This window comes from Zingiber officinale, chromosome 4B (assembly GCF_018446385.1).
Source record: "Zingiber officinale cultivar Zhangliang chromosome 4B, Zo_v1.1, whole genome shotgun sequence".
NCBI lineage: Eukaryota > Viridiplantae > Streptophyta > Magnoliopsida > Zingiberales > Zingiberaceae > Zingiber > Zingiber officinale.
The window spans coordinates 15,174,307-15,246,395 of record NC_055993.1 but is presented as its reverse complement, the minus strand read 5'-3'; the positions used below and the strand labels follow the sequence as shown (position 1 = coordinate 15,246,395).

At 36.3% G+C, this 72,089-nt stretch overlaps 1 pseudogene; it reads left to right on the top strand.

The window, feature by feature from the left end:
* The first annotated feature begins 33,804 nt into the window (after positions 1 to 33,804).
* On the top strand, positions 33,805 to 65,363 carry LOC121974774 (annotated as a pseudogene).
* The last annotated feature ends 6,726 nt before the right edge of the window (positions 65,364 to 72,089 follow it).

The following is a 72,089-nucleotide window of genomic DNA, read 5'->3' as shown; positions in this document are numbered from 1 at the left end:
AGATAGACCAGACCCACGTTGGGCCTTATATAGGATTAAACCAGACCTAACTTGGTTTACTCAAGACCTGATCTATTAACTTAATTCAACTCATTTTTGATCAGACCCGATAACTTAAAATGACACTCTCCGATTTAAGACCTCCATCATCTCCATTCTCAAAGGCAATACTTTTTTCTCCATTGGAGTCGTGTCTTCATACGTTTATCGTCTCTAGTGCCCCTGTCATCTGACCACAGGCAATGTACATAACTCCATTGCTTATTTATTTTTTATTTCTGTAATGCTTTCGCTAGGGGTTATTGTTAGTGATTAGGGCATGGTCGAATTTGAGCAAGCATTTTCAATTACAAAACCCTCAAGTTTTTCTATCTATGATTGCTGATTTATGGTTGCTCAGTTCCAGATGACTTCAAAAGCATTGTCGTCAAGTGGAGGTGCTGCTCAACCTGGTTATCCTAGTTATCTCAATAGAGGACGAGCTAAAAGAATGAACTGGAAAAGTAACCTTTTTCATTTAAGGGAATTTATTTATTTTGTTAAACCGACAGAGAACAAGAAGAGTTTATTCGAAGCACCCCCTTTTCGTGGGTCTTGGACATCCCTATTAGTCCTTTTGTAAGAGGGCTGATTTAGAATATGTTTAGTAATTGAGATCAGGAGGAATATAGCTTCATCTTTCACAGGAAAAAACTAAAATTCATAAAGGTAAATGTTGTTGTGATTCTAGTCCTACCTGACAATGGAAAGATAGTTTCACTGGATTTAAATGAGGCCTCTAGCTCATTGTACATGGAGATTTTCAAAGTGTCTAATTGTTCTAGTAAGTATTTGGAGAAACTCATAAGAAAGTCAAGATCGACTAACAAGCTATACTGTCAATTATATATCTTGTATTTTTTATGCAACTATTTTGTTTTGTGGTAGTAGCAGCATTACTAGAATACTTGTGCTATGCCTACTTGACTACATAGATCATTTTGACAACTTAGGCAGGTTTAATTGGTGTGATACGATGTACAATTTGTTTCTCAATTGGAGGTCATTGGGTTGGAGCTTACATTGAGGTCAAAACCACAAGTTGTTGATTCAACGATTAAGACCCCCTTACTAAAGTTAGATTATATTAGTTCACATAATTTGTTCTGATTTTTTTACTCATTATAATCACATTGTAGGTATGAGTATGTAAGCACATCTGTATGATTATTCTAGACTAGCCTGACCAATTTTCTTGAATCATTCGGTGGAGTTGGCCTCACTATCACATTGCCACAGTCAAAAAGATGATAGACAGTGTGATTGTGTAACACCCCACCCTCCTCACTACTAGCCTGTGAGGGCGGAGCGCTACTCGACTACTAACTTATCTTAACTAACATTACACACATGTGAATATCAATACATAAAACTCTCTAAACATGCAATTAATGACAGTGGAAACATGAATAACTTATCCCTACATTCTACTTCAGCATGTATACACAACTAAAACTATACATCAATCTAAACATGCTGAAATATATATATTAATCTGAACATGCATGCAACCATTGTACAACTCAGATAATAGGTCTAATGTGCATAACAATTTAAATGGAAGAATTCTAAATAGATGAAATCACTCTGATAATAAAATCATCAACATGAATAAATTGCTATCTTAATAAATTTCTAAACTAGGTCCTAAGGCTTCTATAGTCCAAACATCACACATCCATCCGCACCTCCTTGTCGCCTTCCTTCGCTATAGCTTTTCCTTTCCTTTATCTACAGTAAGAGGAAATGCAACTATAAGCAAAATTTCTTAGTAAGCGCTATCTAATTCACAAAACTCGAATATGCATGTGACTGGAAGAAATCCAGGAACTGAATGCTCAAAAGAAGATACTACTCATGCTCGTCTAACAGCAAAAGAAACATAGCATACTGAAATACTAAACATGTAAGCAAATCTAAACAACATGTCAGCATACAAGAAAACTAAACTTGCTGAATTTTAAACTTATGTGAAGCTTATTTCTTTTGTTTAAAAACTTATACTTTAATACTTCAAAATAATAAGTTTAACTGAACTGGTACATAAGCTGAGCTAAACTGATGCTAGGCTAATGCTGAATCTGAACTGTATTCACGTAGCTGATTTGTGAAGTTTTGAAAACTATTTTCATAATAGATAAAAATAATAATCATGCTGCTGATGGGCCCGACAACTGTACTTGCTATGTGCGCATCCCTAACTAGACTCGAGGTAGCTAGTCCCGAATCTAGTAGGGTTTACTAAGTTATCTAAACCTAGGGACGACTATGAGAGCCCAACCCAAGGACAACTAAGAGTCCAGCACAGTGCCACTGATAAAAGTAAAATACTGATTCATAAGCTGATTTATCTTAATTACTTCTTCTTTAAATGCCTTGGCATTTTAACAAGTACCTTGTGTGCCAAAATCCCTAAAGTCTTGACTTTGGGATCTACTTAAGGCCTTGACTTTTTTCTTTCTTTTCTTTATCTTTCTTATACTTGTTAATACCTCTAATAAAAGAATGCTTCTTTAAAAACTGAAATGTTTAAACAAATTCTAACTTTGAAATGCATAAACAAAAATCTGCATACTATGCTAATCAAAATTCTGCATACTATACTAACAAAATTCTACACTTGTAAGCTTAATAAAATCTGTACTTGTAAGCTTAATAAAATCTGCACTTGTAAACTTAATAAAATATGCACTTGTAAACTTAATAAAATATGCAAATCTAATTAAGCTACTAGAGATCTAATTGGATCTTCCAATGCTAAACCATCAAAACTGTAATGCTAAACAATTCAAAATCTGTAATGCTAAACATAGCTATTCCACACTAAAAATCTGTTAAAGCTTGATACCTATGTAAAGCTTATACTTTTATAGAGCAATAGAGATCTTTAAGCATGTTACAACATGATCTAAACTGGAATACTAAGCTAAAATCATAAACTGAAAACTAAATCTGCATACTCTACTAATCAAGATTCTGCATTCTATGCTACACAATTTCTGCATACTATGCAAATATAAATTCTGCACTATAATACTTAACCAAATTGTACTATAATCTTTTTTTTTTTAAAAAAAAACTACACTATAAGTTCCACCAAAAAATTTGCACTACAAGATCCACCAAAAATCTGCACTATAAATTCCACCAAAAATCTGCACTACAAGTTCCACAAAAAATCTGCACTATAAGCTTAATTAAAATCTGCACTATAAGCTTAATTAAAATCTGCACTATAAGCTTAAATAAAAATCTGCGTTATAAGCTTAATTAAAAATCTGCATAAAAATATGAATTTCTAATTACAAGGGAAAAATAAATCTTGGATCTACTCTAAATTCCCAAGCAACCACAATCCTTTACAGCATATTCCGAAAACTAAAAGAAACACTAAATCAAAGCTCGAAACTACCCTTACCGCAGGTGAGTAGCACTTACCTTCGTGTTCTTGGACTACAACCGAACAAAAGGCAACTAGGGCTTCGGGAAAACTTAAGCTCTCGGCAACTTCTTCACACCCACTTGTTCTCCTAGACAAGGCGATTGCAGTGGTGGAGAAACCCCTCGGAGATCACCCTTCACCGGTCGCCGGAGAGAAGCCCTAACTTCTCTTTGATTTTCGCCCAACAGAAATGCCGTCGCGAGCGAGAGGGAAGAGGAGAATGGTTTTAGGTCATGGCAACATCACCCCAACTTATCCCCTTTTTATAACTCTCATATTCTGTTAACTAAGAGCATCCACAGTGGGAGCTCCGAAGGAGCTCCCACTGCAGACGTGGCAAAGTGGAAGAAGCTCCCTCCCATAGTGGGAGGGAGCTTTTTCCTCATTGCCAAGAAGCGGTTCCATACAGATGGAACCGCTTCTTCATCATTTTTTTAAATTTTTTTAATTAAAAATTATTTTTAAATTAGGAAAAAAAATATATAATTTGGAGGTTTAAAAAATATGGGATCATGAAGTTTCATGTTAGCAATTTATAAATTTAAATTTTATAAAAATTTAATGGTGTATAATGTAAAATATGGAAGAGAAATAGAAATTATATATAGTGAAAAGTGTGGGACCCATGAAAGAGTTGTTGAGAGATTTTTTTATAGTGGAAAGAGATATGAGGTTTTTAACTTTTGATGTGGTGCAGACGTGGTAATGAAGGAGCTCTCAATGGGCTCTAACCACTGTGGATGCCCTAACTATCCTTTAAATTATTTCCGCTCGATATTTGCTCAGCACCGCCCGCTTGGGCGCTTGGTCATTGCGCTTTGCTTAAGGCGTGGACCGGGTCGGAGGTTGCGGGTTCGAATCTCGGTCGCAACTCTTTTATACTTAATATTTTCTGTTTAACTACTACTACTTAATATATTTCCACTATCTTTTCTAAACAGCACCGCTCGCTTGGGCACTTGGCTATCGCGCTGCGCTTAAGATTCGGGTCGGGCCGGAGGTCGCGGGTTCAAACCTCAGCTGAATCTCTTTTATTCCTATTTATTTTCTGTTTATTAACTACTACTTAAATAAATTCCATTCTTCTTTTAAACAGTAACGCCCGCTTGGGCACCTGGTCAGCCAAGACAACTTAAGGCTCTACTTAACCGAAGGTATCTGGTTCGAACCTTGACTTAATTTCTTTATTTTTTGCAACTTGTTTCTTTTGGTAAAAATACCAAATGAACTCCAAAAATTGCATAAAAATACTCTCAAAATTTCTAAAAATCTCTAGAATACTTCTAAAGTATTTTTAAATATTTTTAAGTGCTATTAGGACTCGGAATGAGGAAATTTGGGTTGTTACAGATTGCATAACAAATTGTTGTATATTTAATTTTGACAGAGTCAGAATTTTTTTGCTACCATACTATTCTCCACCAACTCAAGGACATGAGCTATTTGATCAAGGAGCTTCACATTAGGCCCAAGAAGGTATACTGTAGTGGCCAAAGAAGGTAGACTATAGTGAGTGTAAGGAAAAGGGAGAACATATTGAAAAATTAAAGAAACTATTGTATACTATTGGTCCCTTGGTGGTCAACAAGAGGGGAGGGGTGAATTACCCTATAAAAACAAACTCAACCCTTTCTCGCCTTATAGCTTAATTAAGAACACTTGTAATTAACAATTAAGAGACTAATTATAAAAAGACAGAGACACAAGGAGAATTACTTGGTTTGCAATCAGAAGATTGCTAATCCAAGGAATATAAAGCGCTCTTTATGATGATCTCGTTCAGGTGGAGTAGTCTCTTACAACGTTAACATCTCACAAATGAAAGTAGAATAGAAAGAAATGAATTACAAGTTGTTGTCTGAGCTACTGAAATCAGAGCTATATTTATAGCACTATTACGGGCGCCTGGAAGGGTTCTGGGTGGCTGGAGTGGGATAGAATTCTATCTCCGACATGTAAGTTAACGTACATGTTGATTCTAATAAAAGTTGAGTTTCAGGCGCCCAGACCCATAAAAGTCAATATGGTTGACTTTTTCAGTCCGGGCCCTCTGCTCATATTCTGCTCAGCTCGGTCCAAGTCTTCCACTCTGGTTCCGCTCGCTTGGGTGATCTCGATCATCCGGAATAGGACTTACCCGAACCCGATTTCCAGCCTTCTCCTCGAGCAGCCTTCCTCCCCGGCTTATTGTCCCTCGAACATCACGTACGTTCTTCTCGTCCACCGGTGTACTCTTCTATGGCACCTCGTTCCTCGGACGCACTGAGCCCGTCGGCTCTCTCCCGTGCCGTCCTTTTCGCTAGTCGCGTCTTCCACTCGACTTCCTGTGTTCCTAAGCTCCTGCACACTTAGACATAAGAGTTAAACCAAACATGACCTAACTTAACTTGTTTGACCAGATTAAAACAACCTTGGAGTTCCAACAATATCCCCCTTTTTATGTGAGCAACCCAAGTTAAGCTAGGGTAAACAAATATAATGTAAAAATAAATAATTTATAGTCCTTCTAGGCCTAAACTACTTCTAGACTACTTATAAAAATAAATAAGTTAAGCTCCTGCACACTAGGTCTTCTTGGTTATTGGATCATCAACCACTTCTAGACAAATTCTTTTAATGAATTCAAATATTTAATTTCTACCTGAAAGCCCTAAGTCTAATTTCACTTTTTAATTTAAATAAGTTTTTTTGAATATAGGTTCCTTCCTACATGGTTAATCAGGTATTTTTTTAGAAATATAAGATTTTATTACTTTTCTAATTTGACCTTTGTAAAATCCATAGTACCAGTTTAATCTTCTATAGTTTCTAAAAATAGAAACATTTGAACATGTAGAATTTTTCAAGTTTTTTATTTCTTCTTTTAATTTAACATTTTCAAGTTTTACTTTTTCAAAATCTTCTATTAGACATGATTTTACTAAAATTCTTTTTATTTCTAAGTTTTTATTTTTAAATTTATCATTTTTATTTTTTAAGTTGTACATAGATTTTACCATAGACTTAATACCAAAATAGAGTTGATCAGGAGGTAAGATGCATACCTCACTTACCATATCAGATTTGAAGCCTGACTCTCCCCCTGCTTCGATACATTTATCTGAAGTCGCTCCCTCTTCATCGATGCTGACTTCTGAGGTGCTTTGCTCTTCATGACTTGCCATCAGTGCTAGTCCGACATATTCTTTTATTTCTGATTCTGATGATGAGCTGTCACCCCGACTAGTAGTTAGAGTCTTGTACTTGTTTTACTTGGGCATCTTACCTTTTTCCTTTTTTAGTTTTGGGCAGTCCTCTTTTAAGTGTCCTTCCTTTTGACACTGGTAGCATCAAACCCTTCTTCTATTTCTTGGATTTTTCCTATTCTGCATTTCTTTAAATTTGTTAAATCTAAAGAATTTTCTAAAATTCATGACTATGTAAGCTTTTTGATCTTCTTCTGAGTCTGACTCGGGTTCATCCTTATTGGTTGCATTTAGTGCCATAATCTGACTTGATTCTTTTGTTGTACCTACACATCTAGTTTCATGTAATTCTAGAGTAGAAAAGAGTTCCTCTAGGGTACTTACCTCCAGGTCCTTTGAGATGTATTAGGTGTCGATTATCGAGGTCCATTCTGGAGTCCTGGGAAAGACATTGAGTGCGTAGCGTATCGAGTCCCGGTTGGTTACCGTTTCACTGAGGTTTTCGAGTCTGGTAATTAGTTCTTTGACCTTCGCGTGCAGTTCGGCTACCTTCTCACCTTTTTCTAGACGGATATTGGTCAGTTTGTTCCGAAGTATGCCTTATCTTGTGAGATTAGCTTCGGATGTGCCTTCATGGAGTTCTAGGAATTTTTCCCAGAGTTTTTTAGCTCACGAGTAGCTCCCAATGCGGTTGACTTCTTGAGGCGGCAACACACTCAGCAAGTGATATTCCGCTCGGTTATTTGCTACAGAATCATTTTGTTCTTTCTTCGTCCAAAGACTCTCTTCCTTCTCCTCTCCATTTTGATTCGTAGGAGCTACAAAGCCATACTTGATTATTAAATGAATCTTAAAGTCAGTTTTTAGAAATACCTCCATTCGATGTTTCCAGTGTGCGAAGTCTCCCTCGAATTTTGGTGGAATAATGCTTTGTTCGGCTATTGGTTTCTTTACTTCGGTCGACGGTTAGTCCTTCTGAAGTGTTCTTGCTCTGATACCACTTGTTGGTCCCTTGGTGGCCGGCAAGAGGGGAGGGGTGAATTGCCTTGCAAAAATAAACTCAACCCTTTCTCGACTTATAACTTAATTAAGAACACTTGTAATTAACAATTAAGAAACTAATTAAAAAGACAGAGACACAAGGAGAATTACTTGGTTTGCAATCAGAAGATTGCTAATTCAAGGAAAATGAAGCGCACTTTATGACGATCTCCTTCGGGCGAAGTAGCCTCTTACAACGTTAACAACTCACAAATAAAAGTAGAACAGAAAGAAATGAATTACAAGTTGTTGTGTGAACTACTGAAATCAGAGTTATATTTATAGCACTGTTCCGAGCGCTTGGAAGGGTTTCGGGTGCTTGGAGTGGGATAAAATTCTATCCCCGACGTGTTGTTCAACGTACACGTCGATTCTGATAAAAGCTGAGTTCTGAGTGCCCAAACTTCGAGCGCCCGGACCCACAAAAGTCAACATGATTAACTTTTTTGGTTCGGACCCTCCGCTCCGGTTATGCTCGCCTTGGTCCGGGTCTTTCACTCTGGTTTCGCTTGCTTGGGTGATCTCGGTCATCCGGAATAGGACTCACCTGAATCCAATTTCCGGCCTTCTCCTCGAGCAACCTTCCTCCCCGGCTTCTCGTCCCTCGAACATCGCATACGTTCTTCTCGTCCACAAGTGTACTCTTCTGTAGCACCTCGTCCCTCGGACGCACCGAGCCCGTCGACTCTCTCCCGTGTCATCCTTCTCGCTAGCCACGTCTTCCGCTCGACTTCCTGTGCTCCTAAGCTCCTGCATACTTAGACACAGGGGTTAAACCAAACAGGACCTAACTTAACTTTTTTGATCACATCAAAATAACCTTGGAGTTTCAACATATACATCTGTTATAGATTCCCATGTCACCTCCACACTAGAAGACATCATCATCCAGGATAAGGAAAAAACAAATTCAAGATCTTGTTCAAAGTTTGGAGGATGTTAAAAGGGACATGACAATGACCATAAATGAAAAGGATAGTTTATTAATAGAAAAGGATATGTTAATTGCTGAAAAGGATCATCACCTTAGAGATAAAGATCTTCAAATAAGGGAACTGCTTGATTTACAGGATAGGAGTGTCAGTAATGCAACATTAGCAATGTTCAGAAGGACAAGACTATATGTGAAAAGGATAGAATTTTAGCTACAAAAGATAGAATCATAGTTGATCAAGAAAATAAAATCAAAGAGCTCTAAACACTACGATAGAGTAAGGTATCTTAAGAGTCATGAGTAGCTCCCTACCCTGGATAATAAGACCAGAGAGCCTAATCCACCAACACATACAAAAATAAAGATGTGTGCCAGAGAGAGTATTTAGCCAGTATGGACAAAATTTGAACAAGCCCCCTAAAGAAAGATAACTAATAGAAAACAAATATTTAAGAGGAAATACTGAGGTAAAGAGATTGTTCAACATAAAGCTCCAGAAATCCCTATCCCATCAAACACTAAAGCCACAGTTTCATCAAATTAGGAAATCAAACGTGCTAAAATTTAGAAGGTTAAAACTAAAATATTGAAAGTAGGGTTGATTATAGTTAATTCTTCTTGTTGTTAATCCTTAATGACATGTTGTCTATGAATTTGTTTAGCAAGTGAATACATGTTTTAAGAAGAATAAAGATAGTGTGATAGTAGATGCATTATTGGAGCTCAGTCAATTAAAATGAATTAGTTGGTAGCATAGTTGCATAAGTATGTAAAATGATTGTGTAGTTGAATAATAATAATACTGATAATTTGTTATTATGTTTTTGTTTGTTTATGTAAGGTTACCGTGTTTCCAATATAGTTCAACTCTATTTTTCATTATATATGCAATCTTTCATGACATTATATGATTGGACTCAGTGCACATATGACGATTGTATAAATGCATATTGGATAATTATATCAAATGAAGTAAAACCTCTAACACACCATACTACTCATCCAATCTTGTGAGGTTGGATTTGATGTAAGTATTTAACTACCTAAACTAATCTTATTTATTTTTTCTTGGATTTAGACAACTAAAAATTGATCTTGTTTACATAAGATGTGTTTCAATGACACATACCGACACATTGCAACAAACTATGAAAATTGATAAAAATAAGCTCATTAGATATATTTTATATTGTCTTAATAATCATGATGATTATTGGCATCTAATAGTCATAGATCTGGATGAAGGTCAAATAATTCATTATAACTCTCTCAGTTATATAGAAAATTACACTTTTATATTTGAGAAAATCATAAGAATTAAGTTCTATATTCAATTACAATAAGCTTTTGATATGTATTGATTCCTAATGTCAATTATATGTAGGTGGAGTTTTTTAAGAATCTAAACTAACCATACTATCACATCTAGCATCGAGGTTTATCCATGAGAGTTTAAATCGATTCAAGTAAATGACCAACACAAAGCAAATCATAAGTGATGGTATCCTGACTTATCTTTAAACTAATCCTCTTCGACTAGACAATTTTAATCAGACTTCATTCGACTTTGCTCCTCAGTCTGACTTGAAAGAGGGACATCTAATGGTATCTAGATTATCCTAGAGCATCTTGAATTGACAGAGTTCGGATGCTAAGTACCATGCTGCTACGATACGCTACAATACTCTATCAATTGATATATTTTCCCGAGCAACTACACCCCCGGGTGCTATAATAATTGTTGGTGTAATTAGCACTAATGATCAAACTCAAATTTTGATAAATGATAAATGGATTAAATTTAGATATTATGTTTATCTAATACTTTTACTGAGTGTGCAAGAATTGACGAGTCTAGAAAACCAGACACTAGGCTAAAGTCTAGATGTGTGATTCTGGTAGGAAGTCCAACTGAGTCAGTAAGGACCAAACAGTTGCTTGAAGTCTAGTTGGGATGTTCAATTCCAAACGATTAGTTGAAGTTTGGATGTGCGATTCCGACAGGAAGACCTAGTGGATCAAGAGGCAAGTCAAGTGACTGCAAATAATAAGTGAAACTAAGCCACTAGAGGAGAGTGATCCTATAAGGACAAGTCTCTGTGGGACTATTAGAGCCATTTTGGAGATTTAAGCTGAAATCATGACTAGAACCTGGTCTTGGTAAGACAAAATCTAATTAATAATCATCTTATTTTTAATATGTTAACTCTGTTTTGCAGGTTATCTTTTGTTATTTGGATTAATATTTTTTGTAGGAGTGAAGTGTAAAAATTAAGTTTTAGATGAACAGTATCTGAGATGCCTTGAAGTTGTGGGGAGGTGCCTCGAAGCTCAAATGGAGGTGCCTTGGATAGGTTGAAGGCACCCTTAAGAAGATAAAATTTGTTGATAAAGTTTCATGACGTGGAGGCACCCTGCAGTTCGCTAGAGGCAACTCAGATGAGCTCTTAGAGGCACCCTCACACAGATAAAAACCAAGGGCTTTAGAGCTGATACAGGCCAGGATTTAGGAGATTAAGTTTGAGGTTGGAGGCACCTCAGATGAGGTTAGAGGCATCCTTAACACTCAAGAAAAGCTCTGTTTGACCAGCCACAAATATACAACTTCTCTACACTTTTGATTATTCAACCGTTGCATTCTCCATCTACTATGACTCTACTATGCTCGACCTCTGCTAGTAGACCGACACCAACACACGAGCTCAATCAAAGCTAATTCTTTTAAGTGTTGATAACGATTTTTTTTACTGTGCTTTTGTTACTTGCAAAAAAAAAATGTAGGAGTCGCCGAAAGCTCCGAACCAAGTAATTGAACATGTGCTATTTTGCTTTACTTAATTGTTTTTATTTTTCTATTGTGCACTTATATTTCCAAAATAAAAAAAGATTAAGTTTTTTAAAATCATCCGATTCACCCCCTCTTATGTGTATCAGTCCTACAATAATTACAACACTATTACGAGCTACTGTACTCCAGAAAGCAACATAATCTCCCAAACCACTATAGGACCAATTCTACTCCAATACATGCTGCAGTATGCTACAGTATTTTAAAAAATCAGAAGCCTTTCCTCCCGAGCAATCACATGCTCGGGTATGCTACAACAACCTTGCATGCTATATTGCTTTAGAATTCAATCTGTTCTCCTGAGTAACCACAACCTCTGACACTACAGTACGAGATTGCTACAGTTAACTACAATAAAATTCTATAGTGAATTACAATGGTGTTCTAGAATCTGACTAATCTCCCAAATGTTCACATTTCCATATGCTACAATACCACACTACTATAGCAAAATACTACACTAACTAAGTTCTGTTGAATAATATCACTAAGTTTCTCCTGAGCAATATGACAAAGGTTCACCGAGAATTATAGCTAATTCTCTTAAGCAATATGGTCCGAACAATCAAACTAAGATTCGCTAAGCAAAATGGTCACGTTCTGCTGAGAAATCCAACCTAGTTTCACTGAGCTATATAATCAACTTCTACCTAGAATCAAGAGTATCTTATGTTGGGCATCATAATCCACTCTCACTTAATACTAGAATTATCTTCCTTAAGCGATCAGTTCCAAAGCTTCTAGTTAAAATACATGCGGTGATTCACGAATGGTAAAGTTGTTCCCCTGATTCTTTCCTTCTAATACGTGGTAATCAATGAGTGGAGGAGGGAATAACAGATAGTCATAAGGCTCGTCTTCACTGATTCATACAAGAGGAAATGGAAGGGAGCGAAGCATCCAACGTGGAGATGCTTTTCACACATCTATATAAGCACCAAGAAAGATAAGTCACAGGGAGGTTGGTTCTCTTCTTCTCATAAGCAACACAAGCAGAGACGACTCCTTTCTATTAGCTTTCTTTTTCATCTTCTTCTTTCTTCTCTGATTGATTATTGACTTGAACGTCGGAGGGGTCATGCCGGTGAGCCAGCCCAAGCTCTATTTCGTGTTACATCTCAAGGTGCTTGGATCTCGCCATGTGGGAAGCCAATCTCACATTTTAGAGAGGAGGATCCCAAACGAGTGGAAAAAAGATACCATCAAATTGGCGATGTCTATGAGATAAACTTTCCTCTCCAAAACACGAGATCGGGCTCCTCCTCTCCAAAATGCAAAATTGACTTTTCATCTAGTAAAATCCAAGCACCTAGAGAAGTAATATAGATTAGAACTTAGCCAACTTTTTCTGTCAATTTATTGTTTTTTATTTTAATTTTTCTACAAATTCCTCTTAATTTGCTTTACCAAATAGTTTGAATAAAAAACTAATAAAAGATTACTGATTTAGTCTTTTAGGTCCGCCAATATTTTTATTTTTTAAAAGTTTAAAAATTAGTTGATTTCATTTAATCAAGCTATCTGAAAAAAAAAATAAATTTATAGACTAAAATTTTAAAATAAATTTTACTATTATTATTTTAAATAATAAATTTTTTTAATTAATTGTGTATTATAAGGGAATTTGATAACACCTATGATTTATTTGGTTGAAAGTTATTCTTGATAATCTTAGTCATCTACCTAAGATTATATTATTTAATCCTATTTGATCAATAAATAGGGATATTGTTGGGACTTTGATATCTGCTAGGGGAGGGGAGGGGAGAGGAGGGGGGAGAGGGGAGAGGGGGGGGGGGGGGTGAATAGCTTCTTACCCAACGTTCACTTCCTACAACTTGTTAGCACATAGCGGAATACAAAAACAAAAATAACAAGTAGAAAACTAAATCCTAGAAGACAATAAACATGAAAACAAACTTACACGTTCATGTAACGTAGTTCGGAGATATCTTACTCCTACTCCATGGTTGTCCATAAGGTGAACGATCCCGATCTGATGATGGATAACTCCCCGGAGAACTCTGGCTAGCTCAAACTCCTTGTTGGCGGGGAAACCTCGCTACAAACACTTGAATACAAGAACACCGATCACACGAGGACTTGGGAGACTCTAATAGACTTTTACTAGGTTTAATTTTGTCAACCTGAGCCACTCATCCCGAGCTCTCTTAAATAGAGCTCAGGATGAACAGTTTGTTGTTCCTTCCGTTACCAGTCGATTGGTCACAATATCAGTCGACTGGTCCTCTGTGGAATTCAATCGTTATAACTCTAATGACTTGATACCAGTCGACTAGTGCTAGGACTAGTCGACTGGTCCACTTTGGTTGAGTGAACAGAAGGATTCTATTTTTTTCAAGTCCAACCACCAGTCAACTGGTAAACTCTAGCCAAGTACATTTTCTCATGCACTCGTCCTCGCCTGCACAACCTTGACCTTGCATTCTGACCTCCTCCATCATCCTTGCGTTTATCATATGCTTCCTCATCCTTCACGCTTTTCCTTCAAGAGCTTCTTTCGACCTTGTCTTTGTTGTCGAGTCTTCCATTGCCAAGAAGTTGTGTTTTCGGGACTTCAACCTTTTCCAAGTTACACTTGGATTTACGTTACCAAGACTACATGCTTGGACTAATGCTGCTAAGACTCTCCCTTGGACTTTTTTATTTTGCCAAGATCTCACATGAACTTTCCTTATTGTACCTGCATTCTGCACACTCACAATACATATCAAATACAATAATAAACCCAACTTAAGCTTTGCCCAAACATCAAAATCTAAGGATCCTAGATGCTCCAACAAATATAACCTCAAATATGATTATCTTTGAAGTATCACTATGTGAATTTGGTTGATAGACTTCGCATATTCAATGAAGTAATAGATAGATAATTATCAGTGTTCTAAATTTTGGACTAGGTGGCCGCCTAGCTCTAGGCGACCTCCAAATGCACCGAAAAGGTGACAGGCGACCAGCCTAGGTGGCCTAATCAACCATACAAATTTAAAGCCCTAATTAAACTCTCTTTAAAACCTCTTTTGCCTCTTCATCTGCCTCTCATCTCACCGCCGTGGATTCTACTTCTTCTATCGCCTCTTCCACTTCAATCATTCAAGGTGATCGCTGTTGATTTCTTTCTATTAATTTCTTTGTTTCTTCTTTCAATCATTCAAGGCATTGTAGGACGCTTTTGTAGGGGTGACAATTTGGGTCGGGTTCGGGTTGGCGGGTTGGAACATCAAAATTTGAACTCGACCTGATTAATATTTTGGGTCAAATTGTTCAACTCGAACTCGACTCGTTTATCTATATTTGACCCAAACCCGACCTAAAATGACTCACAACCCAAATCCAACCTGAACCTGACCCGACCTGAAATGACCCATTTATAAAAATATGTTCATCTTAACTTGAACTCAACCTGAAATCGTCATGAAAAGACGAATTTTATAAAAATATGCTTATTTTAACTTGAACTCAATCAGAATCAGACCTGAACCTGATCCAAAAATATTTATAAAGAGGTTTGCAGATTGTAATCGGGTCATTTTAGGTTGACCCGAAACTGACTCGTTTATTAATCATGTCAATCAGGTCGACCCGAACGCGACCCAAACTCAATAAGACCTTACCCTAACCTGAGTTTTTAGTGTTCGGTTCATGTCGTGTTTTTGTGTCGGGTCAAAAATTGTCACCCCTATGCTTCCGGTAGCGCCAAAAGCATCGCGGGACGCCTCAAGTGGCACCGGAGGCATTACAGTCGCGAGGCAGGCCACCGGTAGTGGTACCGAGTGTCTCTCATAATTTCTTGTAAATTCAACTTAGGTATAATGTTTAATTTATTCAATCAAACTCCCAACTTAAATGGGATAGTTCGAACATGCTTTCAGAAAATTTAATTAAATTATTCCAATAAAATATATAAAAATATGTTTAAAACAAAAAAAAATTATAATAAATTTTATGAATTCATGAAAATCAAATTTAAATATATAAAAATATATTTAAAATAATTTTTAAATAAATTTGGTTAATTATTGAAAAATATTTAAATATATAAAAATAAATTTAAAATAAAAAAATTATGATAAATCTTTTTAATTCATATAAATCAAATTTAAATATATAAAAACTATAAAAATAGATTTAAAATAAAAAAACAAATAAATTTTATTAATTTATATATATAAAAAATATATTTAAAATTTAAAAATTCTAATAAATCAGATTTAAATATATAAAAAATTGATTTAAAATAAAAATTCTAATAGATTTTATTAATTTATATAAATTATTAAATCAGATTTAAATATCTAAAATAATATTTAAAATAAAAAAATTCTAATAAATTTTATTGATTCATATAAGTCTGATTTAAGTATATAAAAATATATATTTTACTTCTCATACTTGTTATATAATTATATATTAATTATTTTATATATATTTTTTTCTCAAACTTATTAATAGACTTATTAATGATTCCAAAGTTCCTAATTTTTTTTAAATCACTTTTCATGTTATTGCAATAGCAAACAATTCATCTTCGATAACATTCATTACTCAACCCAAATCTAGAATTTTTACATAAATAAATACAAGTTGTGTGGAAAAACGATATCGGGGGAGTGTATAGGATCAAGGAGCATATAAAAAATATACCTACAAATGTATCTAGTTGTTAAAAAGTATCTCAAGAAGAATGAAATTAGTGAAAATAGTCCATTGTAGAAGGAAGGAACAGAAAGAAAAACAAAGTTGTAGAACAGATATTATTTCTCTAGACGAAGAAAAATATCTTGGAATTGAAAAGATATATGAAATTTAAAAACCTCTTCCACTTGAGCTCATAGATAGATATAAATTGGTAATTGCTCCAAATAATGTAGGTTTAAATGGGAGTAAAGTGCTTCTCTAAAAGAAAAATATAAAAGAGACACTTTTCAAAGAAAGAACACGACAAGTTCAACAATATGTTAGAAGATGAGTTTATGAAAATGGAATCACATTCTGTAAGTACCCCATGATGATTTTGATGTGACCAACCAAGTCAAGTTAGGTCCTATTGATATCTGATGCCTTGTGTCTAAGTGTGCAGAAACTTGTGTAAAATACCAAAAAGGACGAATAACCATAAGGGAATTTTCAGAAATTTTTAGGAATTTTCTAGGAAATTTTCAGAGCTCGTATGACGAGTTTAAGGGGATGAATTTATAGGTTTGGGAAAAGCATGTTTAAAATACCCAAAAATGAGAGTTGATTGAGAAAATAACCTATGCTTTAATTAAAGGGACCTAAGTACAAATTCCCTTTCCTATTCATTTCATGTCGTGCTCGTGCCCTAGCCATCCTCACCGCCCGATCCCCCTCCTCTCCCTTCTCCCCTCTTGGGACGTCGAGCCACCGTCACCCTCTCCCGATCTCTTCGTCTCCCCCAACCCAACGTGTACAAAACCCCTCAGCCAAGGAAAACCTCGAGCCCTCTCCCTCACGCTGATTCCTCATCTTCTCCTTCCCCGATATTCTACCATCGCCTCTCTTCATCGCCAGTGACCTTAGAGCTCCGACGCCGACAGTTGTGAGCCCGATCACCGAAGCCAGCTGCTGACTCTGAGACATCGGTGCCCTGTGTTGCAGTCGCCCGCCCTTCGATCGGTCGAGCCAAGCCCTAGTCGACGATCCACCATCGACAATCTTCTCCTTCCTTTGTCATAGCTGGAGCAGATCCATGGCAGCCCTAGCGTGAGAGATTTGATCGACCATCCTTCTCTTTCTTTCTGATCAGTTGGGCGTCGATCGAGCAGTGCCTTACACGGGGCCTTCTTGCTGCTACACGTGAGGTAAACGACTAATCCTAGCTCGATGTGAGGGTGTTGTTTATACTTACTGCTGATTTGGAGCATTTGTGTTGGAGATCAGCAACTCCACAGTAGATCTGGGCATCACTGTTCGAGAGCAATCCACAATCCAGGCCACCATTTCTCTAGCAGCAAGTACCTCCCATTGGTATTCCTAGCATTGCATTTTCCGACCGTGAGTCAACAGTGGTGGCTTGAGTTGAGGTAAGGTGTAGAGAATTTGATCTTTGCTGTAGCTTACACTTGGAATTGAAGCTAGGAAAGATAGGTATGATTGATCCAAGTGGTTGTCTTGATAATTCGGGTTAAACGTTGGATTTAATCTAAGCTGAAGGTTAGACTCGATTTATGTAGTTTACCGGGATTAATAAGGGAATTTGGGGTTTCTTGGTTTAATAGAAATTTTGATTTAGCTACTGGATACATATTAGAGTGGATTAATTATATGCATGTTGTTACAGGACTTTGATTCGAGACGAGCGTCTCGATGTGGGATCTATCTGATACGATCTTCGTTTTGAGGTGGGTACCTTTGATTTATCTCTTTTGATATTGTCATTCTGATATGTGTAATAGGTTATAGCTAATAGTAATGGTTATGTTTATATTTGCTTGGTATGTCACTACTTGATACCCGTAGTATGCCCAGATTGTTATCTGTTATGCATTTATATTTATGCCTCTTGATTCTTGCCATGTGTACTTATGTTCATAGAAGTAGTGACATACAATATATTACCGAGTATAGGCCTAGCTACTAGATATATGTGGCATGTGTACCTAGATTTATTACCTGACATGTATAACTAGATCCTTGTTATGGACTCAGTTTTTCTTTTGGTACATATTATATGGTGGTTGATATTTTCAGGAGTTACATGATTTAGTGTCATGCACCATTTTGCATGATTGTATGCTGAGTGATTGTCGGCTCCTTTATAGTTGAGCACATTGCCAATTACATGATCTGCACACACAACCACTCATGGGTTAGTGGTACATCAGGCAGGGTGTGTGCTGTTTGCTCTGTCAGGACTCCGCTGGTCCGCTCATGGGTAGTGTGATTGCAGCATGGTAGCGGGCAGGGATCCCTCCTCTTGACTATGACATAGGGAGATGAGAACTTAGGCTCCCCCACTATGTTTGGGGTAGGACGATAGGTGTACTCCGACAACATCATGTCCACTTGGTCACTCAGGAGTAGTGCTGGTAGAGTGCACAGTTGTCATAGCCCTACCCACTCGACCTCACCATCACGTGTGAGGTGGTTGACTGACGTCAGGGGTGACTATGTTATTTGCATCATATGCATGTATTGCATTTATTGCTTGTGATTGTTGCATTTTAGATGCTGCATTTTGATGGTTGCATATGATTGACATGCATACAAGAGACATGAGGTATTTGGTCTGATGACTCTTATATCCGGATAGGAGGTCCTGATGAGTATAGCTTCTTCTGTTGTTCAGTTTTGCATTTCCTGTTATTATTCAGAAGACTGTACTGCATGATTATTGTTGATAGCTATATCTTACTATGCATGTCTGCTCGATACTCGTTGAGTTTTTGAACTCACTCCTTTGATTTATTTCTATTTCAGGCTGAAGTCGTCAGGAGGTTCCAGTTGCTAGTCCCCACTTCGTGTCGAGATGATTTTCTATTTTTAGACTTTGGTTCCTTATTATGTGATCTACAGACTTGTGATGTGTGTGTTCTTGCACTCGTGGATCTTATATCGAGATTTTGGTATGCTGCCCATGTATTCCGCTGCGATGGTTTTCAGTTGTGGGTTGTGTTTTCCTTGCTGTAGTAGAGTAGGTTATATATATATATATATATAACCTATATTGTTGGTTGCTACTCGGAAAACCTAACGGTTCCGCTGTACAAAAATTTTGTATAAAGGTCTGAACCTTTTCCTAACTACCAAGTGTTCTTTTAAATTAACTTGGATCGCCTGCGGAACTTAACACGTTTGATCCTAAGTTTAATTTATTTGTTCTTTTAAGTTTAGATTTGGATCTCCTGTGGAACTTAACACGTTCGATCCAAATCACCTAGGTCACGAAGACAATTAAATATCTATTTCTAAAATCGGCTTCCAGTACTGCATGGCGAGGCACTTGGCCTTCTTGGATATGAGAGCAACCACCACCGACTAAACAAAGCCTTTTAAGGAAATTAAATATTTAACCTTCTCATAGTAACCCTAGGTTAACCGCTAAGAACAATCAAATCACAAGGAAAAGAAAAAACAAAAGAACACAACTTCGAAAACTAATTCGAAAAACTAGAATCACATGCCTCTTGTATTTGGTATTTTTACAAAGAAACAAAACTAACATGATGCGGAAAACAATTATTAGTTATACCTTTCTTTGTGAATAATGACCTCTTGATCTTCTACCGTATTCCTCTTCTAATCTCGGACGTTGTGTGGACAACGATCTTCCGAGACGAGAACCACCTAGCACCTTCTTCTCCTTCCTTCAAGTTTCGACCAAGCACAAAACTTCCAAAGGATGAAGAACCTTTTCCACCAACCAAGCTCCAAGGGATGCAAACTTTCTCTCCTTCTTCTCCAAGCTAAGATCCGACCACCACTTGATCTCCAAGAAAGATGAGAGGTTCGGCCACACCAAGGAGAGGAGAGAATTTGAAGAAGCCGCCCACACCAAGGAAGAAAAGAGGGAGAAAATAGAATAGAGGTTGTCTTCATGAAGGCACCCAAACCCCCTCTTTTATAATCCTTAGCTTTGGCAAATAAGGAAAATTTAATAAAATCTTCCTTAATTCTTTTGCCATTGAAAAGGAAAATTTTAATTAATTAAAATTAAAATCCTTTTCTTAATACATATGGCCGGCCACATCAAAATAAACAAACAAGGGAATTTTTCGCTAGAAAAATTAAAGCTTCCTAATTTGCTTCCAGAAAAATTTTAAAATAAAATTTCTCTTTAATAATCCCTTCATGGTTGATGCTATAAAAAGAAATTTCTATAATTTTAAAATTTATCTTTTCAACATGTGAATGATTTATAAGGAAAGTTTTTACCAAAATTAAAATCAACCTTTTAATCTACAAATAAGGAAAGAGATTTAACTCTTTTCTTAATCTTTTGTAGAATCTTATAAAAGGAAATATTTTAATTTTAAACTTTCTTTTAAATCATGTATTCCACATAAGAAAAAATTTAAAATTAAAATTCCTTTTCTATTTTTAATGGTCGGCCACACATAGGTTGAACCCATGCTTGGGCCGACCATAATCAATCCTATCTAAACATGTTTTGGCCGGCCCCTTGCTTGGGCTCCAAGCAAGGCTTGGCTGACCCCCTTTAGATGGGTGTGAAGGTGGGTATAGGTGGGTATAGGTGGGTATAGTACTCTATAATTAAGAGGCTACGATAGGGATCGAGAGGAGGAATTAGTTTTGGTCTCCCGATAAAATTAAACATCCCGTGTTCGCCCCGAATACACAACTTAATTTTATCAATAATAATTCATTCAACTAGAGAACTATTATTGAACTACCGCACCAATCCCAAATTATATTTTTGGTCTCCTTCTTATTATGAGTATGTTAGTCTCCCTGTGTTTAAGATAATGAATGTCCACTAATTAAATGAGTTACTGACAACTCACTTAATTAATATCTTAGTCCAAGAGTAGTACCACTCAACCTTATCATCATGTCGGACTATGTCCACCTGTAGGGTTTAACATGACAATCCTTATGAACTCCTCTTGGGGACATTCTCAACCTAGTTTTCTAGGACACAGTTTCCTTTTATAATCAACAATACACACTATAAGTGATATCATTTCCCAACTTATCGGGCTTATTGATTTATCAAACTAAATCTCACTCATTGATAAATTAAAGAAATAAATATCAAATATATGTGCTTGTTATTATATTAGGATTAAGAGCACACACTCCCATAATAACTGAGGTCTTTGTTCCTTTATAAAGTCAGTATAAAAGAAACGATCTCTAATGGTCCTACTCAATACACTCTATGTGTACTAATGTAATTATGTAGTTAAGATAAACTAATATCCAATTACACTACGACCTTCCAATGGTTTGTTCCTTTCCATCTTGGTCGTGAGCTACTGTTTATAATTTATAAGGTACTAATAACATAATCTTATGTATGTGACACCACATATTATGTTATCTACAATATAAATTAATTGAACAACTACAAATAAATGTAGATAATTTGACCAAATGTGATTCTTTATTCAAAATCAATGTTTATACCAAAAGCTAGGCTTTTAGTATACATCCTAACATATATATATATATATATATAACTGCATGGAATGTTTCTTTAAATTATTGCTTATGTTCCGACCGTGTTGGTCGAGGATTGAGAGGCCCTGAGGGTTGTGTATTTATGGATTCAGATTGTCACCGGTACAGGGGAGATGCTGTTGGATTTTTCTCTGGCAGAGACTCCTCTGGGGCGTGACAACTTGTGCTGTAGGAACTTAGAAGCACAAGAGGTCGAGCGAAAGACGTAGCTAGTGAGAAGGATAATACGGGAGAGGGCAGATGGGCTCGGTGCGTCTGAGAGATGAGGCGCTGTAGAAGAGTATATTGGCGGACGAGAAGGAGGCTCGCGACATTTCTAAGGGACGAGAAGCCGGAGCAGAAGATTGCTCGAAGGCCGGAAAATGAGTTCGGATGAGCCTTATTCCAGATGGTCGAAATCACCCAAGTAAGCAGAGTCGGAGTGGAAAACTCGGACCCAAGCGAGCGAAATCGGAGTGGATAGCCCGGATCGAGAAGTCAACTGGGAAGTTGACTTGGTCCGGGCGCCCCAGGCCGCCTCGCCCCAAGGGAGCTAGAACAGCACCATCCCGACTCTCGAAACCCTTCTAGGCGCTCGAAATTGAAAGTCTATCAAAAAGTGACGTAGCGTGATCCGGTGCAATGAAGATAAAATTCTATTCACGTCCAAGCACCTGGAACACTTCTAGGCGCCCTGATCAAGGCTATAAATATAACCCTGATCCCAGTAGTCTAGAATCACTTGTATACGAGTTTCTTTTAGTGTTCTATTACTTTATGTGCTTCCAACGCTTGTAAGAGGCTTCTCCACCTATGAAGAAAGGAGAATTTGAATAATGTTTCAGAATCTTAGATTAACAACCTTCCCGGTTGTAACCAAGTAAAAATTGGTAGCCTCTTTCCTTTTGTTAGTTTATCAATTACTTTTGTACAAGTGTCTTATTATTTCAAAAGATCGAGAAAGGTTTTTGTTTTTATCTTTCAAGGCTATTCACCCCCCTCTACCCGGCTGCCAAGGGCCCAACAATTGGTATCAGAGCCAGGATGCTTCAGAAGGACTAACTACCGACCGAAGCAAAGAAATTGATGGTCAGTTCAAGCCTTAACCCACTAAAATTTGAGGGGAAATTCACACACTAGAAACGCCGAATAGAGGTATTCATAAAAAATGACTTTGAAATTCTTTTAATAATTAAGTACGGTTTTACAGTTCCAAAAGATCAACAAGGCATAGAGAGAAAGAAGAGTATCTCTGGGCGAAGAAGGAACAAAGTGATTTCATCGCTAATAGCAGAGCATAATATCACCTGCTATGCGTGTTTCCGTCTCAAGAAGTCAACCGCATCGGAAGTTACTCGTCGACCAATGCCTTCTGGGAGAAATTCCTAGAACTCCACGAAGACACATTCGGAGCGAAGCTTATAGGACGGGACATACTTCGGAACAAACTAACGAATATCCGTTTGGAAAAAGGTGAGAACGTAGTCGAACTACACGCGAATATCAAGGAGCTAATCACCTGACTGGTAAACCTCGGTGAAATAGTAACTAATCGGGACTCGGTATGCTACACACTCGATGCCTTTCCCAGGACTCTAAAATGGACTTCAATAATCGATGCCTACTACATCTCGAAGGACTTGGAGGTAAGTACGCTTGAAGAATTGTTTTCTACTTTAGAATTACATGAATCTAGATGTACAGAATCAAGTAAAGAGTCAAGTTATAATCTGGCACTAAAAGCCACAAAGAAGGATGAACTCGAATCAGACTCAGCTCCATAAGGGGACCAAGAAGCTTACATGGTAAGGAACTTTAGGAAAAATTTTAGATATAACAAATTTAAAGAAATGCAAAACAAGAAAAATCTAAGAAATAGAAGAAAGATTCGATGTTACCATTATCAAAAATAAGGACACATAAAGGAGGACTACTTGAAAATCAAAAAGGAAAAAGACAGGAGGCCCAAGCAAAATAAGCGCAAGAATCTCAAGACCACTTGGGACAAAAGCTCATCATCTAAATTAGAAATAGAAGCATATGTTGGACTAGCTTTGACGGCGTCATGAAGATCAAAGCACCTTAGAAGCTAGCATCGATGAAGGGGGAGCGACTTCAGATGAATACAGCGAAGTAGGGAGAGAATCAAGCTTCAAATCTGATATGGTAAGTGAGGTATGCTTCCTACCACCTGATCAACTTTATTTCAACATTAAATCAATAGCAAAATCAATGTATAAATTGAAAACTAAAAATACAAATTAAAAAATAAAAATTTAGAAATAAAAAGATTCCTAGCTAAATCATGTTTAATAGAGGATCTAGATAAGTTAAAAATTGAAAATACTAATTTGAAAGGACAAATAGAAAATTTAAAAAATTCTGCATGTTCAAATTTCACTGCTTCAAATTCGAGAAACTATAAATTACTAAATTGGTATTTTAGATACCATAAGGGTCAAATTAGAAAGTTATCACCAAAATATATTCCTAAAAGATACTTGATCAATCCAGTAGGAAGAAATCTATATTGGGTTCCCAAATCTTGCTTAGAATAAAGTCAATTTTTTAAGGGTTATAAGTTGCAGAAAGAAAATTACATGTTTAATTTCTTTAAAAGGCTTTATCTAGAAGTGGTTGTTGTTCCAATATCTAAAAAGGCCTACTGTCTAGCCACAACCTAGAAGAAAGGAGAATTTGAGTAGTGCTTCAGAGTTTTGGATTAACAACCTTCCTGGTTGTAACCAAGTAAAAGTCGGTAGTCTCTTTCTTTTTATTAGTTTATCAATTACTTTTATACAAGTGTCTTATTATTTCAAAAGATCAAGAAAGACTTTTGTTTTTATCTTTCAGGGCTATTTACCCCCTCTAGCTGGCCGCCAATGGTCCAACACATTCAATGCTATTGATAATGATAGTTTCAAACAACTAATGGAGCCAATTGGTCAATTTGAACTAGGATTCAAGCCTTCAACTCAATATTAACTTAGGAAGACATTATTGAAAATCGAAGTTGAAAGAACAAAGCAACAACTGAAAAAACATGAAGAAGAATAGATAAAGAATGAGTGTTCGATCATGATAGATGCATGGATTGATAAAAAAGAAGGATATTAAATTTGTGTGTTAATTACAAGGAGGGTACTATATTTTTAGAGTCTAAGGAGTTTTCAGACGAGGCACATATAGTTAACTTATTTTTGAGTATGTTGATAAGTGTGTTGAACAAGTAGGAGCTTTGAGTATTATATTATAATAGACAATGCCACTAACAATATGATTGTAATTAAATTGATGAGAGAAAAATGACCTGTGATCTGTTGGAGTTCATGTGCAACTCACACTATTAATCTCATGCTTAAAAATATTGGCAAGCTTCCACGATATAAAAAGGTTATTGAGAAAGTCAAGTCTTTTACCATTTTCATTTATGCTCACTATAAGACTTTATCATTGATGAGAAATTTCACAAAGAATAGAGACATAGTCCAACCAGGAGTTACCAAGTTTGCATCAAATTTCCTCACATTGCAAAGTTTGATTGAAAAAAAAAATCTCTAATTTAAGGGTCATGTTTAGAAGTGATATGTCGGAGAAATGTAATAGTAAAAAATAGATAAAGGGAAATTGACTTACTCTATTGTGATGAGCATGAGTTTTTAGAATGGTGTGATACTTTGTTTGAAAATATTTTTTTCTTTGGTGAGAGTTCTTCCATTGATAAATAGAGATAGATGTTGGAACCCCAAGGTGTTTTGATGTGATCAAACAAGTTAAGTTAGGCTCTGCTCTGTCTAACCCTTGTGTCTAAGTGTGCAGGAGCTTAGGAACACAGGAAGTCGAGCGGAAGACGCAGCTAGCGAGAAGGACGGCACGGGAGAGAGCCGACGGGCTCGGTGCATCCGAGGGACGAGGTGACCGCGGAAGAGTACATCGGTGGACGAGAAGAACGTGCGTGGCGTTCGAGAGACGAGAAACCGGGAAGGAAGACTGCTCGAGGAGAAGGCCGGAACTTGGGTTCGGGTGAGCCCTATTCCGGATGGCCGAGATCACCTAAGCTAGCGGAGCCGGAGCGAACAAGACCCCTGAACCGGAGATGAAAAAGTCAACATCTGTTGACTTTGGGCTCCGGGGCGCCTGGAGCCCTCCAGGGCGCCCGAAACCCTTTCGAGCGCCCGGACCTGGATTTTGACCAGGATCGCGTCAAACGTGATCTGATCGTTGGGGGATAAAATTTTATCCCCCCCAAGGCGCCCGGAACCCCTTTGGGGCACCCCAACCAGTGCTATAAATATAACACTGATCTGCACAGTTAAATCAACGAACTTGTAATTCATTTCTTTTTGTGCTTTCTATTCTTTTGTACTGTCAACGTTGTAAGAGGCTACTCCGCCCAGAGGAGAATCAGATAGTGCGTCATCTTTGCCTTGGATTAGCAATCCTCTGATTGCAAACCAAGTAAACCCTCTTGTGTCTGATCTTTTAATTTAATCTCTTCTTTTTAATTACAAGTGTCTGTTAATTAGTTGAATATCCGAGAAAGGTTTTTGGTTTAATTTTTGTAGGGCAATTCACCCCTCCCCTCTTGCCAGCCTCCAAAGGGACCAACAAGTGGTATCAGAGCCAGGCGCTTCAGGAGGACTAACCGCCGATCGAAGCAACAAGATGGCCGGACCAAGCATCGTCCCACCAAAATTCGAGGGGAACTTCGCAGACTGGAAGCGTCGTATGGAGGTATTCCTAAGAACTGATTTCGAAATTCGATTTATAATGAAGTATGGTTTTTTAGCTCCGACGAATCAAGATGGAGAAGAAAAAGAAGAGAGCAATTGGACAAAGAAGGAGCAGAATGAATCTGTAGCAAACAGCCGTGCGGAATATCACCTGCTGAGCATCTTATCACCTCAAGAGGTCAACCGCATTGGAAGCTATTCATCTGCTAAAGAACTCTGGGAGAAGTCCTGGAACTCCATGAAGGCACGTCTGAAGCGAAGCTCGCTAGAAGAGACATCCTCCGGAACAAGTTGATGAACATTCGTCTGGAAAAAGGTGAGAAGGTAGCCAATCTACACGTGAAGGTAAAAGAACTGATTACTGATCTCGAGAACCTTGGAGAAACGGTAACAAATCGGGACAGCATACACTACGCACTCAACGCGTTTCCCAGAACTCCAGAATGGACATCAATCGTCGATGCATACTATATCTCAAAAGACCTGGAGGTAAGTACTTTAGAAGAATTGTTCTCTACTCTTGAATTGCATGAAACCAGGTGTGCAGGAACAAAGGAATCAAGCCAGATGATCGTACTAAACGCAACCAAAAAGGATGAACCCGAGTCAGACTCAGAAGAGGATCAGGAAGCGTACATGGTAAGAAACTTTAAAAAGTTTTTTAGATCTAATAAATTCAAAGAAATGCAGAATAAAAAGAATCCAAGAAATAGAAGAAGGGTTCGTTGCTACGAGTGTCAAAAGGAAGGACACCTAAGAGAGGATTGCCCAGAACTCAAGAAGGGCAAAGGCAAGATTCCCAAGAAGCACAAGAACCTAAAAGCTACTTGGGACGACACTTCTTCATCTGAGTCCAAAATTCAAGAATATGCCGGGATAGCACTGATGGCAAGCTACGAAGGACAAAGTTCATCAGAACCCAGCATTGATGAAGGGGGAGCAACCTCAGATGAAAGTAGCGAAGCAGGGGGAGAATCAGGCTTCAAGTCTGATATGGTAAGTGAGGTATGCCTCTTACCCCCTGATCAACTTTACTTTGGTATTAAGGCAATGGCTAAATCCATGTATAAATTAGAAAATAAAAATACCAAATTAGAAAATGAAATCTTAGAAACAAAAAGAATTTTGTCAAAATCATGTCTTATAGAGGATTTTGATAAGTTGAAAATTGAAAATGAAAAACTAAAAGAAGACATAGAAAGATTGAAAGAATCTAATGGTTCAAATATTTCTACCTTTAGAAATTATAGAGGTTTAAATTGGTATTATAGATTTCATCAAAATCAAATTAGAAAAATATCAAAGGCCTATGTATCTAGAAAATATTTAATTAACCCTGTAGGAAGGAACCTCTATTGGGTTCCAAAAACCTATTTAATTTAAAATTAAAATTAGACTTAACATTTTCAGCAAAGAAATTAAACAACTAATTTATTTATGAGGCTTTGTCTAAGGAAGTGGTTGTTACTCTAATAACCATGAAGGCCTAGTGCCTCGCCACGACCTGGAAGCCAAGTATCGAAATGAAAAGTTTAATTGACTAACTGAAAAAGCATTAATATAATTTACTTAATACTTTAAAAGAGTTATTCAATTTGTGTTAGAAAATATTTAAAATTGATTTAATTTTTTTTCCTTAGAAATTTTTTATGAAAATTACCTTAGAATTTTTTTATGGAAATTGACTTAGAATTTTTTTTTTAAATTTACCTTAGGATTTTTTTTTATAAAAATTACCTTTAAATTTTTTGTGGACTAAGAATTTTTTATGATAATTGCCTTCGAAATTTTTTATGAATATTTACTTAGAATTTTTTTTTTAAAAAAAAATTTTAGAAATTTTTTTAGAAATTGTTTTTAAGATTTTCCTTAGAAACTTTTTTACCTTAGACTTGTTTAAGAACCCCTATTTTTTATGTGATCAAAGGGGGAGAAGGATGTTAAGTCTAGGGGGAGGTAATATATTTTAATTGAAAAATCTTTAGACTTATTTGTAAATTAATTGCAAATTAACTGTTTTTATTACATCTGTTTTACCCTAACTTAACTTGGGTTGCTCACATCAAAAAGGGAGAGATTATTGGAACCCTAAGGTGTTTTGATGTAATCAAATAAGTTAAGTTAGGTCCTGCTTTGTTTAACCCTTGTGTCTAAGTGTGCAGGAGCTTAGGAACACAGGAAGTCGAGCGGAAGACGCGGCTAGCGAGAAGGACGGCACGGGAGAGAGCTGACGGGCTCGGTGCGTCCGAGGGACAAGGTGACCGTGGAAGAGTACACCGGTGGACGAGAAGAACGTGCACGACGTTCGAGAGACGAGAAACCGGGAAGGAAGGCTGCTCGAGGAGAAGGTCGGAACTTGGGTTAGGGTGAGCCCTATTCCGGATGGCAGAGATCACTCAAGCTAGCGGAGCCGGAGCGAACAAGACCCCTGAACCGGAGACGAAAAAGTCAACATTTGTTGACTTTGGACTCCGGGGCGCCCGGAACCCTTCCGGGCGCCCGGACCTAGATTTTGACCAGGATCGCATCAAACACGATCTGATCGTTGGGGGATAAAATTTTATCCCCCCCAAGGCGCCCGGAACCCCTTCGGGGCGCCCCGACCAGTGTTATAAATATAGGACTGATCTACACAGTTAAATCAACAAACTTGTAATTCATTTATTTCTGTGCTTTCTATTCTTTTGTACTGTCAACGCTGTAAGAGGCTACTCCGCCCAGAGGAGAATCAGATAGTGCACCATCTTTGCCTTGAATTATCAATCCTCTGATTGCAAATCAAGTAAACCCTCTTATGTCTGATCTTTTAATTTAGTCTCTTCTTTTTAATTACAAGTGCCAGTTAATTAGTTGAATATCCGAGAAAGGTTTTTGGTTTAATTTTTGTAGGGCAATTCACCCCTCCCCTCTTGCCAGCCTCCAAAGGGACCAACAATAAAAAGTCATTCATGGGATTTCTATATGGGAAGCTTCTTCAAGCTAAACAAAATATCAAGGTGGCTCTGAATAATGTGAAATCAAATTATCAACCTATCAGAGTGATTATTGAGTAAAAAAATGACAGATAGATACATCATTGTATACCTCTACTTTTTTTTGCTGAATTCTTATTTTTACTATAAAGATAGTTCTATTGCACTTTATGAGGAGATCGCGGCAGGGATTTTTGAATGTATAGAAATTTTGTATGCCAATGACTTTAATCTACAAGAGCAAGTCAATCACATTTTTTTATAGATGCAGAATCGTAGTCAATGATGGAAGTCAATCACATTTATACACTGTGTTTAAATTGAAGAAATTATAGATGTATAATGAAAATCAATTCAGATATCATAAAAGAGTGGCAAGAAGATCACCAAGAAAATTCAATAATAGTGATGACTCTGGAACATTAGACAGTGTATATCTATAAGAGAATACCTCTTGCATTCCCTCATCTTGTCAGTCAGTTCCTCTAATTTCCTATTTTGTCTGTTGGAGTCCTTGATTTTATCTAGTTTCTGAAATCCATTTATGCATAAACGTTGATGGGGATTTTGAATGTGATTAAATTTATCACATTGTCTAACAGAGCAAATAATAGAAACTATCACATTTGTCCAACAGAAGCAAATAACAAAAACTATAATTGTAGTCATACAAAATTATCACAAAAGCAAATAGAAAAATAGACATATAGAGTTACTGTCTGTGACCATGACATTAAATTCTAACATTCTATGGAGTTACTGTATGTGATTGTGCATGAGTATAACTTTGGCTCCTACAAAATAATAAGACATATAGAAAAAAAGATTAATTAAATTTAAAACACTTTAATACAATAATAAAAATAATTTATCTCTATATCAACATCGTTGTCAAACTTTTGATCAATTAAAATTATAGAATCTAATAAGACAAAATAAATAACAAATATTATAAAAAAAGAAATAGAAACAATTTCATTTGAAAACTATTTAATACCTTGAATTTCGCTCCATGACCAATTTTGAGCACACATCAAAGCCTCAACAGTTTTAGAATGAAGTTTACTATAGTGAGCATTTAAAACTCTCCCACTAGTACTGAATGTTGACTCGGAAGCAACAGTTGTCACGAGAATGGCCGACACACCCTTAGCAATATCATGCAAAATGGGATATTTGATCCCATTTGTCTTCCACCAACATAAGAACTCACTTGTTCTTGGCAAAAGAGACTCTTCTAAATAATAACCCAAGTCTGACTTCTCATATTCAGTACTAGTATTAGAATCCATGAACATCTCAAATTTATCAGCATAACTACCATGCTTTGGAAGTGGAGGCCTTAAAGAAGAAGATTGTGAATTTTTCACTTTTTATGATTGTTTGAATTTTTTCTCATACTCTTCAACCACGTCACACAACTTTTTATTTAGTTGTCAATCTCATACAAAGGCATATCATCATAAACAAGAGGATAATATAATTGAACTATCTTCATCTTATACCTCAAATCTAAAATACTTCTAATTGCCAATAAATAATTCATTACATCCCAATACTTTCCAAACTTTCATATTTGTTGCCATTATTTTCACCACATTATCATCCGAGAGAAGCCAATCACCAATTGCCAACTTAATATCGTAAATAGTTGAGAAGAAAAGATTTATAGTGGGATACTTGGTCCCCAAAAATAACTCTATGGCATCAAAAAAATATCTCCACTTTAAAAGAAATCTCTCTTACTTTTGACTAATATTTTTCTGTGGGAACTCTTTTATATAAAGTCTCACATTGTTTCAAACGAGCAAACACAACTTCATATTCCAATCCAGTGTTAAGCATTAAATATGTAGAGTTTCATTGTGTTTTGCAATCAAGTTCTAGTTTCTTTATGCTTGGAACCTTCAATTGTCGAGCTGTTTCAATAAATTTTCATCTTTTTTTGGTGTTGTTGTCCAAAATTCGACACTATAACAAATTATTTCAATGCTATCACTGATTAATTCTAGTCCATCCCTCACAATCAAATTCAAAATATAGGCACAACACTCATGTGAAATAAATTTTCTTTTAAGATAAGTGAACTTGGAGGAAGCTTGTCCAGAATAAGCTCAATCATAACATCATTAGTTGCGCAATTATCAACTATTAAAATAGATAACTTATGATCCAAGTTCCAATCCAAGAGGCAATCAACAAGTGCATTTGCGAGGACCTCAACATATGTGGACACAACACATATATAAACCTAGTAAAAAAATATAATACATTTTAATGATAATAGTAATACTATTAATGGTAAATGCAAGTATAAAGTTAAAGAGAAAAAAAATTACCTGATGAGTTGACTTTGTAATTTCCATGAAACATCGATGAAGTATGAAGTGATGGTCATGGATCCTCTTTTCTGATTACTTGTCGTCCACATATCAGTTGTCAACACAATCCAACTAGCATTTGAGTCTAATAATTTCATTGTTTTATTTCTTTCATACTTGAATATCTTCATGATGTCAGTCTTAATTGTGTTATGGGAAACAACTTTAAATATTGGTTGTAATGAATGATAGTACCTTCTAAAGCCAACATAATCAGCCATAGATAATGGGTACTCATGCAATATAATCAATCATATTTGCAAGCTCTGCCCTCGCTTGATCTTGGTTGAAATGGTATGTCCCAAGCTGCGTTGTCCCATCGTTGGATTTTGTTGGCTGCAATAGAGATTGTTGTATGGTCTTCTGTTTTTTGTGCAAGCATATTTTCATGTGGTCAAGTAAATGCTTGTTACCATTCTTAGTATCACCACCTAAGGTCTTCTTATAATTATTGTAGACTGCTTTCCATTTTCCTCCAATTAGTTTTTTCTCGAAATGATCTCATGCAATAGATCTAAATTTTCTTTTCTTTCCACTATCTGTACCCGAAATTTCAACATCTAAAGTGTTATTTAGAGTTGCTTCGTTTGCCTCGATTGGAACACTCTCATTTTGCGAATGCGATGCTGTCAATGCAAGAACTTGACTTCCCACAGTTGGAGTAGTTTGTATAGCACCCTTAACCTCGTTATCATTAATTTCCATCTAAAAGGATATATCATAATATCAAAAAATTATTTTCTACTCATCCACATAATCTCTACATTAACAAGAACTCGTAAAGCAAGCCAAAAATAGATCGCATCATCAATAGCTAGACCTTTTGTTGGGTTTATGGGTACTTCTAAAATTAAACTACCAATCATAATAGCATAACTACAAGCATACATCTACTTTAGTCTATTAAATACGAATATGAGAATAAAAAAGCTAGAGAGGCTAGAAACTTTATGATATAATTATAAGATATAGCTATAAGATTTACTATATTTTATCGAATTCTAAACACTTTATTAATTAGTGTACAGATGCTATAAGAATATTTTAAATGCATGAGATTTTTCTAGAAATTATATAAAATTATGTAAACTTGAACAAGAACCCTCAAAATTGTGGTAGGAATAAGGTATTTGCTAGAAGGAAAATAGCAAAAGAGCCAACAATATGACTTTAATAAGATAGCTTAATGATTGAAAGAGATCAATACTGATAGGTCCACCAAGAGAAAACTACATGATTTGTCCTCAACATTTCTTTAGCAGTTGAAAAGGAAACAAAACAAGGTAATGTTACAGATGAGTTTTTTGAGGACCATACTTTTAAAGAAAAGCATAGCAAAACAGTGATTCTAATGGCTCTAGCTAGTATATAAGCATAGGTCATCCCAAAAGACACTAACAAAACATCATTTGTATTTGAAAAGAAAAGAAAACAAGATAATATTTTTTTGAAGTAGAATTCATGAATCCAGGAAAAGAAAGAGAAGAAAGAAATTGGTACAAATAAAAACTTGAAATATAGCCCACCACACTGATAACGGGAGCCTAAAGAGGCACAGGGCAAAGATTGAACTTGGAAGAGAGACAGAGAGCGATGATGGGAGATTAGAGAGGCCGGAGGCGTTGTTGCTTCGAAGGGAGTGATGTCGGAGGAGATTGACACGATGAAGGGAGCGACGTCGGCAGAGATCAATGCGACAAAGGGAGCAACGACGTCGAAGGGAGCAGCGTCGAATGGGCGAATGGTAGAAGACATAGAGTTTAGGAATTATGTATTTCATTTTTATCTCACTATAATAATTTAATAATAATAATAATAATAATAATAATAAATTATTATTATTATTATTATTATTAAAACATGGAGTTTAGAAATTATGTATGTCCGTATCATTTAATTTTTATTTCACTATTATTATTATTATTATTATTATTATTATTATTATTATTATTATTATTATTATTATTAAAACGGGACACATTTCTTGGAGATAGTACGTCCATACCAGTTAATTTTGGAGATTTAAAAATCTCCAAATCCATATCCGAATCAACTTCCTGAACCCGCCCGTTTCGGGTTTTCCCCGGCCCCGAACCCGTGGAATAAAGCCGCCCTTGGAGACCCTTCCTCCGCCCCCGCCTCCTCCTCCGGCCGACTCCGCCACCGCTACCTCTCTTCAGCGCGCTGCCAGCATGCCTGCCGACGTTAAGGTACCCAAATCCAAAAGGAAGCTTCCTAGTAAAATTCCCACCGACACCGCGATTGAAGAGGAGGACGACGGCGATCGCGCTGATGACATCATCTTCTCCGCCCCCTCGCGTTCATCCTCAACTGCAACCTCAGTCGCAGGAAGCCCGCCTACCCGCCGAGGCTTCCGGAACGTGGGACTTTTTCTTCAGGGTGAACCAAGATATGATGTCACCCACCCTTAGCCAACCGGAAGAAGATACTACTTGGCCGCAAAAAAGAGAGGTGGAGCAGGACAAAATGGTCAACGTCAAGACGACGCCTCCACCTAGGGCTGATGTTCACCGCAAGGAAACCCTGCTCACGCCCACAAAGCTGGTGAATGAGCAGCCTCCGTCACCATCTAAGCCGGTCGAGAAGGTCGTTAAGAATAGCGTCGCAGTGGAGCTCCAGTCCCCTACATCCGCTGGAGCAACTGAATTCAAGAAGAATAGAACCATGTTCACTAGTGTTAATCTGATTCAGATTTTGATTGAACTGGACGACCATTTCCTGAAGGCGTCTGAGACTGCTCAGGAAGTCACAAAGATGCTTGAGACAACTCGTCTGCATTACCATTCAAATTTTGCTGACAATAGAGGTAAGCGAATTGCTGATTTTTTGAAATTTGATATTTCTAATTGGTGCAATCTTCCTGATAGATTTTGTTTTTTCTCGTCCTTTTGTTTTAGTAGGAACTGAATTATGCTTGACTACCTATTAGCATTAGTGCTTTACTAAACTTCTACCGGCAACGAGAAGCGTGGTCTTTTCCCCCATGCATTTGAATGAGTACGCTGCCACCCTAGCAAATTAGCTATCAAACATAGAGGGTAGTTTGGTGCACGAGGCCCCAGCCAATGCGGGAAAAGGGTCAGACTACATTGGGTCAATTGTACGCAATCTTACCTTATATTTTTGCAAAAGGTTGTTTCCGCAACTCGAACCCGTGACTTCAAGGTCACAATGCAACAACTTTACTCCTGCACTAAGGCTCTCCTTTGCTATCAAACATAGAGAAATTAAAAAAAAAATTAAAACTCACAGAGATAAAAAAAATCATAAGATTTTATTAAAATTGAGAATATTTTACATGAGGGATTGAGACCCTTTTTATAGAATGAAAAAGACATATACTTCTAAAAAATTAACCTATTCCCTAATGATGTGGTAATAGATGACTACTTTAAATAAACACTTATAATTTTTTAAAAGCTTTAAGATTTAGTGTCTGTTTGCTTTGTGGAAAATATTTCTCCAAAAATTATTTCTTTGTTTGGTGTTGGGCATGCTATAAAAATCATGGTCACATATACATTTTTTTTGGTCAATGAAAAATATAGGGCATTTTAGGTGTAAATGACTTATTACCTCCAGCCAAGTAGTCCACTCCTCTCTCCCCTCAAGGACAATTAATTGCCTCATATCTGTGAACCGCATGAGACTCCTCTAGTCAACCCTATCATCCTCACTAGACCTTCCAATTGCTTATCATACATACCATCCCCATTCTCAATTCCCATTGCCCATCCCACTGGGCTTCTGGAGGGGCTTTAATGGAGTGGATTTATGCCATTAAAGGCGGTGAAAATGAAGAAAGAGATATTTTCCTTCTATCACAGCCAGGACAAACAAATAGATTTTCCTTATAAAAGTTTAAGCTATTTTCTACAAAACAAACAAACCTTCAAACTTTTTAATCTTAAACTTTTAATTTAAACCTTTTGTTTTAAAATCCAATTCTAAACCATGTCGTTCTCCTCCATTAAGAAAAGTTCGACTCTATATGAATCGTCAACATCTCTTTTTAGATCGTGTCCATTAAAATGAGCTTGACTCGTAATGAATTATCAGCATACTTTTTTTAGATTGTGTCCACTAAGAAGAGCTCAACTCTAGATGAATTGTCATTATCTTTTTTTTTGAATCATGGCTACTAAGAAGAGCTCAACTCTAGATGATAAATTGACAGTGTCATTCTTTAGGTTGTGGTTTCTAAGCATAAGGAACATTTATATCATCAACTTTGACTAACATGAATTCTTCTATATTTCCTTGGTCGTCCCTTTTAATGAATAAGGTACTGGGTATTTTCTTTTGTCAATTTGGTTCTTAAGGAATTGAGCTTGAACTTTATTTTCTTCCCCCCTCATTTGGTTTCTAATGAGTAAGGAAACACAATGATTGATTAAGAGGTAGAAATGCTCGTTGCAGCTCTTCTGTAAAAATTTAACATACATGAGTTGAGACTCTAATATCTCCTACTAAATTAACATATCTTTTAAATCTAAAACAACAACCAAACCTTTATCCCACTAAGTGGGGTTAGCATATTTTTTATTCCAAAATTGAACTGATATATAAATAAGCTAGCAAGTATGAGAATTAATTTTTCTTATAGTAAGGATCGAGGAATGTACGTAAATGCTTTTAGAGGATTCATATAATTTCTTGGGATAATAAATGCATAGCCTTTAAAGTTAGCTTTTAGTCAACTAGGTGCATCAATGTATTTGCTTAATAATAATTTCTCAATATAATTCTTTTATTAATATCTATATATGTCTCTCTTATGCATCTAGCAAGGCTCTTAGCTTGGTTGATAGAAGTAGAAAAAGCATCCAAATGCATATATTGACGACCTTAACATCTCAAAAGTGATTATAAATGGATGTATATCCATAGATGTCTTATTATAACTATTATAAGAAATTTTACTGATTTTATTTTTTAAATATTTCCTTTAGTTTTTCTAATATGGTTGGTTCTTTTTAGGCTTCCATGATAGTCTAATAATTACATGTCTAGGTCATGATCAGTGACATTTGGAATGGTGTATTGTTCTTTAGAAGTCTTGAATGAAGGATGGTTTGAGATCTCTTTAGGAGGTATGATTAAAGGATCATCGGTTCCAGGAGATGTATCAGTAAAAATTTCTGTAGTTATATGACTACTATCCTGTTACATGATTTTTAAATGGGGCAAATTATCAGGAAGCTCTTTTGGTGTTAAGTATCCTTGCTTAGTTAATGGTCCTTGTCATATATCGTGGTTTAGTGAAAGATCCTTTGGTTTCAAGAGAGAAACCATTAGTTGAGGTAGAGATTATCTCTTGTAGTGTGAGATTGGCTTTAGCTCTAAATCTCTATTTTCCTTTTGAAATTAATATATGGTAAGGCATAAAGTGAGTAAGTGACTTCTCTCATTTTTTTTGGGCTCATTCTCAAGAGACTATTGGGGCTTATATAGTCTTGTTTGTCAGGACTTATGGTTAACACTACTAAACGTTCCTTTTCTTTTAAGTGAGAACATGAGGGCTTTCCTTTGTTTAGTTTTAGGTTTGTAAGAATGAAATATGATCGTCTTTCCATTATACCTTAAAAGTATATTTATTTTTCTTTCCGTTATGTGTGACGGAAATTATTCAACTAAGGTCTACCAATTGACAGTAAAAAGGTGAAACCATCACCTCGGCGACCCCTCCAGGGTGGCCCCCCATTGTCGGGAAGGGAGGTAAATCACGGGGGACTTCCCCCAACAACAGTAGCGCATGCGAGGCAACCAGCAGGCATTCCACATCCGTTGGGAATTGACCCCATGCCTATTTGCAGCAACACCTTTGCATGAACCAACCCCGCTAGGCCGTGGGGGCAACTAAGGTCTATCACATGTGTGATGTTCATTAGTGAGAATGTCACACCAAATCTCATTAGTGTAGAATTGTGTCAGAATAGGAATTAGATATCTCTCTATATAATGGAAAGGGAGGTTTAGTTACTAACTTACTTACATGGTATAAAATCTCGTACAGTATCGCGCCTTGCTACCATGCAAACGATTGAAATGTACTTGATACTATTCGACACCGAGACAATGTCTCTTGTGTTGAGTATCTTTTCATGTTAACATTCAACACCTCTTAGCATGTTAAAATTGAAACAATATTGTTATTTTTTTTTAATAGTTTGCCTTTATAAGATAATGCTCAAATTGTACCATTTCAAATGGAAAACAAACAAGGAGCTTCACTATATAGTTGTTTATTTTTTTCTTTTCATTCATCTCTTTTCTTCTTCCATCACCAATTTATCACCGACACCATATATCGAAATGTCGGCATGATACTAGTATCGTTTTAATCAAAGATTGAAACATTGGCACAACTTGAGATTTTGAACCCTGGTTACTCATGCAACTTTGTAAATATTCAATGTGGAGTTTTGGTATGAGTTGGATCTTATCAAGGGCTCTATGGAAACAACAATTATTATTAAGAGTGAACGTCTTCATGTTCATCCTTTCTTGTTAGATTGTGTGGGTTGCTAAATTAGTGCTACCAAATCGAGGTATGTCTTGCTTTTTGATTTGAGGACTTTACAATTAACATATGTCTCTCTCGCCTCTCTCATAATAGTGATGGGCTCATAATTGATCCTTTTCCTTATCATGTCAATCTAACTATATTGACTTATAATGGCCATTATGAAGTAGTAGATAATGATGTAGTCTAAGCATTTGCCAAAAAGTTTTGCCTATTGCTTAAATATTGCATAAAATTTTCCTACAATTTTTGCTTAAACATTGTCTAAAGTTTTCCTGCTATCTCCTCTTAAACTTTTTTTTAAAAAAAATTCTTTGCTTCAAATTTACCTAAATTGTTTACTTAAAACTTGCCTAAATTATTTATTTAAAGATTCCCTAAATTTTGCTTAAACCTTCTTTAAAATTTGCCTAAGTTCTTTCTTTCAATCTTGTCTGGAATTTACTTATAAATCTATCCTTTTCTTTCTTCTTAAATTTTGCCTCAATTTTTCTTGAATTTGTCCAATATTAGCCTAAAATTTTCTTAAGAGTCCTTAACTGTTTTTTTTTTCAAAAGCAAAATGTTACTTAAAAATCTCCTTGTACCTACCAAAAATCTCATTCTGGATGTTAGATGTCTGCTTTCTTCTCCAAGTCTAGCTTCCAACTCAACCTAGTCAAATAACTTTGAGAAGATGAAACAAATAAGACTGGATGAGGCAATGAATTCAAAGGAAAAAATTCAAGATTTTATTTTATCTTCAATAAGTAGAATAAATCAAGTCTTCTCATTTTTCCATTTTTGTTTAGCAAATCATTTGTAAACCTCTATAGAAAGAAATATCTACATTGTAATTAATACAATCCAAAAAAATACAAATTTCTACTTTTCCTTTAACAATAAGCATGAGTGATGAACATAATTATATTGAGATAATTTGTACTTGGTGCTATTTTCAGGACATATTGATCACTCAGCAATGCTCATGCGAGTTATTACATGGAACCGTTCATTTAAGGGCATTTCTCAAGAAGAAAATGCACTAGATGATTTTGATAATGATGTATTGGAAACACATGCAACTATCCTGGGCAAGATGCTCGCATGGGAGAAAAAACTTTTTGATGAAGTTAAGGTAAGTTTCTTACATATTTTTATGCTAAGTTAAAGTTTGTATTGTTTATTTGGAATTTGTTGGCTGTTGATTCCTGGTAAACTGCATGTCTAGGTGCACAAGAGTACTTTTCTAGTTGAAGCTAATTACAGGCCTCTCTCAACTCTTGTGGAAATGGAAAGCATTTATTGTTTAGTTCTGAATATTAAAAGGGAAAGCTTTGTTCAGGCCTTTTTATTTCTTTAATTTATAGATTGGTAAAAACTTGTTCCTGATTCCTAATACCAACTAAGATTCTTTTCCTATTGTAATGCATGAATTTTTGCACAACTCTCATTGATATTGGTGAATAAGAAATATTATACTCATGAGATTATGTAAGAAACTCCTAATCAGAAAGTTTTTCATGTTTGTTCTATAATATTTATTCATTCTTTTGGTTTCTACAAGTTAAATAAGCTGATATTCTTTTCTTGTTTGTTGAGAAATAACCTTGTGGGTTGTATTTTTGTAAAATCTTATATCATAATTCAAAGGTTTGATGATGAGGAATCCTTGACAATAACACTCAAAGGTGGCACCCATACACTTGAAACATTAGAAGCCTTTGAAGAAGTTAGATTCATCCTTCTTCGAACCATCCATATACAGTTGCAAATTTATTGAAGACTATTGAGGACCTTCTATATACCAAAATAGATAGGCATATATTTGTGAACAATGCAAATAGGTAGAGGTTTCATGTGATGATCATTAGGAGTCTGCTAGAAGGATTTTGTGGTACCTCTAGGAAAGAGTCTTATATGTGATCGTAACCTTTTTATATTGAAGGGTACAAAGATGCTGATAAAAAAGATTGTTGTAAAAGAGAAAGAGGTAAGATAATTCTATATCTTTTTTTTACTTATATGTAGGTATTTATATACATAAGATACTCTATAATTATGCCTATCAATTGTTAATTACAATCAATTACAATCACGACACAATCCCTTCAATTAAGCTAATCAAATACAATCCCTACAATTAAGCTAATTACACTAAAGTATTCAACACTCTCCCTCAAGCTAGAGCATATCTATCAATCATATCCAGTTTGTCACAAAGTTCTGAGAATCGTTTTCCTCCTAACGCTTTAGTGAAGACATCAACAACTTGGTTAGATGATGATGTGAATGGAGTGACAATTTTTTGGCTCATTACACACTCACAAATAAAGTGACAGATACTTAGTCCTCTCATGAAAACCGGGTTACTTGCAATGTGAATAGCCGCTTGGTTATCAAGTACATAGGCAGTGGTTCATTGTAGGTGAATTCTAATCCTTCAAGCAAATTCTTCAATCATAACATCTGTGAGCCCTGACTCTGTACTCAGCTTCGACTGTTGACCTAGCAACAATAATTTGTTTCTTACTTCGCCTTGTTACTAGATTTCTCCCTACATAAGTGTAATATCCAGAAGTAGATCGTCTGTCGGTCTTTGATCTAAGGTAGTTGATATTGGAATAGACTTCGATCTTTAGGTGCTCATTTCTCTTAAATGATAATCCTTTTCCTTAGAGATTTCTTGATGTACCTAAGAATCTTGATCACGACATCCCAATGAACGTGTTTTGGCTTATCTATAAAACGACTAACCATTCCAACTGCAAAGGAGATGTGTAGATGAGTTTCCCAACAAGCCATATATATTTTGCCTTATCCTCAAAGAATTCTCCAGTATCATCTCAAACACTTGGATTGATATCCGTAGGAGTATTAATTGGATTCGTTCCAGGCATTCTAGTTTCTTTGAGTAAATATGTAGCATACTTCCATTGGTATAATGAAACTCCATATTTGTTGTGAGTAATTTCAATTCCCAAGAAATACTTAGGATGCCCCATATCCTTAGTAACAAAGTGTTGCTGCAAATAAATCTCATTAGTGTTATGTCATACAAACACAGAATGATCAAATTTGCATTGCTTGAAGCCAACAACTTTGATTATATTACTGAATTTATCAAACCAAGCTCAAGTTTTGGGGCTTTGCTTAAGACCATAAATAGCCTTTCTAAGTTTGCAAATCATAGTAGCATTCTCCCCCTAGCAACATACTTGGGAGATTGCTCCATAAAAATGGTCTCATGCAAATTGCCATAAAGGAAGACATTTTACACATCTAGCTGACACATTGGCCAAGATTGATTGACAATCAAGGAGGACAAAACTCTAATAGAATTCAAACGGGCAGAGGGAGAGAACGTCTCAAAGTAATCAACACCGTAAGTTTATATAAATCTTTTGGTCACCAAACGAGCTTTGTATCGATCAATAGTATCATCAGCTTTATACTTAAACACCCAACGATAGGCAACAATACCAGCGGAATGTGGTGCAGTCACAAGTACAGGTGCAAACAAATCGAGCCGGTTCGCGAGCTTTTTGAGTCAGCTCAAAAAATATTCAATTCGTTTTTGAAATTATCGAATTCAAGCCGAACTCAAACATGTTTGAATATTTTTTTGGCCGAATTTAAACCTATACTATTTGGTTTGATTGTTCATGAACCACTTGCGAGTCGAATTCGAATCGAATTCTAATTATTTTTATACATTTTTAACTTAAATGTATTCAAATTAAGGTTCGAATAAGTTGAACCAAATTCGAATTTAATTCATTTCGAATTCGTTTTGAATTATAGTTGGAATATGCTCAAATTAAGGTTCGAACAATTCGAATCGAACTAATTATTTTTGTTCTTCAAATCGAGCTTTAAATATCATATATATTTTTGGAGCTCGAACTCGAATATCAATATTTTCATATTATTTGGCTTGATTCGATTCGTTTACACCCCTAGTCAAGCTTCCAAGTACCACGAGAGATAAGTGCGGATATTTCTTCATCCATTGCAGTTCGCCAAGCAAAGTGCTGATAAGTCTCAGAGTAGGAAGTTGGAACTTCTGTAGATGAGAGAAACAACACAAGCGCGAAAAGCAAGACCAAGGTAATCAAACAAGATATGGTTAGACGAAGGATGAGTAGTGCAAGAACGAATACCTTTACGAAAAGCAATGGGTAGATCAATATCGGAGTGGTGAGGAGCATCAGGAGCTGCAATAAGAGGAGGCGAGGGACATGAGTCAGGTTCTGACTAATAACACCTCGTATACACCTGCAATGGTTTAGGAGACGGAACATTTGTAGTGGAAGACATGGATGGTGGGATTGGTAATGGAGGAGATGCTAATGTATTAGATGACTAAGCCAGATGGAGGGAAAACTATGGTTTTAACTAACAAACGTAGCATCAACACAGGTGTAACTACGCTTTGTGAGTGGGTGAAGGCAACAATATCCTTTTTTGTGTACGAGAATATCCAAGAAAGATGCATTTAATAGATCGAGGAAACAATTTATCCAAGCTAAGAGTAAAATCATGAACAAAACAAACACAACCAAATATACGAGGAGACACAGAGAAAATAGGTTTGATGAAGACATGAGAATGGGATATTCCCATGTAACACGGTAGACGTCATCCTATCAATAAGGAAGCACGTTGTGAGAACAACATCACCCCATAAATACTTAGGGATATGCATGTGACAAAAGTGTATGAGCTATGTCTAAAATATGACGGTGTTTGCATTTAGCGACCCCATGTTGTTGGGAAGTGTATGAACAAGACGTTTGATGACTTGTGCCATGAGAATCACAGCATGTAGAAACGATTTTCTAAGTGAACTCAAGTGTATTATCAGTATGAAGATTGCGTAAATCAACAGAATATTAGATTTTTATTTCATTATAAAATGATTTTAGCACATCAGGAGCCTCACTTCTATTTTTTTAGTAAATATAACCACGTCATATGAGTAATCATCAACAAAAATTATAAAATATTGAACCCTCTAGACTCAACTCTACAAGGTACCCAAACATCACAATAAATAAGTTCAAAAGCAAAAAACTACATTTATCAATTCTAGAAGGAAAATACGTGCCATGGTGTTTGCCAAACTCACAACATTGGAAATCAGTAGACCGAACAAAAACTTTTAAGAGACGAAGGACATGAGTGACCTAGATGACAATACCACTGATAAGGAGATAGTTGCTGAGAGTGCACGGGAACATGCAGGTGTAACAGAATCCAAATAGTATAGGCCATCACGCCCAATCATTCTCTTCGTTTGTAGGTCCTGAAAAATACTTCTTCTTGTGGGACGCCGCAATAATTCAAATGAATGTGACCATAAGAGATAGTTGGTCCTATTCAATTTAATAATGGTATCCAAATTATGTTTAGAATACGAAGACATTATTGTAGGAGAAAATCAGAGGTAGAAACTTGAGTAGTAGTAGATTAGAGCAGCGGTGGTGGTAGAGTTTCGGGTAGTGGCAGTGTGAGGACCTTCAGTAGCAAAAGCAGAAAAAAAACGAGCAGAGAAGGAAAAAAAACAGAAGATTAGGTCAGAGAAAGATCAACTTGCTATGATACCATGTAAAAGAGAAAGAGGTAGGATAATTCTATATCCTTTTTTTTATTATGTATAGGTATTTATATACATAAGACACCCTATAATTATGCCTATCAATTGCTAATTACAATCAATTACAGTCTCGATACAATCCCTTCAATTAAGTTAATCAATTACAATCCCTACGATTAAGCTAATTACACTAAAGTCTATAGTCAAATATGCTAAAGTATTCAACAATTGTCTCACAGATTGGTCATCTACATTGCACTATTATGTTGTTCTGGTACCTAATTGTTAGTATTAGCCCTAGTACCAATTATGAGATGATTGTAAAGGGCTCATTTTGTATCATATATCATTATTAATAAAAGGCAAAGTTGGTTATTATATTTATTTCAGTTTAGTGCCGATTGAATAAATATAATAATGTCCTTGGGTAGTAGGTTCTTATCTACAGTATATCAATTAGTTGAATTGATAGTGAGATATTGTATATTCTTAATTATTCCTAGTCGAACATTAATATACAAGGACAGTATTAATGTGTTGAGACTAGCATGTAGGTCAACGGATGACTTAATCTCACAAGTCATGGATATGAGATATCAGGTTGACACATGGGTATATATTAGAGAATATATACTGAATGACCCGCCATGAGAATGTTTCATGAATCGTTGTATGAGTATCATAAACATTCTCATGTGACTATTGGTATGAATAGTCCTTAGACCTGAAGTCACTACGATTCCCTACATAAGGAGTTGTATACTTTGGTATCGTCAAACGTCACCCGTAACAGGGTGGACTACAAAGTCTATCACTGGGTATGCAATAAATTATGCACAGGGATGTGAGTGATGTAGATGGGATCTATCCCTTCCATATGACGGAAGCGATATTTGTGGGCCCCTTGATTAGTAGGACATAGGAAAACATGACCATACGCAAATGAGTCAATATGAGATATTGAGCTCATTTATTTGAGTGTGTCTACTTGGAGATCAAGAAACACATGATCAATCTAGATATCAAGGATAGAGGGACCAAGTCATACAAGATAATAGCCACGGATAGGTTAGGTCAGATCTCGACTTTCTCGTCACTTGGGTAGCAATGATGCCTTGCTAGATGCCACTCATTGCTTATGTATCTAAATGTTGATTTGGGTACATTGCCAATGTTACGACAACCTATAGGGTCACATACAAAGAACAAGTTGATATGGAGATAGGTTCATGTGATGAATCATTGGATTAAGTGTAATTCGAATTTGACTCATTGAGTTAGACTCAAAGGGATCCAATTGTTGGACTGAGTCGAGTTGCATGAGAATCAATGGGTTAGACTCATTGGGTGAACTTGAGTTCACCAAGGAAGTTTAATGGTCAAAATTGAATCATTGGATTGAATGGTTAATTTTGATCCATTGAATGGGAAGATGAAAGGGCAAAACCCTTGGTATTCATGTGATGAGTATATATATCATTTTGGATGATATTTTTGGGTAGATGAGAAGGTGTGAGACCTTTTGCATTCTTCTTCTTCCTCCTTGCCTCTCTTGGCCGAAACTCCTAGGTGAGGTTGCTAGTACAATCTTAGGTGTTTTCTTCTCCATCTTGCTTTGTTTGTGAGACAAGCAAAGACAAGGCTTGTTCGTGTGGATACCATAGAGGCGCGGACGTGTGATCGTGCTGAGATCCGAGCTGTCGGGAGATCGTGTGCACGCATCAAGGGTATAATCCTATCATGTAACTTAGTATAGATTGTTTGTATGCAATGTTTCTTCGCTTCGCATGGATGATGGAGGATCTAGTAAATTTCCGCTGCGCTTTCGCGTGTTTAGCGCGCTAGATCCCAACACTAATATGATATCTTGAAAGAGAAGAAACAAACTTTATATGCTAGTTCGTGTGTGGAGGTAGAATATAAGGTCGTGGTTCTTGCCACTTGAGAACTTAGTTGGTTCAAACAATTGATGACCCAGTTGAGTATACTATAAAATTGATGAGCCTATATTGTGAGAAGCAGGCTACAATGCACATTGCTTCTAATTTAGTCTTTCACAAAAAGTATCTAATCATCAAGATAAAAAGGAATTCGTCAATTATGTGTACACATGACTTAGCACTTAATTAAGTTTTGTTTGCCATGCTTGACATCTTAATTTTTGTTCTGACCACATTTCAAAAACAATACAACATTCATTATTGTACAAATTAGATAGTATTTTATGTTTTAATCATGCACAATGATGTTCCAAAGGAACACAAACAAGAAGCATCCACCTCCATTGCAACTCCTCTGAAACCTGATCTGCGACAAGCATGAGCACTAATCTTAGGGTCAAACATAAATGTACAATTAAAATAACATCACAACAATATGACACCTCTCAAGCAAATTGCTGCAAGGAGAAGATTAGTCAATTGACTCAATTCCTAATATCTTCATTAGCCAACAACCACAAGTCCCAATAAAAATTTCTCTACAGCCAAAATCACAGATAAATCATCTTATCCACACTCTAACTCAAATTAAAGATGTAATTTATCCAGGCATTTACTGAGAGGAGATTGGGAACTCACAATAAGAGGGCCACTGGATTGTCTTGTGGTCGCTGCCCATGCTTACATAGATGACTGCCTGTAACTAATTCCATGACCCTCTACACAACTTAAATAACGTTGTAAACCTTAAAGACTCGCTATAGAAGGTAGATCGACTCATGATGGAGGGAAGAAGCTTGTTGCTGGTGGTGGTGAGCAGTAGCACAAAGAGCACTTACTGGAAGATGAGATATAAGATGGAATCAAAAAAGTAATGTGCAAGTCACCTCAAGATCCTTAACTGCCTCTTCACAGAAACACCATTACTCAAGGACAATGATCAATAAAAATTTGATCCCAAAAAAGGATGGTTGTTCAAGTGATATTGAACAATGATTCAAGCTGATCATGGAGATTCAGTCTATCAAAACACAAGAGTTTGATTGTACAATGGCACAATTGGAAATGCCAATGACCAAAAGTCCCTTAGTTGATCGGAAATGTCTTGATCAAAGAAAGGAATTTAAGATCAAAGAAGATGTAACCAAGGAGAAACAGCTGCTACTAGTCGTGATTTAAGATCATTGCATTTTGCTACAGTTCAATCAATCCACATTCAATTGTTGGTGATGGATCGAAAGCGCTAGAGGGGGGGGGGGGGGGGTGAATAGCGCTCGTGGCTATTTCTTTTTTTCGAAATCGTAAAAGCTTGTTCAGAAATAACGCAGCGGAAAGTAAATAAAGTGGACACGAAGGATTTACTTCGTTCGGAGCCTGTGACGACTTCTACTCGAAGGCCCGCGATCCTTGATCGCTTCCGGTGGGCAACAACTATAATTCGTAAAAGCTATTACAAGCTAAGTACAATTTAAGCAGAAAAGAATATTGTACCGACAATAAAAAGACTAAAACTGAAGCTCCGGGTTGTCGTTGCAGCACTTCTGAGTCGAGACGTTAGCAGCTTGTCGCACGGAGAATGCTTAGAAGATTGTATATTTAAAGCTGCACCTCAACCCTCCTTTTATATGAGGTTCCGGGCGCCTGGGACCTTTCCGGGCGCCTGGAGTGTGACGTGGCCAGCCAACCAGGTTGCTCCACGTCGCGAAGTCGCGCAGGGGATAAAAGTTGGTCCCGGGCGCCCGGACCTCCTTTTTCCAGGAGCCGCTTCTCCTGCAAAACAAGGTTAGTCCGAGCAATTGCATACCCTGCAAGACAATGTTAGAATCTGATAATTCATAAGTGAAAAAGAGCTGACAGTCTTCGGATTTCCAACCGGAAACCCTAGGTCGACCAGACTACTGTTCCCTCTACGGGAACGCGTCCTCACCTACTCTACTCGGAGATTTACGATGCGGTCAGGTCCTCGGACTTTTCGCCTAGGGTTACCCCCCTAGGACCTAGGGTTACCGCCCCCTAGGGTTTTTCTCCACCTAGGGTTATCGCCCCCTAGGACCTAAGGTTACCGCCCCTTAGGGTTTTCCTCCACCTAGGGTTACCGCCCCCTAGGACCTAAGGTTACCACCCCTTAGGGTTTTTCACCTGCCTAACCGCAGCTAGGACTTTCCTGAAACACTCATTCAAACATGTTAGATCACACACTAACTTAACTTTGAATCCTTTGCCATTATCAAAACTAAGGTTCGATCGTCGGATGCTTCCCGCACCAACAATCTCCCCCTTTTTGATAATGGCAACCGAAATTCAATGTTAAGTAAAAAATATGTAGTTATGTATAAGCACAAGAAACAAGATAAGCGTGATAGCAAGATAAGCATAAACATAGCTCCCCCTTAATATAAGTTATTCTCTTTGAATTTTTTACTAAATAGCCATAGCTCCCCCTTAATACAAGCTCCCTTTAAAATATTTTCTTTGAATTTCTCTACTCTCCCCCTTTGCCATATATCAAAAATGAGCTAGTTTTGAAAAACTTAACTTTTCAAGACAGAATTTAGCAGAAAACATTTTAACTTAGGCAAGGAGCAACCACCATTGTTTCCAAAAATTTTCACAGAAAATTTTTTTTCAAAACACAATTTTCAACTTCAGAAATTTTCCGAAAAAATAATCAGGTTTTTTAAAGAAAGTTTCAAAGGAAAAATTTCAACTTAAAGAAGTTAAGTGCAGCTTAACAAAATTTTTTCAAACTTTAAAGAATTTTCTAACTTAAGAAATTTTTTTTTTAACTTAACGAATTTTCGAAAAAGTTTCAGCGTAAATAATTTTCTAACAAAATTCCAAAAAAAATTTTCAAAATAGAGGACACTTGAAAGTTTTAAATTTGGAGAAGTTTTTGAAAAGTTGTTTAAGGCATGTTTTTGAAATGAATTTCAAGAATACTTAAGGCAAAGGAGAAGCGATAACCTTAATGTTTAATAGCTTGCCATTTTGTTTTAGTAAGGTATCAGAGCCCTAAAGACCAAGCATGAGTCAAGATTTGTTTTGATCAGGTATCAGATCCCTTAAGTACAGACATGCTTAAACTTATTATTTCCTTCACCAACTGTCTAACCGTTTAGCTACTTGCTGATTGCCTAGAGGGCAACAGTGTTCACTTGTTAGTCAAGTCAAGTCAATTAGATTTGACTAAGGCTGGAAGACTTGATTTGATTACTGTTAATTATGTATTTAACGCCCAGACTCATATTGATGCACAGAAATAAGCATTCTTGAGTCCAGGCTGTACCCTATGCATCTCACACCGTTCTATGTTTTACAAACACAATCAAGGTAAACCTAGGTGTTTGTGAGATGCTCTGGCTGAGTCCTGGGGGAACATGATTTCTAGGGGAAAAGCCTAGGCTAAGTTCAAATTTAGAAAGTCTAGTAAAATGGGGATTTTGAAACATCAAAAGTTTGCCTAGAAGTTATAAAAATGTAAAAAAAAACATTAAAAGGACTGAATTGAAAGTATCTATTCTACCCAGCACATTCCTATTTGTCTTCTAAGTGTACTGAACTCAAGTTCAGGTAAGGGTTTTGTAAAGATGTCAGCTAGGTTTGATTTGGACTCAACATAGTTGAGTACAATATCACCCTTAGCTACATGATCCCTTACAAAGTGGTGTTTCACTTCTATATGTTTAGTCCTTGAGTGATGAATTGGGTTTTTTGTTAGATTTATTGTACTTATGTTATCAATTGAGATTTTTGTTTTTTGATATTCAAGTTGATAGTCTTTAAGGGTATGCATCATCCATAGTAATTGAGATGTGCATTCACCTAGTGTTATATATTCAGCTTCAGTGGTAGATAAGGCAACACAGTGTTGCTTTCTACTTGACCAACTTACTAGGCAGTGCCCTAAAAATTGACAACTGCCACTTGTGCTTTTTCTATCTAGCTTGCACCCGGCATAGTCAGAGTCAGAGTAGCCGGTTAGATCAAGGGTGCAGGATCTAGGGTACCAAAGTCCTACGTTTAGGGTTCCCTTAACATACCTAAGGATTCTTTTTACTAGTGTTAAGTGAGACTCTTTTGCACAAGATTGATATCTTGCACACATACCTACTGCGAAGATGATGTCTGGTCGACTTGCAGTTAGGTACAGTAGACTTCCTATCATACTTCGATAGTATTTCAAGTCTACTGGTTTTCCTTCTAAGTCTGAGTCAATTTTAACATTAGTAGCCATTGGTGTATTAATGATTTTTGAATTTTCCATTCCAAATTTACTAATTAATTCCTTAGTATATTTGGTTTGATAAATATAAATTCCATCTTTGGTTTGCTTAATTTGTAAACCTAAAAAGAAATTGAGTTCACCTACTAGACTCATTTCAAATTCATTTTCCATTAGTTTGGTAAATTCTTTTAGAAACTTTGAGTTGGTTGATCCAAAAATAATATCGTCGACGTAAATTTGGGCTATAAAGATGTCATTTTCAAAGGTTTTTACAAAGAGGGTTGGGTCTATTTGACCTTGGTTGAACTCTTTTGATATTAGATAGTTGGATAGTCGTTCATACCAAGCCCTAGGTGCTTGTTTTAGTCCGTACAGGGCTTTTTTTAATCTGAAGACATAATTTGGATGTTCTATGTCCTCAAATCCTGGGGGTTGGCCTACGTATACTTCTTCTTTTATAAATCCGTTTAAGAATGCGGATTTTACATCCATTTGAAATAGCTTGAATCCTTTGTGTGCTGCATAGGCCAACAGCATCCTGATGGATTCAAGTCTTGCTACAGGAGCATAGGTCTCATCATAGTCTAGCCCTTCTATTTGATTGAACCCTTTGGCTACTAATTTGGCTTTATTTCTTACTATTTCACCTTAATCATTTAATTTGTTTCTAAAAATCCATTTAGTGTCAATTATGGTTTTGTTAATGGGTTTAGGCACTAATTCCCATACCTGATTTCTTTCAAATTGGGCCAATTCTTCTTGCATTGCTATAGTCCAATCTGGGTCTGGTAGGGCTTCTTCTATGGTTTTGGGTTCAATTTTTGAAATTAGGGTTATTTGACTCTGGTTTCTATAGGATGACCTAGTTCTTACTCCTACAGTTGGATCACCCAAGATTTGGTCAGATGGGTGATTTGTGCTTGTCCTGGTTGGTCGTATGTCATTTGAATTAGTGATTTGTTCTTCAGATTCAATAGGTTCAGATTGAATTTCGTCATCTTCTCTGTTTATTGGATTAGCATTTTCTGTATCTTCAGTTTCATCTATAGTGTCTTCATCAAATTTTATATTTGTTGTTTCTTCTACTTTTAGGGTATCCTTGTTATATACTCTATATGCTCTACTAGTGGTTGAGTATCCTAAAAATATTCCTGGGGTTATTTTTGATGTAAATTTTCCTAAGTAGTCTTTAGTGTTTAAAATAAAAACTTTACACCCAAATACTTTTAAATAGTTTAAGTTAGGAGTTTTATTATAATAAATTTCATAGGGGGTTTTATTTTGAAATTTGTTAATTAAGATCCTATTTTGAATGTAGCATGCTGTACTAACTGCTTCAGCCCAGAATTGATTAGATAGATTATATTCGTTTAACATGGTTCTAGCAGCTTCTTGTAAGGTTCTGTTTTTACGTTCTACTAAACCATTTTGTTGGGGGGTTCTAGGGCAGGAGTATTCATGTTTGTACCCATTTATCTCACAAAATTCAGTGAAGTTGTGATTCTCAAATTCTCCTCCATGATCACTCCTTATCCTTTTAATTTTAGTATCTTTTTCATTTTATGTTAATTTGCAAAAATTACTAAATTGTTCAAAGGTTTCATCTTTTGTTTTTAGAAATTTTACCCAGGTGAACCTGGAGTAGTCATCAATTATAACTAAGCAATACTGGTTCTTGCTTAGTGACTTGGCTCCATGTGAATCAAATAGATCTAGGTGAAGGAGCTCAAGTAGATAGGTAGTTCTAACCGTATTGGTTGACTTGTGGGTGGACTTGGTTAGTTTTCCTTGTTGACATGCATTACAAATTGAGTTTTCAATAACTTTTAATTTAGGCAACCCTCTAACTAGTCCATTTTGACTCATTTTTGAAATGAGTCTTGTGTGAGTGTGACCGAGTCTTCTGTGCCATAACTCAGTTTTCTCTTGTTGTGTTAGAAAACACTTTATTGAGGATGATGCTAGATAAATGGTGTAGACATTATCTTTCCTAGTGCCCGTAAGTATGATTTTTGGATTATCGACATGTTTGACTATACATTCAGACTTGGTAAAATTGACTGAATAACCAGTATCGCATAGTTGACTTATGCTTAACAAATTAAAATTAAAATTTTCAACTAACAGTACTTTTCGAATAATAAAATCAGAATTAAGTTCGATATTACCTTTTCCGATTACTTTCAGTTTTCCATCGTTGCCGAATGCAACTGATCCTAGGTTCTTTAGTTTTAGCTTAGTGAACTTCAACCTATCTCCAGTCATATGCCTGGAGCATCCACTGTCCAACATTCATTGATCCAATTCCTACACATAAAGTAGTTGATGGATCAAAAGACAGTTTGATTGAAGTAAGTCCCTAATTTAGCATCTTACCTAATCTGAGTTAATTCTATGGGGGTTTGTTTGGTGATTTGATGTTTAATTGAGAAATATTTAAATTAGTTCAATTTTGAAAATGTTTAAGTTAATTTATTAATTAATTTAATTTTAAAATGTTTAAGTTAATTTAATTTTGAAAATATTTAAGTTAATTTAATTTTGAAAATATTTAACTTAAGTAACATTAAAATTAGTTTGCTTAGTTATCTCACCCGATCTATGTTTTCAATCAGGGGATCCTATTATTCTGTGAGATGAATTAGTTCAATTTTTAGGGCTTGGTTTAACTTTATGTTAGATTCGGGTTTAGCTTTGGGTTAAACAAGTAAGCATTCTTTGGAAAAACTTCTGGGCTATGGTGAGTCACAAGGAGATCATTAAAGTAACCAAGCCTTTGAGGTTTTCCAAATAGTCCTACCCATTGAACTTAATACTAAACCTTGGTCTAACTAGTTAGGATCCATTTAAGGGTAACTTCGGTTAGTTCCACTTGGCCAAATGCACCAGGTCGAAGCCATATCTTCCTAGACATGCGATGCCCAAGCTTTCCTAACGTACTATCATCCAAAAATTTCACCAGTACTGTGGGTCAAGTTAAACCTCACCCTTTTAATCTATCCTTACTTACCCTGTCGGGTAATTTTACTCTTGTTTACCCATTTCGGGTAGATAGGTTTTGGAGTTGCCTGTTATTCTGGACCCTCCTTCTATTTTGAATTAATTTTGAATAATTGATTTTGAATTTTGAATTTTGAGTTTTAATAATTTTGAATTTTAATAATTTCAAATTTTTGAATTTTGAATTTTGAGTTTTTCGAATTTTGAATTTTGAGTTATAAATTAATTTCGAATTTTGAATTTTGAGTTTTAGTAATTAATTTCGAATTTTGAATTTTGAGTTATAAATTAATTTCAAATTTTGAATTTTGAGTTATAAATTAATTTCGAATTTTGAATTTTGAGTTTGAATTTTAAATTTTAATTACGAATTTTGAACTTGAATTTTAAATTACGAATTTTGAAATATAAATTTAATTATTAATTTTAATTGTTTTTCTGCTAGCTCCCCCTGGATTATAGCCTCGATAAGGTTTATAGAGGTAATGTATTTGATCCTTAGGAACCCAATAATGTCCAAGTCCTACTTGATTGATCAGGTTGGACTTGGCAACCCAAGCTTGGATCGATTTACTATTTGGTTTGTTTATTAAGGATAGATAAGATTTATATTTCTTTTTATATCCTAGTCCAGTTCGATTGTAGATTGCCCTTTGTGTTCCAAGAATCAAGTCAAGATTCTTGGATCCCAAGGAAAATCGTTCTAGGGTTGTTTTCAAATCCTTTACTTGACTTTTCAGATTGGAATTCTCTTCCTCAAGTTTTTGAACTTGAGTTGAGGTTCCAGTCTGAACTTGATCAGTTAAGGATTCGTTGTTAGGCGTTTCTTTAAGGAGTGTTACCTCCTTTAGAAGCGATTTGATTCGAATCTTGGATTTAGCTACTTTATGCATTAAATAATTAATTAAGCTATATAAACAATTTTTACTTACAGAGGGGTTCGGTCCTTCGGAAACGGATGCGGATCCGTGGCTTCTCTCGGACTCGGCTTCCGATTCGTCCTCACTTCCGGATCCGTTGGTGTAGTCCCGGGCTGTCAAGGCGAGAAAGTTCGTCTGTTCTAGTTCTTCGTCGTCGGATTCCTCGGAAGAAGACTCGTCCCATGTTGCCTTCAATGCCTTCTTTCTTTTGGGTTTCTTTGGATCCTTCTGGTTCGGGCAATTTGCCTTGATGTGACCCTTCTGATTGCACCCGTAGCAGGTTACTTCGAATTTAACCTTCGAGCTTGGTTGGGCTTCTTTAGACTAGATGGCTTTTCTGAGATCCTTTTTGTTGAAGCCCTTCTTTTTGCAGAGCTTCTTTACTAAGTTGACTATCTCGGTTGTAAGTTCATCGCCGTCTTCCGAATCTGGTTCTTCTTCTGACTAAGGTTCGGTTCTCCGCTTGATTTTTGACTCACGCGATCTCCCTGTTCCTGCAACCAAAGCCAACCCTTTCTCGGTCGGGCGTGCATTAGTCTGCTTGTGAAGTTCGAATTCTGCAAAAAGTTCATCTAGTTTAATGGTAGATAAGTCCTTGGAGACCTTGTAGGCATCTACCATGGATGCCCACAAGGTGTTCCTTGGAAAGGAGTTTAGAGAATACCTTATGATGTCCCGGTTGTCTACCTTCTGTCCAATTGCATGAAGACCATTGAGCATATCTTGAATCCGGGCATGGAGTTGGGCAGCTATTTCACGTTCCTGCAATTTGATGTTAAATAATTTATTAAAAATTAGGTCTCTTTTACTTACTTTGGTGTCGGATGTCCCTTCGTGAAGTTCAATTAGCTTCTCCCACAACTCTTTGGCACTGTTGAAGGGGCCGACGCGGTTGAGTTCTTCTTTTGATAGGCCACACTGGAGGGTGCAGGTTGCCTTGGCATTAGCTTCCACCTTCTTGATCAAAGATGCATCCCAGTCCTCGTACGGTATTGGTTTGCCGGCGCTATCAGATGGTAGTTGGAATCCGGTTTTGACAATCATCCAGACTTCAAAGTGAGTCTGGAGATATGCCTCCATCCGACCCTTCCAGTATCCGAAGTCGTCTCCGGTGAATAGCGGAGGGCGGGCTGTACTGTAGCCTTCTTGAAGGGTTATTTCAGATTAACCTAAAATGAAAAACAACCAACAAAATGTCCCAGGACTTGGTCCTGGCTTAGTAGTGCGGAAGGAGAAAAAAAATGGATCACGAGCTTGGGTGGTGTTGCACCAATTCCGAGAAAATCGATTCGAGGGAAAAAGAATTAGAATATAGCTATGAGGCTAAATTCTAATCGACTCCGAAAATCTAAAAAATACCACGAAAAAATATTTTGAATGGTGGTTTCACCGATTCAAAATGACCCCGCTCTGATACCAATTGATGGATCGAAAGCGCTAGAGGGGGGGGGGGGTGAATAGCGCTCGTGGCTATTTCTTTTTTCGAAATCGTAAAAGCTTGTTCAGAAATAACGCAGCGGAAAGTAAATAAAGTGGACACGAAGGATTTACTTCGTTCGGAGCCTGTGACGACTCCTACTCGAAGGCCCGCGATCCTTGATCGCTTCCGGTGGGCAACAACTATAATTCGTAAAAGCTATTACAAGCTAAGTACAATTTAAGCAGAAAAGAATATTGTACCGACAATAAAAAGACTAAAACTGAAGCTCCGGGTTGTCGTTGCAGCACTTCTGAGTAGAGACGTTAGCAGCTTGTCGCACGGAGAATGCTTAGAAGATTGTATATTTAAAACTGCACCTCAACCCTCCTTTTATATGAGGTTCCGGGCGCCTGGGACCTTTCCGGGCGCCTGGAGTGTGACGTGGCCAGCCAACCAGGTTGCTCCACGTCGTGAAGTCGCGCAGGGGATAAAAGTTGGTCTCGGGCGCTCGGACCTGTTCCGAGTGCCCGGACCTCCTTTTTCCAGGAGCCGCTTCTCCTGCAAAACAAGGTTAGTCCGAGCAATTGCATACCCTGCAAGACAATGTTAGAATTTGATAATTCATAAGTGAAAAAGAGCTGACAGTCTTCGGACTGTCCGAGTCTGACTTCGGATTTCCAACCGGAAACCCTAGGTCGACCCGACGCCTACTGTTCCCTCTACGGGGAACGCGTCCTCACCTACTCCACTCAGGAGATTTACCTGATGCCAGTCCGGTCCTCCAGACCGACTGGACTTTTCGCCTAGGGTTACCCCCCCTAGGACCTAGGGTTACCGCCCCCTAGGGTTTTTCTCCACCTAGGGTTACCGCCCCCTAGGACTTAAGGTTACCGCCCCTTAGGGTTTTCCTCCACCTAGGGTTACCGCCCCCTAGGACCTAAGGTTACCACCCCTTAGGGTTTTTCACCTGCCTAACCGCAGCTAGGACTTTCCTGAAACACTCATTCAAACATGTTAGATCACACACTAACTTAACTTTGAATCCTTTGCCATTATCAAAACTAAGGTTCGATCGTCGGATGCTTCCCGCACCAACAGTTGAATCCATCGTGCTTCTCAGATTTTGAGTAGTGTAAATGTCTTTGTTACAACAATGCAATGAATAATGAGAAGCACACTGTGTTTTGTTATTTGATGGAGTGGAATACATATACAGTCATATATCTACTACATATACCCTAGTACACAAATGAATACAATGGTTATGTGGATACTTGTGTTAAGTAGCTAACAACATTGTTTGAAATCTTATTTCGTGCAAGTCAACACAGCCGAAAAAGTACCATTTTGATAAACTATCAAAATCTAATATTGATTGACACGACTAATTTGTTCTTTGCTGCCTGTGCTATCATACTGATAACTAACATACCGTGTTGACACTTGCCACATTTCAACACTCGACATGCATCATGATAACATCACTTGTTTTTTCATTAATTTTAATTTAATTGATTAATCAATTGTTATAGTTTTATTTTTAAAGTAATTAAGTAGAAGAAGATTATAGAAGTAAAATTGTGTAAATTCATCTCTACATGCATTAAATATAGAATAAGTGAGTTTTTTTTAGTTTAACTATCTAATTGATATGATCTTAGTAAGTAGTAAATCATGAAAGTGAATTAAATCTGTAAAACTTATGAAAATTAATTTTTTGCATGTAAACAATGCTGAAGTATCATGCATTAAAGGAAAAAATGAGTAAAAAATTATTTTTAATTTAACTATCTAATTGATATTATTTTCGTAGTAGTAATAAATCTAAGTAAAAATGGGTTAAATGTGTAAAACTGATCTAAATTCATCACAATACATAACCAATGTCAAAGCATGTCAACTATGAGAGCAATGTAGCATGTTCAAATTTTAATTTAATTTACTATCTAATTGTTATAGTCTTATTTTTTGAATAAATTAACTAGTAAGAGTATTAAAGGATTAAAACCCATCTAAACTTATCAATTCCCATTTTGATGCTTGCTGAAGCATGCCAAGTAAATACAGTGTTGAAATTGCACTATTCTGGCTAAGGGCCAAAACTACTACAGAAAATGAAGTTTTTGTCCCATGTTTTTTGAGGCTAGTACAACTAGTTCCCTTCTTTTATTAGGTTAATTTGGAGTAGCTCATATATATTCTTTCTTTGGTGTGGCACCATTATTGATTCTTGAAGGAATCCAAAACAAGAAACTTATTTTATCTATGCCAGAAGTTGGACCCTGCTATATTGTTGTGTTGTTTGAAGTTTGAACCTGAATGCAACATTCTTTCCAGGTCCTTAATGCACTTGTTTTGTTAAAGAGGGGTTTGTGTGGACACAAATGAGGATATCTCGCTACTTCAAATAATTGTCTCTTTCCATTTACCCTCAACTATTTTGGGTGTCTTGGAAACAAAGTTTCATATCCCAATTATGTTGTCTTCAATTGATAATAATCATCTAAAAATGCCCCAATTTAAGACATTTACTTATTTCATCTGAGTTAAAATTTTTGGTTTTGATATGGGTTCCGGTATCAACTTGGAATGTTATTGTCTCAGTGTCAGACCGGTACTAACCTAATTATAGGGCTTAATGAGTGGATATACCATTAAATCTGTATCAATTTAGCAAATATTAAGACCTAATTAGCCACTAATGCATGGAATTGAGGTGGTTTTCAGTCTCAATTTGGTTTTCATTTGAACTGACTTATTATATATCTTTAATGCTATCACTTCCACCATTGATCTTTAAAGCACAATTGAACTCAATGCTGACTATATCGAAAGCCTCATGCAAAGCCTCATGGTGCATCCCACCTTTGGCCCTTTGTCATGAACCTATCTTCAGTTTGCTATCACATGTCTTTGTTCTATTCTCTCTTCTCACCCATTTGGGGATGGATTTTGTTTCATAGGGTGAGACAAAAGCTTGTGTTGCACAATACTATTGTAGAAAAGTGTAGTAACCCCAGGCGCCCCTCACAACCCGTCCCAGGTTATGTGAAGGGAGGTAAATCACGGGGTCAGCTTATAGCCGACCGCCAAGTGGCTATGCGATGAGAGTTGTGTTGCACAATACTAGCGGTACATGGTTGGTATTGTGCAATACAAATGGAGCAAATAATTTTTTTAGTGCTCATTGGCAAGGAACAAGATTTTCGCCCCATGCTTTGGTCTATGCTAATTGCTAGATATGCTTGGCTGTTGGTTGGTGCAGTTAGTAAACTGCTAATTAAAGTCTGGTATAGACATAATTCCCACATACTGATTATCTAAGATGTCCTTGGGTTTCTTATGACATTTTTTTGTCTGTTGCATTTGAGCTTAATTTTATTTATTTATTTATTTTTTGTACATGTGTTTTCTTTTGTTCTCTACAGAGCATCCCCTAGGTTTTAGTTTGCTCGAGGAAATTTGTTTCCTTCCTAATCTGCTCTTGTAAGTGTCCTGCAAATTCTTTCTTACTCACACCTAACATATTCAAGGAAAATTGTACAAGTAATGTTCATATACTGCTGAATTGTTTCTCAGTTTCTTCTATTGTCAAATATCATAATACATTTTAGTCTCTATACAGGCTGGTCAATTTATGAAAAAGGAGTATAAAAAATAGTTAGTCATGCTGAATAAGCTAGAAAAACGTGGCATTAACTCGACAACATTGGAAAGAACCAAGTCAGCTGTTAGTCTTTTGCAAATAAGATATATATTTGATACACAGTTAATGGATGCAACAGTTTGAGAAATTAATCGTCTTCGTGATCATCACCTATATATCACGCTAGTGGAACTTGTTAATGGGTAAGTTGTTACTTATTGTGTTTCTGGTAAATGTATTTATACTTATGCTAAAGCACGTTTATGCCTTTTTTTTCCTTTCCTTTTTACGTCTGATATGGTAGGCTGAACACAGAATATGAAGGAATGATAGTTGAAATGCATGTTCTAATACATATTGTTGGTTTAACTGCCTTGAGATATGTACTATTGTATACACCTTGACGAAGACCTATCCATGCTGATTTTTATATGCTTCCTCTACCAGATTCAATTTTATTCTTGTAGTTAACTAGTTGAGTACACTTGACACAATAAGTTGGGATTTTGAGGCCATAGCTATATGATTCAACTGCGACTTTGTGATATCAAACTACAAGTGGATCAAGAGGAAGCACAGTTACACAACTACAAGCATTGTTGATTGCTCCTGGAACATGACTTGAACTCAACTTGAACTGATTGTTACTTCAATACCTTATTTGATGAACCCAGGGAATATTCTCTAGGAACAAGTCTGAGTGGTATGACTTTACTGCTACTCTTAACTCCAAAATGATGATGTTGAATGTTGATCAATAATGCTGCAGCATGGTATCATTCAAGATGATGTGTTTGACTGTTGATCAATAATGCTGCAGCATGGTGTCATTTGCCAAGTATCTCCCCTTCTTTGCATTGGTGCTACTAGTTAAGAAGTATATTCAATACCTTGGGTGCAAAGTCTATATTGATTCTTCAGCAGGTCTTTGTAAATCTCATGACAAAGATACTAGATCAGGTTGATAAGTTTTCCTAGTATGCCTAGTTAGCCTGTTACATCATCAGTCAACTACTGTACCTCTTCATTATATATGGGAGTTTTGGGCTTCCTGAGTTGTGAATAAGAGTTAGAGACATTTTGGAAGGAATTGCTTAAAGCATTGCGCAACAACTCAACTTCAGTTGTGCATACCACCCTCAATCTCATGGCCAAATTGAGTTTGCAAATATGTTCTGAGATGTATCTTAAATTCTTGTTTCTTGGTCAAGGCATCACTGACTTGCTTGGGTTGAATATTGTTACAACCAAAGTTATCACTATGCATTGCAAGCTACTTCCTTCAAAGCATATGATCTTCCTCCTCCCAAACTAACTTCCTTATATATTGAGTGCTACACACTTGAAAGCTTTTGAATCACCCTAGATCAAATGATGTGTTCATTGTGCTCTCCTTCACAGCAAGCTCCACAAAGGATGAAATGCTACTGTCATGCCAAACATCATGAGGCCACTTTTCATTACTAAGGATTTGGTTTAGTTAAGCATAGGTACACCGATCCAACATCTTCCTAGTAAATTGATTGGTCACTCCTTTATATTGTTCCCAACACTTGATGCATCGGCTGATTGTCCACAAATTCATGTTATTGTCAGGCTTTAAAGTCCCTCTTATTTTAACGTCCCATACCTCAAAACATTTCAAGGATAAAGGGGTCAACCAAACCAATTCTTTCGTGTTCTTCACTCATGCTTTCTACATTGCTTAGCATTATTACTCATGAAAGCCTTCTATGTGCCCACTCTCAAGCTTCGGCAAAATTTCCCTTCATTGTTGAGGATGTACCCTTTTAGGGAGGGGAATGATGTTATGGGTGTCAACAATGGACGCTTCATCATGATAAATGGAAACGAAGTTGTACAATTAAGGATGACAACGGGTCCGGGTTGGGGCGGGTTTGGCCACACCCGGGACCCACCTTGCCCCGCGAACTCGGCGGGGCGGATCCGGGTTAGACCCGTCATATTTTATTTTTTTGGAAATACAAAATATTTTTTTTTAAAAATTAATTAAACATTAAATTTATTTTCAACATTTATATTAATAATATTTTGTAACAAAAAAATATTATCACAAATTAAAATCTATCAATTTTGATTCAATTAAAAATTAATTATCAATTTTTATTCAATTAATAAAAAAAGTAAAAAAATATTATACGGGATGGGTTCGGGGCGGGTCCGGTTAAACCCATGACCTGCTCCGGATCCGCCTTGAGACCCGTTTAGGCGGGTCTAAACCCGTCCCGCTGGGGCGGGTTTGTTACGGGGCCGGGTTTCAACCCGCTCCATTGCCATCCCTCTACAATGGTCATAACATGCAAAGGAGACAATATCATATATTCAGTGAGCAAAAAAGAGGCTACGAGCAAAGTTTTAGATGTCACTAAGGCAACACATCCAAGAGATTGATTTGCATGTGTGTATCACAAACATATTGCACTTCTCAACCAAATCGCAATCTAGTCAGAATTTGTTTAATCATATCACCAATATGAAAGCATCACAAAACTATGCACCGGAGACTACTTGAAACATTTGAATGAAGTGATCAAGTCTATCACATGAGAGAATTGCACTGGGTACTGGTCTTGTCGAGAAAGTAATCTTTTAGGCTAATTTCAACTTGAGGAGGAGGCTACATTATGAGAATAGCTTGATTAATTGACCAAGTGGATTTGGTGTCATAGGTTAGTTATCTACTTGGTCATTTAAGTAAAATATGATGTGTATTTACTAAAATGGCAGAAGCATCATCTGGCTACAGCGACAACCACTTACATTGAGGGTGTTTTAAATTTCCTTTTCTTTAGCTCCAAGTCTTCTCTCAAAATTTGATCAGAAGACATTCTCGTCCACATAAGTGTTGACCATCAAGCCTTCAATGAGATTGATAGCTCATGGTCTTTATTTTAGTCAGAGCTCCTAACTAGGGATGACAATTGAGCTTTTTGGAGTACCCATGATTACGTGACTCAATGGGTTAGATATCTCTTAAATGAGTTTGAAATGAATTTAGAGTAGATACTGACAACAAGGTCATTATTTAAGGTAGCACAAGAGAAATGTATCACTTGACCTATTAACCAAAAATGGCAATCGTTGGCATGAAGGGATCAACAGTAGTGGTCAAAATCATTCTGGTATTGAATGATATCAATCCTATCTTAGTCAGTACATGGGCTTTGGCTCTAAAAAAAGGGCATGAATAACAAGAAAATGTAGGCATGTAGTGTGATTCATCTTAAAGTGAGAAATTGATCCCAGTGCTTCAATTTAAGGGGCTTTCACTAAAGGAGTTGCACGAGGAAAGGTAAGGGAGTTGATTTGGCATTGCACGTGGGGAGAAGGGAGGCATTGCATGGATGGAATCTGGTGTAGTAGAAGTGACGCAACACGCCAACACCAAAATCAAACTACTGAACCACCCATGAACTAGGAACGAAGTTGATGAAGCGGAGAAGGAAATAACTTCACCTAAAGGAAAAACTCTCACATAGAGAAGTCAAATTCGAAATTGTATTGATTAAAAGATGATTAAAATTCAAGACTTTTATAGACTCTACTCATAGTAAATATGTAGATAAATATTTTAATAAAGAAAATAAACTAATCTTGGTAGGAAATATACTTATTCCTCATTGATTATAAAAATAAAAATATTAATTACCAAATAATAAAAATCAAATCTCTAATTTATTGTAGATCTGTTAATCTTGAATATTTTTCACTTTATTTTCATTTATTGCATATGTGCTCATCTTAAATATTTTTCAATCTTGAATATTTTCTAATTTATTTTCATTTATTGCATATGTGCCAATGTTGAATATTTTTTATTCTTCAAGATTTTCAATTTCTTTCCTTTTATTGCGAATGAACTAATATGAAATTTATCTTCAATTTATTTTCTTCAAAATTATTTCCCTTTTTTACATTATTTGATTTCCCGTCAACATTAAGAAGTGGCTGGCTTAGCATGTGCAAGGAGAAGCAGGGCATTTCGTGGATGGCGTGTTGCATTACATAGAAGGGGTGGGATGGGTGGGTTTGGTTCATAACATGATCTTTAGGATTATCATGCTATTAGATTAAATTTATATTAACTGAACAGATTAATATTAGATTAATCTTATATTAAATAAAATGTTTAGTATTAATTTATTAAATTAATAGTTATATTTTATATTAATTAACTTCAACATTAACTTACATTCACTTATAGGTCATTGGAGTTTGAATCTTACTACATATGACAAACTTCTCATAGTCTCATTACTACTTAGAAAAATATTTCTTTCTGATAATCCTAAGATGTGTTGTTTTATCTTCTCCTTGGTTTGGACACTGAAAACATGTAAGCAACATTTTGCATAGGCTGTATCATATCTCAGCATGATCAGTTCTAGTATATATTGAATGCAGTGCAAAATTTGCCATATATAAAAGATAGTTTTCTAGGATAAAGAGCTTCTGGGATATGATTTTTTTTCCTTGTAATTTAATATAAGTTATCCATAAGATATTTAGGTTAGAACTTTACCTGAATCAATGCATTCCGTTTGATTATGCAGTACCGTAGTATAAATTTACTTATTGCTTAAGAATGACAATATGGTTTTTTGTTGAGGTCTACCTACCTACAAATTAAGGGTGCGTTTGGTTTGTATGTTTTTCATTTTCATTTTTTAAAAAACGCGCGTTTATGAAAAATGGTGTTTGGTTTGTATTTTTCATGTCTGTTTTCTAAAAAAATAGCTAGCATTTTCTAGAAAAATAGAGAATGCCAAAAAGTCGTTTTCTGTTTTCTAGAAAACGCGCGTTTTCTAGAAAATGAAAATGAAAAACGTGCAAACCAAACGCACCCTAAGGTTTCTGTTATGCCTCCTTAAACTTCATATTTTTCAACTAAACTCGCCCTTGTTTTCTTCTTTTGAAATTGTCTTGTTTTTACATGCCGATGAAATATGGATGATTAATAGGTTTAGCATTAGAGTTTGTAAGACGAAGAGTACTTTGAGATAGACCAAGTTGGGTTAGTCATAAAATTAGCAGGTCAACCATTTGCAGAAAACACTGACCATTGTTAGGGCTTCCAAATACTTTTTATTCTCAGCATTTCAGATTATTAGACATGCTGTGGTCTTTTGTTCTTGATCTAGGAATGTAGCTAATTAGAATAAATTGCTAGTGATACAATTCTAGTTCTATCTTGATTTTTATTAGCTAGCATCCACAAAATCTAGTTAGCTGTTATGTTGTTCATCAATTTTGATGATTCCTAAGTAGCACCACAGTGTTCTAAAACGTGTTCTAGTCTCATGGTGCATCAAACCATATGACGACCTTCAGATATGGAGAATTCCCATGCACCTGAGTATTTCATGTTTTCTACTTGTAAAAGGCATTTCAACATATGACAGATTTACACATGATAAATTTCTTTAACACAAGTTCATCTTAAATTTAATTAGTTTCTTATTTCTTACCTTCGTCATTTCAATTTGAACAGGATGTCTAGGATGTAGGAAACGATGTGTTTACATCATCGCAGCCAGCTTAAATTGATAAAGGACATAAGAACTATTGACATTCAACTTCCTCTTAGAGAGACGACTCAACAACATCATAAACGAACTGTTGAGCTTAGAAATATAGTAGGAGAATGGGATTCACAGTTACAAAAACTCATCGATCATCAGAAAAACTATATCAAATTCCTCAATTGCTGGTTGAATTTGAACATTATCCCTCTTGAGAACAGTGGGAAGGAGGCATCATCTCCACTGAGAACAACCTGACTACCCGATCAAGGTCCTGCTACATGATTGGCAAGACCAGTTAGAGAGTCTTCCACTTAATAGCACCAAGATTATCATAGGTAGCTTCTCAGCAGCATTGCATGCGGTTGTTCTGTGCCAAATTGAAGAGCTTAACTTAAAGTTGAAGTGGGACGACGCTCGGCAGCATCATGAGCAAAAACAACAAAAACGAGAATTGGAGGAATGGAATCCAAAGTACATGCAGAAGATGGCAGAAGCTGCGGACACAAGTGATAGTGAGAGAAAAGGGAACACATATGAGCAGGATAATGCCACAGAGAGGAGGATTGCCTTGGATAATGCAGATTTCAAGCTGAAAGCTGTAGGAGCCTACAGAAAGCAATGCAACGTGGTGAGGGAGAAGTCACTCGTGAATCTAAAGACACAGAGCTATGTCAGATTTCTCTTATTCATGTTCGGAAATGTATAAAAAACTAAATTCCATTGCTAGATAACAAAACCTGGTGATAGTCGAGGGATCTTTGTAGAGTGATTTTTTTACTGCCTAACTTTGATGTTTATATACTATACTGTCGTTGATTTTCTTGCTCATTTATAACTTTGGCTGGGAGCCTGGCGGTGATAGGAGAGATAATATAGAAAGGGACCACTGTGCTACAGAAGCATTTCTGTTTGTATAGCAATTCATTGTTGCAAAAATGATTATGCAATGTATTGAGATTTGTCCTTACCTGCTGTATGATTGAATTTGTAGTTTCATGTTTAAGATGTCGTCACCTGTTGTCTTATGATCATTCAAGTTTTATGTTTTATTGATTCAGAAAAGAAGTTCTATCACAAATTTTCCAACGAAATTTGGACATTTTGATTATGGAGGAGATATGAAGTTTGGATTAAGTTTTTCTTAGCAAAGGTTTAACGTAATCCAACAAAAAAATACATTAGTAACGTAGACTAAGTTTACGTTGTTTCACATCTTATGCATGATGATGCAGCAAGTATACTTATGCTCTATTTATCCTGAGTGGAGGCATGGATTGAAGATGGAAAGGAATTTAAGGTGGATAAAGATCTTCAAGCAAGTGGAAAGGAAAAGGAAAGGAATTCATGAGAAAAGAAGGAAAAAACAGGGTAAAAAAAAAAGAGGAGAGAAGGAAATTTCAAAAACTCCGATAAACTCGTAGCGGCTTTGCCACGAGCAACCTCGTGGCTGTGAGCGAGGCAGCTCGCAGTTGCCACAATCGACCTTACACCGCTACGAGAGACATTCGAGCGAGCCAATAGGGTTGATGCGACAAAGAGAAGGAAAGTTTGTTCGACTCGATTTTAGATTGATAAAAAAATTTCAAAAAAATGATCGGATCATATAAATGTAAACGCCACATAGTTTTCATAAAAGTTATGATGGAGATTAATAGTCATGAGACCTGAGTTTGGACTTTGGACTGAATGTGGATTAATTTTCGAATGTAGTCTCATTAGGTTGCCTCCGGTACCTTTTCAGTTTCTTAGACATTCGATAAATTAACAGATAAATTTTTCTAAATAAGAGTTGACTTAAAAATGCTAGATTAATGTGTCATCCGTTGTGAGCACTTCTCAATTTACTTTGGTCGTGAAAATTTTCTGTAGAACCAGATTGGTCATAATAAAATTAAGGTGTAAGTCAGATATCTAGTGCTAACTAAAAAAAAAATTATATACGAAGGATCGAAAAGCGTGTTAGAGGGGTGAATAACGTTCGTGATTTTTTTACGTTTTTTTCGCAAAACTCAGAATTAAAGCAGCTGCTGAAAGTAAATAAAATAAAACAACACTAACACAGTTAGTTTTACTTGGTTCGGAATCTTTGACGACTCCTACTTCAAGGCCCGTGATCGTCGATCGCTTTCGTTGGACAATCCACTAAGAATTCAAAGATTACAAAACCTGAATGTGAAAGTACAACTTTTGCTTTAAATTAAATATACCAACAAATAAAAAGATCTTGTGTAGGACATAGTTGTCAGAGCAGTGTTACAATGTTGCAATCGATGTTCAGAGCAGCGTGTAGTTTGTTTGAGTGTTATAATTGTTAGTAGGGAGTGAAGTGTGTTCAAGTCACTGCTTGAGACCTTATATAGGTCGATTGAGGGAACTGGATCAGAGCTGATCTGATCGAAGATCGTCGCAGCTTATCCACTTTCAGGTGCCTCTATCCCTTTGAGGCGCCTCAGTTGCTGACGTGGCAAGCGCTGAGTGGAGCTCCTCCTGGTCGACTCTATCTCGTCCCAGATGCCTCAATCCCTTTGAGGCGCCTAGATCTAATATACGCTGACCAACCAGAAGATGCCACCTCATCTTGCTACGTACGCTGAGGTGATAGAGGCGTTTGAATACCTTTCAGGTGCTTGTATCGGCTTGAGGCACCTAGATCCTTCTAGGTGCCTGGATTAACACTTCTAGGCTAAAGAGTATTCTGTATCATAGAGTTAGCACTGAAAAATAATATAATATAAAACAATATTATTTGACAGTCTCGGACTGTCCAGGCTTAGCTTTCAGGTTTCCCGTGAAATCTAAGGTCGGATCGATGTCTACTATTTGCTTAACGGGGAGCGTGTCTGCATCTATTCTTATCAGAAGAGTTTATCTTTTGTAAAACACTTGTTTGGACTTTTGCTCAACATCTGATCTTGACCACCGAGACTTCCGCTAGACGTCCGATTCTCGACCCACCTAGACTTTCGCATGGTGTCCGTTAGAGCTGTCCGATGGACCAACCTGTGGCGCGGCGGGTCGGCCCATGGCGGGCTAACCATTTGGCGGGGCGGGGCGGGCCAACCCGCCAACTTGGCGGGTTGGGAAATTTCCAACCCAACCCATTCTAAGGCGGGTTGTGGGTTTGACGGGCCAACCCGCGGGCCCATCAAAATTTTTTAAAAAAATAAAAAAATATTTCATATCTTCAACATTTTACTTCGAAAAAGTTTTCTACAATTAAATGTATACATAAACATGTATTTTAAATATAAATGAACACAAACGAGTATTTATGTTGGATGAAAAGTACTATTTTTATTTCAAATATAACAAAGAAAGATAATAAATTGGCCTAAAACTTAGCTTACATGTGTTTTTCAACCCGCGGGCCAACCCAAGCCCGAGTGGGCCGACCCGCGTGGGTCGCGGGCCTAGGCAGGTCGACCTACGGCGGACTTGGGTTGATAAAATTCCAACCCAACCCGCTTAAATTATTTAGCGGGGCGGGCCAACCCGACGGGCCCAACCCAAATTGACGGTTCTAGTGTCTGTGACCCCAGGACTTCTCCCAATGTCCTCAATCTACCAAGTCTTCTGTTCAGTCCACTCGACCAGGACTTCGTATCCAATCCCTTGACCAGGACTTGGTGCCCAATCCCTTGACCAGGACTTCTTTATCTAGCCTCAACTATAACTGACTTGCATACTCAGGTAAGCTCATTAAATTACAAATAAACTTAATTTTGAATCTTTTGTCAATATTAAAATATAGATTTAATCATATGGTGCTATCTGAACTAATAATATACTCATTAGGTTGCCAAGTGCCAAGTGCCAAGTGCCAAGTGCCGAGTGCCAAGCCTGGTTAAATATAAAACATTCTCTGACTATCACTTTTTTTTATTGAAACTTAGTTTATAATTGATTAAAATATTAAAAAAATCTGTAGTTAACAATTAGCTTTATCAAAAACTTTGGTTTTATAAGTTAATCAGGCAATTACAAAGTTAGGTAATGAATAAGGGATTACTTTAATAATTCAATTTATAGATACACAATATAAATATTTAATTAAAACTTGTTTTAATTGAATCGGGTTAAATGAAAATACAAAATTAACCAATTAATTAAGTCCTGACACAAGTCAGCTTTGTTCTCCATTTTATAATTAACAAAGTGAACTAATCAAATATTAATTAATTAATTACTTTTGTTACTCTCCTTTTATATCTCATAATTGTTAGGACTGTACCATAAAAATGCTTAAATCAAATTTGATGTCTCTTATACACACACACACACATATATATATATATATATATATATATATATATATATATATATATATATATATATATATATATATATATATATATATATATATATATATATATATATATATATATATATATATATATATATATATATATATATATATATATATATAATATTTGATTTTACTTGGTATCCATTTCTTAAGGTGATTAATCCAAAATTAGCCCTAGTGAATTATCATTACTAAATCTTTTCCTTCTCAGATACCTTCAAGAAGTGAAGAAGCCTCTTCTAACTTTTCATAATCAATACAATTAGAAAATAAATTCATAAAAACTAATACAATGAAAGTAACAACTTTATCAGAATCTTACTTGTGATCATTGTTGATTACTTAGGAATGTCTCTTATTGGTTTGAAAATATACTAGTACTTCATCCTCAAACTTTCAAGAATCAGCATAAAAAATCTCCTCGAACCCCTTCTTTTATAGTTTTTAGGTTGGGACTAATTTTCGCCTATCAATTGATTGATTATACCCATTAGTTGATTGATCCACTATTGATGTGAATGGGGTTGGACCTAGCAGCTCAATGGCTCTATTCATCTTAACATCAATCGTCTGTTGAATTCTATTAATCGAATGATAATAATTAGTCGAATCTTGCAATCGAATCGACCTGCTTCTGTTCAACTATGATCAACATCAGTCGATTGATATCAAATATCAATCGATTGATGCAATCAGTTGAGTCAAACAACTGAATCGATAAGCTTCTGTTCAATTTCTGATCTGCATCAGTCATCATTAATCAAGTCGAATAATTGAATCAACTTGCTTCTATTCAATTTCTATAGCCCTTGGTCGACTAATTGAATACATTAGTCGACTGTTATGGTAGCAACACACCGTTCACTAGTAATGTAACAAAATATCATAGTATTACTGTAGTAGTATTGTATCACAATTATTATAGCAATGTTGTAACACAATTACTTTTGCAACCCTATTTTGTGGATTTTACGCCTATTAGTTGATCAATACACTTTATCAATAGACTAAAACTCCTATTTCAATCTTATGAAAGCTGAATTTTAGTATCTAGTTGACCTCAACCTATTAAGACTTTTTTCCCTAACATATAGTTAACCTTGATCTGATGAGACTTCTTGTTGCTTAGAATATAGTCAACTTTGACCAATTGAGACTTTCACGTTGTCTAGCATCCGATCAATCTTGACTTACCGAGACTTCCTCATTGCTTAGTATTCGGTCAATCTTGATCTTCTAGGATGTCGTGTCTCATGCCAACTCCTTGTTTGACTTCCGATTACTAAGTATCTGGTCAATCGTGACTCACTTAGACTTTTCGTATCGTGCCAACTCCATGTTGGACTTTTGACTGCCAAGTGTCAGGGCAACAGTGACCCACTTAAACTCTTCATATTTTGTTAAGTATCCGGTCAATTTTGACCTACTTGACTTTTCACTCAACCAACTTAATATATTTGTATTTGTCAAACATCAAAATCCTAACTAGAGTCAACTTGAACTTAATCAACTTGGTCAACCTTGACAAGGAGTTGATTGCCCCAACAATAACTATTTACTCTAATTAGCTTGTTATTATATATATATATATATATACACCGACCTTCTGCTGTGGAGCTGTGTGGACCTATGCATTGGTAGTTTTGTTTTTTATTATTTTAGCTTGCAATTATGCCATTTAGAATTTAGGAATTAACTTATAGTATTAAACACATAAAAAATTTCAAACTGAAAAAAAATTTAGTTGTGCACGGGGGTGTAAGGTAAAGGGCCGTGGCATATCAAACCTCTTTCTCTATATATATTCACAAAAAAAAATACTAAAAAATTCTATAAGAGTCACTTTAATAATATTAGCATCAAAGCCCTAAAATTTTTGGACCATGATGACTTCTAGTTCTAAAGACTTCCAAAACTTTCAGAGATTAGACTTTTTAGATCTAACATTATAATTTCCTGCTAAAAAAATTATTACTTCTAACAAACGTGAATATAGTTGCTGTGTCAGATCTTAAAATATGCTCATTAATTGCTTACATAATGATGATCCTCACCTAAACACTATCATAAACCTATTCCTCAGTATAGAAACTATCTTAGATTCTCAATAAAAATAAACTAAAAACTTATTGGACCAAATATCTAAAACTTTAGTCCAATAGACACAAATAATACCTAAAAGAATAAGAAGATTCTTTAAACAGAAGATTTAGTCAACTTAATTTACTTAGTATTCCTACTAAGAAAGAAATCTTAAGTCTTTTAAAACTTATTGAAGAAAATAAACCTAAAAATTTTGAACTTCAATCTAAACATTTTGAATTCCAGTCCAAAATTGTTTTACGTCAAATTAAAGACCTAATTGCAACACATAAAACTCAGATAGAAGGAGAACCACAACTCTTACATACTACGCTTGAGGAAATCAAATTTAAATGGACAAACTACACTATGAGAATACTTATTATGAAGAAGCCTTGGATTTCTCTAAACAATTTGCTAAGGCAAAAAAAAAAAAAAGGATATTGTAGTCTTGAACTAACTAGAAAGGGTGATCAATTTTTAGTTCAACAAAACAATACTATAATAATGTTATTTGTTGGGGCAATTTCCCTAGGTCAAGTTTGACCAGTTTGACTAAGCTTGAATTGAGTCAAGGTTGAGTCAGAATTTGAGTTTTGATGTTTGACAATATAAGGAGATTGCTGGAGTAATCGTCCGGTTATGGAGATGGTCAAAGGATTGACCAGATTAATGAGAATACAAGTCAAGTAGGTCAAGGTTGACAGGAGACTTGACTGGGATAATCTTAACTGGATGTTAGGCATTTGGAAAGTCCTAGTGAGGAGCTAGGCAGGAGAAAGTCCTGGTGAGGAGCCAGACAACGGGAAAGTCCTAGTGAGGAGCTAGGCAAGGGAAAGTCCTGGTGAGGAGCTAGGCAACGGGAAAGTCCTAGTGAGGAGCTAGGCAGGAGAAAGTCCCGGTGAGGAGCCAGGCAATTGGAAAGTTCTGGTGAGGAGCCCGGCAGTTGGAAAACCCAAGTGTGATCTTGGCAAAGGAGAAAGCCCTGGTGAGGAGCCAAACAATTTGAAAGTCCAAGTGTGATCTTGACAAAGGGTGTAAGTCCAAGCATGTGATCTTGGCAAGGTAAGTCCTGGTATGACTTGTCAAGGAAGACCCGACAACTAGGATGAGGCCGAAGGAAGCTCTTGAAGGTAAGGC